The sequence below is a fragment of the Schistosoma haematobium genome, chromosome 1 (assembly GCF_000699445.3).
Source record: "Schistosoma haematobium chromosome 1, whole genome shotgun sequence".
In the NCBI taxonomy this organism is placed as follows: domain Eukaryota; kingdom Metazoa; phylum Platyhelminthes; class Trematoda; order Strigeidida; family Schistosomatidae; genus Schistosoma; species Schistosoma haematobium.
The window spans coordinates 74,546,937-74,612,337 of record NC_067196.1 but is presented as its reverse complement, the minus strand read 5'-3'; the positions used below and the strand labels follow the sequence as shown (position 1 = coordinate 74,612,337).

General features: G+C 34.8%; 1 protein-coding gene across 1 annotated transcript; it reads left to right on the top strand.

The window, feature by feature from the left end:
* Positions 1 to 11,385: 11,385 nt before the first annotated feature.
* Positions 11,386 to 42,156, top strand: GPATCH1 (G patch domain-containing protein 1). Its single transcript, XM_051209670.1, has 18 exons — positions 11,386 to 11,476; positions 15,449 to 15,562; positions 15,600 to 15,761; positions 17,481 to 17,578; positions 19,762 to 19,916; positions 21,713 to 21,876; positions 22,659 to 22,901; positions 23,637 to 23,891; positions 24,690 to 24,932; positions 27,580 to 27,834; positions 31,252 to 31,622; positions 33,151 to 33,284; positions 36,626 to 37,124; positions 38,902 to 39,139; positions 39,196 to 39,261; positions 39,325 to 39,450; positions 40,545 to 40,636; positions 41,329 to 42,156. Exons 2-18 carry the CDS (start codon positions 15,490 to 15,492, stop codon positions 41,488 to 41,490), a joined length of 3,336 nt encoding a protein of 1,111 aa, XP_051075129.1. The 5' UTR covers positions 11,386 to 11,476; positions 15,449 to 15,489; the 3' UTR covers positions 41,491 to 42,156.
* The last annotated feature ends 23,245 nt before the right edge of the window (positions 42,157 to 65,401 follow it).

Genomic DNA, 65,401 nt, shown 5'->3' with positions numbered 1-65,401 from the left:
GCTGGTTTCACACCAAAAGGTAAACGCTTATATTGGTAAAGGCCTCTGTGGGTGTTAATCGTCAGTAATGGTTGGGAGGCTGAATCAACTTCTATCTGGAGATGTGCGTCAGCCAGGTCAATTTTAGCAAAATACTTTCCTCCATTTAGTTTGATGAATAAATCTTCCTGTATGGGAAGTGGATACGTGTGATCTTCTAGAGCATTATTCAGACCAGTGGAAAAGTCAGCACATATGCGAACAGTTCCATTTGCTTTTCTTACGACCACTATGGGGGCAGCCCACGATGAATAATTTACTGGCTCAATGACACCTAGTGCTTCTAACCTGTCCAATTCTTGGTCAACGACTGACATAGCAGCATGAGGCACTGGTCGTTTCGGTCTGAAAATGGCCTTTGCATTTTTCTTTAGTGATAAGGATACTTTGGTGAATTTACAACAGCCCAGTTTGTTTTGAAATACACATGCATGTTTTTGTCGAAGATGGTTTATGTAAGATACGGACGACAATTGAGAGGAAACAGAAGGCTTTGATGTAGGCATAACATTAGAACGAAGTACATGAGATTCCGAAGATTCACCAGCGCATACTTTGTCTGAAGTCTTCGATTTGGAAATTTTATGAGAAGGTAATAAATCGGCGGTATTTGATTTGGCATGATGAGAACACATAACATTTGAATTGTTTGATTCAGAAAGATTATAAGAACATGTTTCATCAGAAGCATTTAATTCGTGAATATCCAGAGAGGATGATTCGTCGGAGGCATTCGATTTAGAAATATCATTAGGGATTTGGATAGACTCATAGGAAACATTATGAGAACATACCTCATCTAATAATTTATTCAAGGTATCAACATGTGCAATCCAATCTAATCCCAATAGATCTAAATCGTGTCGATTTGTGAGATAACAAACATCTGTAAATTTACTTCCCATGAGTTGAACGTTGCATAGAACCTCTTCTCTCGACTTCACTATGTCTCCTGAAGCATTTCGAGCGACATGTTCCGTCGGTCGGATGCGTGGGCATCCTAACTTGTGCCATGTGTTCTTTGAGATCAACGTGACATCAGAGGCAGTGTCCAATTGAAGTCGTATAGGTTTTTCATTTACTAATAAATTTACAAATTTCCGCCTACTTTTAAATCCAACTTTAAAGGTTGCAAACGTGGTTTTAATTCGACTGTTTGATCGTTGCTTCGAATTTTCACTACGATGTTTAGTCTTGCGTTTATTTAACGAACAATGACCTTCTTTGTGGCCAATGCGATGACATTTGCGGCATTTATGATTCTTAAACGGACAGAATTTTGCAAAATGCCATGCTCCGCAGAACCAGCATGGTGATGGGGGGTTGGCAGGTTATTTCATGCTTGTACAGTTTTGTTTCGATGATTTTATGGATCGGAGCGCGTTAATTGAATCAGAATCGGAAGGGTTAACCCTCTGTTGCACCATCGCAGTGTCATGCTTGAGATTAAGTAACCATTGACATTCAGTTGTGACCATTTGTAATGTCATATTCGGTTCTTGTTCAATGCGTGCCAACATCCTGGTACGGACATCTGCATCTTCTGCATTCTTTAGACCACATGTGAAAATCAAGCATTTGAATTGGTCCGCTGTGATTTCGTTTATTTTGAAGCGTTCGCACTCTCGATTTACCTTCCCAGCATACGTGAGGTAATCGTCCTCTGGAGATTTCGTTATTTGGAAACATTTATAGCGAGTATTAAATAATGAGGACTGTTCATCGAAAATATCAGATAGAATCTGGACTGTGTCTTTGAATGATACATCTCGTGGATTTTGTGGTAAGATAAAATTCACATATTTATTGTATTCCTGTGTTCCAAGTCTTCTTAACAGTAAGCGGACTTTAGCTGTGTCGTCAAGATGTGATCATTCGACGCGGAAAATGTCTTCACAACGGTGAAACCACGAATTAAAAATAACACCAGCTTCGGGATCATAATGGAATTCAGAAATAGAATTTATGATGCTTTCATACTTATCTGATTGACAAGTTGAGGACGACTGTAATGAGAGCATTCACGCCAATGCATCCAAAAGCTTCGTTTGATTTGCATCATTTTGTGCTTGCTGCATTTGAAGAATAGTTTTAAGGTCATCCAATGATACAGGCATTTTGTACTGGATCAATCAATATAGGAAAGAAAAAAAATTCTCCGTCGCCAGTTGTTATGACCTTGAATCGCTTTTTACCCCGTTGATACTTGTTATGGCTTGATCTTGATCTGTCTAGTCTAAATTATGACCTTGACGCGTTAGGCTGAGCGGCTTAACCTTGAGTCTAGTACGCGTGAGTTCGAGATGGGGTAGAGAGAACTATTCTAAAACCTGATTGGTTGGCAAGCACGCAAGTGAAAGAAGACAAGATAGTTGGAACACTGAACTCTGGATTCTCTGAATTCAGATTAGTACAAAAATGTACATGAATAAATAAGTGAATATCTTGACCACGATGTACGATAATTTGGAAAAATACAGTTATGCCCGAAACAGGGAATTAGGGTAGAAAGTAAAGTGCAAAATCTTATGTTTAAATTACAATATTTTCGGAACAATAAAGGTATGCTAGTGAATGATACATAGAACGAAAGCTCGTGTTATGTAGAATAAGATAGGGACAAAAATAAATATAAGTGTTTTACAGGGTTTGAATGAAATGCAATAACGTCCCAAGAAAATAGCTTTCGTAATTGTCTGGGCTTCTTAATTCCCCGTTCACAACATCAACTAGTGCAAAGGTATCATTAATTCATTCAAACACCACATCCGCCACAGCTTAAATTGGAGTCTAGGTGTTTGTAATCAATTGTACGTCTTCTTCTCAAATTCATCCTGAGTCTGTCTGACATTGTATTGGATAAGGATTCTGTATTATCTAGAAGATGCTCATTTGCATTAGAATTAACAATCGAAATTGGAACTGACTCACCTGGTTCCTGAAATTGTATTTGATCTACATGTCGACTATGTGTACTTAAGTCATCGATGTCTAGAATTCGCATTATCGATTTTCCGACATTCTTCAGGACAATACCCATAGATGGTCGAAGATCATTTCCTCGATAGTATGTAACTTCTGCAGACTCCAAACATCTCATATTCGACAGAAGAATTCTTCCTTTCAATAGCTTCGCTGGAGTCTCCTTCGTCACCGAATGTCTGGCATTTCTATATTGCAATAGAAAGGTATCTACTCCCCTCTCCAGCTCATTAAATGTTGGGGGCTATAGAATCAATAGCAGTCTTTAATGTCCTGACAAAATTCTCTGCCTGACCATTAGAACACGGATGTCTGGGAGCAGTAAATAGATGTTTGCACCCTATACCGTTCAACCAGGTAGTGACTGCATCTGCAGCAAAATGTGAGCCATTATCAGTCACCAACACCATGGGAACCCCTTCTCTACTAAACACCTTTCTTAATGTTGTATTGTGAAATCAGAATTTGGTGAAGTTGTGAAAAAAACTTCAGGCGCTTTGAAAAAGAATCAATGACTACTAGTGTGTAGTATTTACCAAGAAGTGGTCCACAATAATCAGCATGAATCCTCTGCCAGGCCTCAGACGATACTGGCCATGGCACCCACTTCGAAGGATGATTTTTCAACTGATGACATTTCTCACAATTGTTTGCCGTACGACATATATCTGCATTTATCTCTGGCCACCAGTATGTGAGCCTTGCCAAGGACTTCATTTTCTCAACACCTAAGTGACCACTATGAAGATCTTCAAGAACAGATTTACGCAATGAAGGAGGAATGACGACACGATCATCTAAACACAGAATACCATCAGGAGTAGTAGATAGCTCATCCCGCTTTGAAAAATAGATAGGAAATCTACGTTTCAAATTAGCATTCCAACCTTTCCTTATAGCACTGAGTATACATCCAAAGTATCTACGAGTTTCTTTAATGAGATCTGGGAGTCTCACTGGTAAAGGTTGCACTAGCAAACAGTCGGAAGTATCAACAGGTCTATCTTGTAATGATTGTCGAGAAATGTAGTCAACGTGTTGAATTTGTTTGGCACTTCTGTGCTGAACTGTATAGTCATATGCACTCAAAGCAATACTCCATCGTTGAACCATAGCAGCTGAGGAACGTGCTAAGAATTTTTCAGGATGACAAATAAACTTTAAAGCTTCATGATCAGTAACAATAGTGAATTTCTTTCCGAATAAATACTTATTAAGTCTTTCAACAGCCCGAAACACAGCTAATGCTTCTCACTGAGTCTGTGAATAACCTTGTTCAGTAACAGTAAGTTTGCGTGAAACACAAATAACTGGTCTACCTTCCTGTTCCAAATCTGCACCAATTCCCACAGGTGATGCATCAGTGATAAGCACAGAATGTACATTAGGGGAGTACGTTCGAAGAACAGCATCACTTTGAAGAAACTTCAGTAGACTTCGTAAGCATGACTCTTGTTCCTCACTCCATTTAAATGAATTGGATGTTAAAATATTAAATAAACAATTTGCACGACAAGAAAAATTAGCAGTAAAACGGGAATAGTATTGAAGAGCACCCACTAGTAAACGTAATTCTGTAAGATTTTTCGGAGACGCTGCATTAGTCAGTGGAGCTAGTCGTTTCATATCTGGTCTAAAACCATTACCATCAACTAGGTATCCAAGGCATTCAAAACTAGATATACAAAATGAACACTTATTTGGATTCACTGTAATATTCTTCTCAATTAAACGACACTATAGAGCAATAAGTCTCTGGTCATGAACTACCTTATTAGAACCATGAACAATGAGATCATCTTGATAAACTTCAACACCTTCAAGATCACTAACTACTCTATTCATAACTTCCTGAAATATGGCTGGAGAACAACTTGGACCAAATGGAAGGAAATTGTATTTGAACAGACCAAAAGGAGTGTTAATTGTCGTCAAAATAGATGAAGATTCATCTAAAGGAATTTGAAGATAAGCATCTTTTAGGTCAACTTTTGAGAACACTTTAGAACCATGAAGTCGATTTAGAATATCTTCAGCTTCTACCTTCGTGCACGTTTGCTTCAACAAACGGGAATTCAAAGTGAATCTATAGTCACCACAAATCCTAGGGGTCTTGCCGTCCGACTTCAGTGGCGTAACGATAGGAGTACCCCATGCTGAAGGCTGAATTGGTTCAATTATGCCTTTCGCACACAAGTCGTTTAATGTCTTACGTACTGCTTCTCGAATACCATAAGGAATTATTCGTCTTTTAAGAAAGACTGGATCACCCTGTACTTGAAGTTTTATAGGCTTAATTTTCATACCTCCACTGCACTTAGCACACGTAGCTATCAAATCTTTAAGTAAAGTACCCGAATTTTCTTTAGAAACTAGGAAGGACAACTCCATCTTAAGCCTTTTCAAATTCTTTAAACCCAAAATTGACAGTCCTGTTTCGCTAACTAAAAATTCACAAGGTATGTATGAAGAATTATCATCTCTGATTAGCAATTCACAACATCCTCGTATGGGCAGTCTGTGTCCAGTAATCCCCAATATTGATACTTCAGTGTGTCGTACAACAACGTTAGGATCTAAAGATTTCAAGTTCTTGAATGAAATAATGGACTCTATACTGCCTTTGTCCAGAATAAAGTCATGAAATGAACCAAGCGATGTATATAGTCGTTTTTGAATATGAGCATTACCTTTCGAAATAGTAGACAAAGATAAATGATCACTAGAAACATCCAAATTATCGAAATTTAAATTACAAGATTTAGTACAGCTTGAAGCAAAATGGACAGTAGCTTTGTATACTGACTGAATGTGTCCTACCTTACCACACTTAAAACATTTAGCATTACGAAATACACATGAATTGCGAGCATGAAACTTTCCACACGTTAAACACTTACCAAACTTCATCTCACCTTTGTGATTTGCTTTGTAATTCCTCGTTGAAACACCTTTCATATTTACACGAGAATAGGAATCACTGTTAAATGAACGCAAGTTTGATTGACCCTGAGATTTTAGTTCATCACGACGACTAAGCAAAGTATCAGAAATCTTCATCGACTGGATATCAAGTTCATTGACTGCTTCGTAGTTAATACACGCAGTTCTAGCATCTTGAAAGGAACAGTTTGGCATTTTTAACAGCTCTCTTTCCAAACTCGGTATGTTAATTCCTGCAATTAATCGATCTCTCAGTTGCACATGAAGTTGATCACCGAAATTACACTTGGCAGCTTGTTTCTGTAATTCAAGGATGAATTCCCGACCCTTTTGGTCATTTTGACGAACCATCTTATGAAACTTCGCCCTTTCACGGCATTCAAAACTTGTGCATTTTACATGACTTAATAATAGTTCTTTAAGAGTTGCATAAGGGAGTGAGATAGGTTTTTCTGGATATGCCAAAGTTTTTAATAAGCTGTACGCTTCTCTCCCAATGAATGTCGGAAAATGTGCCACAATTTTATCATGGTAGTAATTAGTGAATATCCATCTTAAAGCCCGGAAGGTTTTGAACCCCTTAGCTGCAACCTCTGAGCAATGGCCTGTGGTCTTAAAACCATGACTTACTATCAAAGGATCGTTTTTCCCCGAAATTTTGCAATCTTAAAAATCTTTAGGATTAAGGTTATTACCGTTCCAGTGGCGATTATTTGTTTCTAACTCCGCCGATCATCTCTTACTACGATCAACGAGGATGAGATTCTCATGGACATACATTCCGAGTCCAATCACTTTGTGTGAATTTTCCAGTATTAGATTTCCTCCTTCAGTGGGAGCAAAGGTAACTTTTAAGAGGCGGGTTTTCGGAATACTTTTAGAATCCACTTTTTGTCCTATTCTATAAAGTTGATGGACTCTAACTCCTGCTACTGCTTCTAGAAGTAGCCTGCTTAATAAGAGCCTAATGTGTCTTCAGCCGTGTTCAAATCTAGCCATTCGTTCCTGATTAATGAGAAATGGATGACCTGTTGGCAAAGTCCGTTTTAACAAGCTGTGAAATTTTGTCACCAGTTATCTTCTTATCCCTTCGGTCCAACCCGGCAACAAATGTGAAGGTCTCACTCTCTTCCTTTAATATTCTGGGTGTAACTGTAAGCCGATCACCGACCTTATTATGTATTTTGCTTGTATTGTCAACAGTGAACGGGCGTTGCTTCTCTATAATTTGTTTTGCGCCGACATGTAAATCCGGTGCTGAAACCATTGACTCTTCTATCTTTGAACCTTATTTTCCACGGAAAGTCAAGCTTCTCCTTGAAAATGTTTACTAATGAGGCTAATATCATCATTATGACGCTAGAATAAATGTTTGTGCAGTCATAGTTTGGAGTGATGCTATGAAAGTCTGAATTAAGTGAAAAGGATGATGAAATATCAATATTTATGAGTCATATGTGCATAGTGAAGATAAAGTGAGTCTGAAAAGTTAATTTAAGTGTAAAAGGGGATTCCCTGTGCCTAATGAAGAGAGTTTTAGAAGAAGTCTGTATCCTACCGTGTCGAAAGCCCCACTAAAATCGAAGTACAGAATTATCATTTGCTGACCAACACCTCATGTCTGGGTAATTTGGTCACAAGACTCCAGGTGTGATGTGAAGCATGAGCGTTTAGTCATAAACCTGTGTTGGGATGGGATAATCAGACCAGCCAAAAGTAAAAATGTTAATAGCTGTTTGTGGATGAATGTTTCCACGGTTCTTGATAGCATGGATCTCAAATTAATATAAATCCCAACACTGTTCGTAACTTGGGTTTGAGGTATGGTAACAGTTTGAAATTTTTCAAACACATTGCATCTCAAGTATCCAAAGTTGGAAAGCTCGTTGGATTCATAATGATAAACTTCGAAAGTATCGAACCAGGATTATTATTACACAAAAAATGTGTAAGATCCATTTTGAATGTTTTGTGTGTTTGTGAAAATCCCTCCATGTATAAACTTGCACTTTGTTCCTATTGATCCCCTTAGTTGTACATTGTTGTCTTGTGATTACATTTGAATTGTTAATACTTGTATTTTTTTATTATAGTTTTTGTTTTTCTTATGCATTCACTAAGTTTGTGTTTCTTCCCGAACTGCATCTGTGTTGTTTTACTTGACACTTGTTCTTGGCGGTAGCCATATTGATTTGCTCCTTCTTTTGTGTGTTCTATCTAGTCAGGATAGGATAATGTTCATTTGCTGTGACTGGTAATTTTCCCTTATCTCTCATCAACTACTTTATTTATTGTAATTTAGATTTTATTGATTGAACAATTATTGGTTGAATAGCCGGGTGGTAATATTTGTTTAGGTAACGATTTACATTTAAATTTATGATGAATTATAGAACCGCTTTTTACCCGATTACTTGTTTTGATTTCGACGGGAAAGGGCGCGTGTCTAACGTACCTGGAAGGCTATTCAGCAGTCCAAACCGTAGTTTGGATCTTACAAAATGTATTTTATCCATTCTTGAATATGGTATTTTAATTTTTCAGTAATTGCAGGTATATTGACCTGACTAGAATTGAAGGTGTTCAAAGAAAGTTCACTAAGGCTGATTTGGAGTATTCTGTCAGCAAAGACTATCAACAAAATGTCGATAACTCAGATTAGAACCCCCATGGATCAGAGGTATCAAATTAAACCTTGTCTTTATCTACTCATGCCGGTAGTAGTGCTAGATTGTCTCGTTTTCCTACGTTTGGCTGGACGCCCAGAAACAGGGCCCTTCGTTTTCTTCTGTGGCATGATAAGAAAGTGTTAAATAGCAAATGGATTGAACAAAATATTGGAAATAGAAATGGGTGAAAAAATCGATGTCGAAGGCTGAAGATAGTCAGGAAATCAAAGCCTATGTTTAAAACAAGAGTGAATGTAACGTCAGGATTATTAGAGTTATCAAAAACGAGAGGGGGGAATGGCAGGAAGATCGTACTAGAGATGTAGTATGTATGTCAGTACATGTGTGGCGGCAATATAGAACATAAAGGTGCACATTGTGTAAAATTTAACATATATATTACACGGAAAGATAGCCTCATTTAGAACTCAACAATTAGCATCAAAAAATCAAAGTGGGTACGGCATGTGGTACATATATGAACTGAAGGCCTGTATTGGTTAAAACTGGGGGTGCAGATATAAGTAGTTTGAAAGTTTATTACCATGTAAGATTGCTATGGTGCTTCATGACCAAATATGTGAAACAGCTTTTTGGATAAAAATACTGACAGAAAACTATCACAGACTCACCGCATCGGATAGGCAATTTCAGAAATTAAATGAGCTATAGTATCCAAATACAGTTTAAAGTATAGCATATACAATGGTGAGTACAATGTGTTGTCACGAGGTGGATTTTATTTCTAACAACCAGAGTAAAACTTTTTTATGTGCATGGAACGTCTAGACTATGTGAATGAGTGGAATGATCAGTCAAATGTCAACGGAACTAAGTAGATACATCTTGGTGGCTCTCGGAATCAGCAAAACCCGGTGGATAGCAAAAGCTAGATGCAGTATAGTTGCTGATGTACTCCGTTCACGAAGGAAAAATGATCCACACACTCAAGGAGTTGCTATGATGCTGTCCAAAGAAGCACGAAATTCAATTATAGGATGCGAATCTCATGGATCCAGGATGATTGAAGAATCAATCTAAACAAATAAGAAGGGAATTACAATGAATGTTATCTAATGTTATGTACCCACCACCAACAACAACGGTAAAGATCAGTTCCATGAGAGGTTGCAGTCGATCATAGCAAAGCGCGACGAAGAAACTGACGGGGAAATATAATAAACCATAGAGACCGGTCAAGGATAAAGATAGCAAGACAATCACTGAAATTCGAGAACAGAGGGACAGATGGGCGGAACACTTCGAGGAACTCATGGGTAGACCAGCTCCATTGAGTCCACCGGATATCGAAGCAGCACACACAGACTTTCCTATAGCTGTCACTCCACCAACGATCAAAGCAATCGGGATGGCCATAAAAAAAGTCAAGAGTGGGAAAGCAGCACAACCTGACGATATACCAGCTAAAGCACTAAATTCAGACATAGAAGTGACTGTAAACATGTTTCAAACTCTGTTTAGGAAGATTTGAGAGTAAAAACAAGTGCCGATGGACCGGAAACAAGGACACCTCATGAAGATACTAAAGAAAGGAGATCTGAGCGAATGTGAGAACTACAGAGGAATCACAGTACTATTTGTACCAGGAAAGGTTTTCAACAGTGTTGTGGAATCGTATGAAAGATTCAGTAGACGCTCAACTTTGAGATCAACAGATCAGATTCCGTCGGTCGTGCACAGACCAAAGCGCGACACTACAGATCACCGCTAAACAATCAGTTTTACGGAACTCGTCACTATACACCTACTTCTTTGATTATGAGAAAGTATTTGACAGTGTGTATAGGAGAACACTATGGGAACTTCTTCTTGGGTCTAGGAACTTAACTCTAAAAAGATTGTGCTAATATACATGGCAATAGTTGCCAGTATTCTATCATCAATACATCACTTCCATGCATGCAGGAACACATAGACCCACAGGCAACAGTAAGTCATGACTTAAAAACAACCGAAGATGGTTGAAATAATACTTCCTACAGGTCAAGATCTTGCTCCAGTGACAGGACCTGCTCCAGTTGATCATCTCTGTATGCCACAATTGATGGAGTTTTAACCAGAGTTCTGTTTAGTCTGGTTTATGTTACGGCTGCTGTTGTTGATGTGTCAAGTATACCCACTTATATTATGGTTGTATTGACAATGTTATTTCATAAGCGATATATTATATTATGCTTGGTATTTTACGGTGGCGCGGTGGTGAATGGATATAACTTTTGATTTTAGTGTTCCGATAAACGTAAAATTCAATTGCATGGTTCAAAGGTTATGTGTTAATTTTCCGTTCATCGCTACCCTAGTACCACTATGCTTAACTCTGTTTTAAGCACAATACCTTATTACTCATGCCTGGGGTATTCTTCCTACCTATTTTTTGAGTTTGAAAGTCTTGTTACTGATTTTGCTTTGTTCTTTAAATGTATGCTGTCCTTGCTTTGTCAGTCCTTGCATTTGCATCTACATCAGATTCTCCTTTTTCATCGAGGATGTTGCCAAGGTATATGAAGTTTCTCAGTCATTCCAGAGATTTTCCATAAACTCGGTTGGTTGGTGTTCTCTGTGTTTCATTTCATGATCTCGGTTTTGTCACTTGCTTAAGATAATCCAAATCAGCTTAGAATGTAAGACAGAATTTCCCATCTTGCGTGTAATGAGAGAAATGTCTTGTTCATTAATTAGGTTTTCAGCAATTCGCTTGATTTTTTACATCATGTTTCTTGATGTTTGCTTATTGTCGATTGAGTCTTCAGTTTGTCTAACTGCGGGCTTTCGGCTCGTTCAAGGTTAGCTGAGCTGCTCAAGGTCGCTGAGACAAGAGTATGGTAAGCTTGAGCCTGACCAGTTGTGGCGCGCTCGAAACCTAACGTCGTCAATTTCTAGTCCCAATTATCAGTTTTGTTTCATCACTGTCCGTTGTTGATAAATTTTAACACTCGATGTCCACTGAACAGAATATTCTATATCCTTATATAGTCGTTTGCTCTATTTCTCTTGTTCTATCTTCCAGCTTAACCTACGCTGCTTTTCGTTTTTCCTCTGCATCAAAGACACTATTGACTTGGACACCAGTAGCCTTTTTTAACTCTTCAATGCTTACGTGACAGAATCACTTGTACATCTCAATTTAGTGGCAAGTTTGAGCTACTCCTGAAGGCTCAGTCTTTTCGTCTGACCAGAACTTAGTACATATAGATACATATCACTTACAGTGCTAAATCTGGGATTTAGGTTCGATATTATGGTTTGGATTGAAATTAATAATTAGAGCTCGGAAAATTTTGTTGTGTGTGTATCAGTGTCGAGGTTCAGATGTAAAGTTTTAAATTTATAGTTAGACCTAAACGTTAAATATGACTTGATTTAAGGTTTATGGCACATATATAAATATTCCAAATCCTGTCCTAAGGCAGAAGCTTTTTTCTAAGTGTCATGTATTTAAACATAAACATTGGTACAAGGAGGCGCGAAATACGTCTGCGCCGCACAAATCTATCAATTTTTCTGCCTATTATTTTAGAAATTTTACAATTCAGTAAATTCTTTTCCACATAGGCAATAACTATAGAACTTAGGCTATCGCAATATTTAGTTTTAGATAGATTTAATTTCAACCAAGTCATTTTCAAGTGATTGAACAATTTTAGTTCGATTTGTTTTAATTTCCTTCAAAATATTTCTTCAAGTGGATCAGACTAAACTGTAACATTATTCACTTTCGCTTTGAGTATACGAAAACTAATCTAAATATTATGTGAAGTTAAAAAATAGAGTAGACTTTTAGAAAACAGTCAACCTGAAACAGAGCTATATGACGTTTAACGAAATAGTTTGATCATATGAAGATACCTATAATGAACTATAAACAATATCACAATTTTTACCACACTCCTCATACTCAGTCAGTCAGTAACAACGTAGAACTTCGTATGTGCGTACATCAGTTCGAGTCGCCATACAAAATTACCACACAGATACAATTGTCGACTCAAATCCAATAGTGGTAGAGGTAGTAACAGCATAAACACTAATCAGAAAGATTAGAGTTTGAAGATGCTTTTCGCGGAGTATATTCTGGTGAAATAAATTTGGAAAGAGAAAAAAGAAGGGGACATGAAGAATTCAGAAGATTAGAATTTGGGAGAACACAAAGAGTGGATGCACCTGCACCATTGCAAACAACTTTCAACCATGTCATTCAACGTCTATAACTATCGGTTGTTATCATCTCGCGGTCCCCAATCAGGTAGTCTACACCTATCAACATGGCTCAGTCCACTTGTCAGTGACTTCATGGACTTGTGCCATGTTTTGGTCTGGCCGCCCCTAGCTTTCTTCCAACCTAATCCTACACCATAAAACATCACACATCGGGGCAGTCAGTGGTTGGGCATACGTAACACGTGTCCCAGTCATTCCAACTGATGAATTTTCACCGCTTAATCAATTGATTTGCCATCCATACCTAGTACCCGATTCATAACAACTGCATTACTTACTCGATGGTCCCAGGATATACGAGCAATATTTCGAAGACACCTATGACCAAATACTAGTAACCTACGAATATCCTCTACTCGTACCGACCATGTTTCATTGTCATAAAGACGGAACGAACTGCTGCACAGTAACCTCGTCCTTTGGTTGATAGACGGATATCTCGCCTACTCCATAAATGACGCAAGTTGACAAAAGCTAGTCGAGCCTTCTGTATCCGTGCTGAGATTTAGTTGCACATCTGACCACAAGAGCTTATGAGACTTCCAAGATAATTAAAGAGGTCGACACACTCAACTATTTCACTCCCTATCAGTAGTTCGAGTGTCGATGCAACCCAATTCTGAAGCAACATTTTGCATTTCGATGGGGAGAATCGCATGCCGAACATGCCTGCGTTGTTGCTTAGAGTGGTCAGAAGACTCTGCATTTTGTCAGCGTCTTCACCAAATAAAACTATGTCATCAGCATATTCTAAGTCAACAAGTGAATCTCCCGGTAGAAGTTCAACCCCTGGAAATTTAGATGAGGAAATTATTATCTCTAAAAGCACGTCAACGAAAAAGTTAAACAAGAATGGAGAGAGTGGACAGCCCTGACGAACACCACCTGAGGTAATCAATTCTGATGACAGTTCGCCATAAGCTCTCACTCTACCAGTTGTGTTCGAGTAAAGAGCCTTCACAAAGTTAATGTACTTCTTTGGTATTCCTTTCAGTGACAAACACTGCTACAGAACCTCACGATCAACAGAATCAAATGCCGCCTTAAGGTAGAGATATACTACTATTGTGGGGCGTCTGAATGTGTGTCTATGTTCTGTGACCGGACGTAGTGTGAATATGTGGTCTATACAACCACGTCCAGGTCGTAAACCAGCCTGATTTTCTCTAGTCTGCTTTTCACGTGCTTTAGTTAGGCGTCGAAGTATTATTGAAGCTAATATTTTAGACACTATATTAGTCAAACTGATTCCTCTGTGCTTGTCACAAGAGGACTTTTCCTTTCTTATAGACTGGCACAATCAGTGATTGAAACCAGAGTCAGATGGGATTACGTTTAGTTCCCAAATTCTATCTAACACCTCAGTCAATCTCGCTGCTGATACTGGACCACCATCCTTAAAAATCTCAGGAGTAAACCTGTCAGGGGCTGCTGCTCTCCCTCGCTTTATATGTCCGATAGCTTTTTCAACTTCGTAAAGAGTCGGAGGACCTACATTAACTTGCCATTCAGGTCGACTGGAGATCGTGGGAAATCGAAGTGTGGCTGAAGGCCAGTTGAACTGATCCCTAAAGTGTTCTGCCCATCGATCCAATCTCCTGGATTGAGAATGAATAATATGTCCATCTTTCTCTGAGACTGTTTCGCTAACGGTCGGGTTCCTAATTCCGGTTTCCTTAAGAAGTCTGAACAATTGTCTGCTATTACCTATTGCCGCTGCCTTTTCCATCTCTCTTGCTTTCGCTACCCACCACTGTTCGCGATCATTGCGTAGGCTTCTTGTCAGCTTGCGCTTAAGCTGAATCCGCTCTTCGTTATGTTCAGATCCAGATGGAATGTGTTTTCGAGCATCTATCAGTGCGGTAGATGCTGCTGCACTGATTCTTGTGGCTTAAACTAACTGTTTGCTGAGTGTGGATGAATCCATACTCATTCAATTTTTGTTCGTATTATAGGTTTTATTTCATTTTTAATGAGGATATGAGCACAACCTTCATCCCAGTAAATATAAAGTGAATTATCTGAGTACTTACAAAGTTTTCAACGTAGTATGGTCGCCAAAGAAAGCCGGTGACACTCGGCATTCCCAGTCGGTCACCCATGTAAGTACTGACCGGGCTCAAAGTTGCTTAACTGCGGTAAGCATATATATCTGGTGCCCCCTTGTACCAATATTTATGTGTTCAAATAAATAAATAAACTTGCAAAGTTTCTAGCAATTCCTGCTTTGAGTCAACGCTCATTAATAAATACCACTTATACCCAATCATGTACTCTATCTGGAACTATGTTACTCTTAGTAATTGGCCACTCAAGCCATAGCAGGAGAGCAGTGTAAACCTATTGCCGAGTCCTTATAAACTGCTTGATTTAATCACGATTCACTCATCAATCTAATGACATTTATTTCTGCCATTCTGTAGCTGCACACTATATTTCGTTTAAAGAAGTCTGGAAACCAGTAAGTAAAGTAGTATCGAGGTTTATTTTTGTACACAATAAGGACTAAATGAGTAAAAGCACACGTTTTTGGTGTATTTTTTATTGATTCTGTTACTGTTACTCACAATCTATAGGTATGAGAATTTGAACTTCAGTGGATTGCGTTTATCATACAATGTCCTCACCAGTTGATCCAGAAGAATATTCGTTTGTCGCGTATGGCGATCCTTTTAGTGATGATGAAGATGGTTTGTTTGTGATTTAATAAAGGTCATTTGTTATTAGAGCAAAGCAGATTTCGTGGCCTTGCTTTGGGTAAACGTAAAGCTATTCCATCCGCCTATGAAAACCGCGTACTGAATGAAAGGGGTCGACCTATGAGGTTTCACGGGGCATTCACTGGAGGATTTTCTGCTGGATATTTCAATTCAGTTGGGTCTAAAGAGGGTAAATCCAGAAGTTACTTGCTTTCGTATACTGTTAAGTGATTTTTTTCTATACGATTTTCGGAAATCATAGTTTGCGTTGTATGGCAACACTTACTTACTTACGCCTCTTACCCTTCGTGGAGGAGCATAGGCCACCCACCAGCATTCGCCATTCAACTCTCTCCTGGGCAATCCTTTCCAATTGTTTCCAGTTGCCCTTCAAACTTCTCATGTCTGCTTCCAATTCTCAATGCAGTGTGTTCTTCGACCTTCCTCTTTTCTGTTTCCCTTCAGGATCCCAAGTTAGCGCTCGCTTCGTGATGCCGTTTGATGTTTTCCTCAATATGTATGCTATCCACTTCTAGAGTCCTTTCCTAATTTCCTCCTAAGCTGGAAGCTGGTTTGTTCTCTTCTATAGTGGGCTGTTGCTGATGGTGTCCGGCCAACAGGCATTGAGTACCTTAGTTAGACAATTGTTTGTAAACACTTGTACCTTTTTGATGATGGTTGTTGTAGTTCTCGAAGTTCCAGCTGAGTACAGTAGAACTGTCTTGATGTTCGTATTGAAGATTCTGACTTTGATATTGGTTGAAAGTTGTTTTGAGTTCCATGTGTTCTTCAATTGTAGGAATGCTTCCGTTGCTTTGCCAATCCTTACCTTTACGTCTGCATCCGAACCTCCTTGTTCATCGATGTTGCTTCTTAGGTACATTAAGGATTCCACCTGTTCCAGAGTTTCTTCATCAAATGTGATTGCGTTGGTGTTCTCTGTGTTGTATTTGAGGATCTTTCTCTTTCCCTTGTGTATGTTGAGGCTTTCTGCTGCTGCCACACTGCTTGTCTTGACCTGCATTTGTTGATGTGTATGAAATAGAGGGGCCAGGTAATCTGTTAAATCCAAATCGTCTAGTTGCATCCAACCTACCCATTTTATTCCGTGCTCCCAATCTGATATGGAGGTTTTCACAATATAATCGACCACCAGGAGGAAGAGAGGGCGGGAGTGGGCAGCCTTGTCTGACACCGGTTCTCATTTGGAATGCATCTGTCAACTGTCCTCCATGAACGACTTTATGGTGTAGTTTGTCGTATGAATTTCGTATGATGTTGACAATCTTTTCAGCTACTCACTTCATAGTGTCGAAGAAGTTTCTATAATTTTCTCCTATTGGCACTGTCAATTGCTTTCTCATAATCAAGGAAGTTGGTGTATGGGGTTGCCGACCCCATGCTCAACCCTCCTCCTTTGTGTGGGCTTGGGACCGGCATTAGTCGTAGAAAAACTACAGGTGGAGTTGTATGGCAACACTGTCTTGATTATTTTGTAATCTCGCCTACTATTTTTGGGCGATTGTTACATATGACGTTTGATTGATATGAACATTGTATTCCTGGCAGGTTTGATCACCAAGTGAATAACTTGACCCTGAACAGTGGTTATTATTATTTCATAGTGATCATTGATCTCTGAAGGATTTTCAGCGCTACTTGTATATTTAAAGAAAGAAAAATGAATTGATTGTTTAGTATGAATTCATGTTATGCGTCTAACCCACAGCTGTCGTTTAATGTATTTTTCAGAAAAATGAATACTTTCAAGGCTAACTGAAATAAAAAGATTGCAATATGCTCTTTAATTTTTATGTTGTATATATCTGTTTTCAGATTTATTATATTCACAATCATATAATCCTGTTAATTCACTGATTTGACTGGTTTTTGATGATTATTTTTTCAGGTTTTAAACCTAAAAGCTTCCACTCCTCTCGTAAAAATAGACAGAGGGATTTAGATGAAAAGTTTGCCCAACATCCAGAGGATTTTATGGATGATGAAGTAAGATTTATTTAGTACTGAGTCCAATAGGTTTTATTCAGTCAATTTAATATGGCCCTCTACTTGGACAAAATTCTAGCAGTAACATTCTGCTGCAGCTACTTAATCTGTTAAATATGGATTTCTCGAAAGTCGAGGTTGATTGAAAATGTCTGAGCCTTTAGAGTAGATTAGTGCATCTCTGTTGTGATGGGTTCCACATTTACGTAATAGTTTTTGGACTATCTGTATCTGATTAATAACGTTTACTGACTTGTCTAGCATAATATATATATATATATATAATCTGCCCCTGAGGAAATACGTTCGTCCTTCTGATTGGCATTGGTTGACCTTCTAATTCGGCTACTTCTGATTAGCTTTCCATACCACCTTTCCCTCCCGAAAAATAAGTTTTGCTCCTTGGATTTTACTGAAGGCGTTGAAACAAATGTCGTCTTGATGACGGTTTTCTTGGGGTCTGGCCATCACTTCGTCCGCGCTGATCCTGATGCTCCAAACTGGTGGTATCAATTAGATAGTTGCAAGTTCGAATTAGGAGGTTCTTTAGCTGAATTTGATCGTCTGTTACGGAAGTGGTTTACATATCACGTCCGACGTTTACCTGGAACATCAATTTCGTACATCACGTCATCGACTCTTTTTACGATGACACCCGCTACCTATGTAGGTACCCAATGTCGATAGTTACGTACACTAGCAACCCATTAGGAGACCAAAGATCAATTGTTTTCGCCTTTGGTTTGTAATCTTATCTTCTCCTTTGTGGATATATGCTATCAGATGAAGTTCGAATCATCCTTCCGAATATTGACTCATCAGGGGAGATACTGTTGGGTGAGGTTGGAAACGTGGTTATTCTGTATGTTCTCAGGAAATTCTGGATGACCTCTGTCGTGCCCCCCCCCTTGTGAGTTGATGAGAGCTTTCTTGAAGGTATCCAAAAAACGCTCAGCTTGGTCGTTTGTTTGGAGATGGTAGGGCTGTGACCGAGTGTGTGTGTGATTGCCTTCTTTAAGAAGTTCGAAAAGATTTCCGATGCGAACTGAGGTCCATTGTCTGTAACTAGTGTTTCCGAAAAATAAAACTGCTCGAAAAGCCTATTCATCATCGCCATTGTTCAAGTCGTTGGGGTCTGAGTCATTAGTTCGGAAACCTGTACTGAAATTTTATGAATTGACAAATTTTGTGCCATCATTTCGATCACTTTCAATTGTGATGCTTGAAATTTTGTTTGCTGTTGCTACAATATAGATATAAGCTGATCTAATGAAATCTGCATTCTAGAATTTTGTTTATTTTTGCATGGGTTTGAAAAAAATAACTTCGCCAGAGACTGCTGTGACGGGCGATGTCCGAAATCTAATACTGCTACACAGTGTGCTACGCGCTAACCCTTCCTCCGTAGCTGACTACTTGAGTGAAAAAGGTTTATTGGACTGCCGAATAAAATGTATAAATAATCATTCGTGTATATACCACTCTTATCCTTAGGAAATTGATCCGTTCCTTAGCTAATAAAATGCATTTGTCCTTTGGGTCACTTCTGATTGCCATCGATTGACCTTCTCATTAGACCGCTTTTGATTGACTCTCCATGTCACATTGACATCACTGGTTGCCAGCTCGGTGGTTTGCGGGTTAAGCGTTGACGAATCCCAAATAGGACGAAACGCGCGTCCTGGATTCCACTGCTAGCCACTATCCATCTTTGCTTAAAAAGCTTGTGACTTAAGGCTATATCGAGACAATCCGCACAGGATGCACATATGCCAACATAAAACTGATCAATTACAGTCCTAAGTAACAATGAGAAGATACAAGTAAAACAACAACAAGTGAATTTCAACTTACGTTTTGCCACTTCCTTCGTGGTATCACGAGTCAGTTATCAGATATCTCTTGTCATTAACAACAACCTCTTTTATTCATATTGTAGAGCAGGGTATCTTGTTAATATGTATTCTTGACCCTCCGCAAGCATGTAAAAATTGATAGAGCATCTAGGCACAATCAGTACCTGTTTCTAGGCACACATATCTAATCGATTAATACCACTCAGTAATCAAGCAATTTATGAAACACATTGCTTATGAGAAACGAATATTATATGGATGGATAATACTGTATTAAGTTATCATGTTATCTAATAATGTGAATATTTTTTTGTAATCACCTCTTAGGATTTCGGAGAATTCGGTATTGCTCCAAGGCGTATTCGACCGACTCATGAATTTGATGACACTCATGTACGTGATACATTGCAACTAGCATTAGGTGATCAGTCTATGATTCCACAAGCTGGTTCACTTTTGAAAGGATTAATTGTAGCTACCAGGTGAGATTACTCTTTTCCATGTTTCAATGTCTTAACCTTCTATATTGTTCAGTTGTACGAAAATTAGTTGGAAATTAATTTTCAGAATAATATTTACTATAATCCATGAAAAAGCGGTGATCCTAGGTAGAAATTGATAGTTATTCGAAATCATTATCATCATTTAATTCTTAACTGGAGGTAGAGAAACATGAGATCAAAAAGGTTAGACAGATTTATGTTTTTATTATGGATGTGTCAATCAAATCTGTGTATTTCAGATTCTAGAAGAACTTTCATTCTTCATCCCTAAGGCAACATTTGCCTCATTTGATTGACAAGTCTTGTGGAAGTATCTGTCATTATACGTGTCAAAACACATAATCCTACTCGAGCACTTTCTGTTGGATTTGGAGTAGTATGAATCGAAGGTATCCATTTTCCTCATTTTCACTCAACGTTTTCATGTGATACCAGAAATAAAACTATTTTCTTAACTTCTGAAATGTTAGTCTGCCTTAGACACTTATCAGCTAGTAGTACACAAAAGACATAGTTCTATCGAATGAACACGGAAAGAATTCTGAGTTTTCTGAATATTATAGATTTATTTATTACCCCAACTATGAAGTATTATCTTGGGTCTTGTCAACATGAGTGTTTAATGTAATAAGAAAGAGTAAAATGAATGTATGTATCAACTGCTTTACTTATATTGAGGATCTCATAAACTCTTATGATCTGAAAACTAACGAGATCTCAACGTGGATACTAAAAGCTGGTTTGGTTTCACAGAGGTTACTAAAAGATGAGGATACTTTGAAGCAGCCTGCAAGATCCGGGTGAGAAATGTGGTTCTCGGATGCTAAACGTATATATATTGAGTATACAGTCGTCAGTCTCTTGAAATAACCACTAACATATTGTGTAATATTAGTATTAGGTGTAGAAATGGGTTAACCAATTGATAAGGTTCTGATGGTTGGTAATGGTATCGCACATGCCCAGCTACAATCTTTCTGAAAAGCTGTGTTGCCTGGCATTGTAGTCAGTTGACATGAAGCTAAACGATAGTCCATGATGCCATAAACTAGTGCTCTCAACATTTGCAAGAACACCCGGTTTCCGTGGTTGAATTTTTCAGTGTGATTTACATTACCATTTAAAAACTTTGAACTATGGCTTATAATCAACCGTTATAACTTGAATACATATATTCCCGTTGTGGTGGACAGTACTCGCAGGATTGTTTGTAAGTAGTATGTGGCGTGAAGATTGTTCGTCGTCAGACGGAGAAAAGAGTTTCAGTAAATCGAAGCTCGGCGTAGGTCGGATACTTAATGACCAGGCGAGAAGACATTTTGGATTTCAGAACTCACCCCAAGATATAAATGGCTGATCAAGGGCTAGGTATATGTATTATATAAACTCTTTGTGATTCCTCTCAACAGGCGATCCTTCTACCCATTGTCTTGTTCTACTCCGTACTTATTGCTTTTTCATTCATGTCTTCCTCATTGAATTTGACATCCTTTGCTTTATGTTTATTTTTTCTCCCAAACACTAATAATGTGGTACAAAGGGTGTTACTTCATACGGGATTCCTCAAAGTTTTCGTCCTATCTGTTATCATAGAAAGCATATTTCCCACCCTAATTGAATTCCGACGAAAACACTGTTGATCTTATAGTTGATTTATTAATAAACTATTCTGCTTTTATATGTTATGTCTAATTATTAAAGCGATATTAACATTCTTAAAAAATCTCAACGTAGTCTAGTTAACAACATTGTTTTGTGCATTTATTTAACTACAGAGGTACACTAGCTGAGAGGTTATTACGACGTCTTGGGTGGAAAAATGCTCATTCAACTCCCCTGAATGATGATACTGTAGAAAATACGGATCAGAGAAAATTTCCAGACGATACGGAATCTATTACAGGCACTGATGAGTGTTTTGGTGGAGAGAAAGATTCAAGTACGATATAACATATTTGTAGGACTCTTATTTTGTGGTTTTAACCAGTATCAGTTAAGTTGTGATATATGGAGCTAGGAATAAATTATTCTCATCATGTTAAATGTATGGAGTTAGTTATTTCAATGTTCAGAACACACGTGAACTGCTATTATTTAGATTTGCTTGAACTTCTGACAAAATTTAAGTTCTTTACAATTCGAATGCCTCAGTTGTATCATTCTGGGTTAGGGCTGATCTCTTACTCTCCAGAGATTACTAAATTCCAAAAAAGTAAAGAATATCGTTTTACAAAATTTAGATGTCTTCTTTGTGAAATTTAATAGTTTATCGGTTCTGATTTACAGGGTAGGATATTGAATGTAACTGTAGGCATTTAATCGTAGGCGCTATGACTGTATTACTGGATGGTGCAAATTTGAATTCTAGGAAGATTCTCAGCTGTCTTGAAGTCATAGACTCATTGCTGATAGATATCAACAAGTGGAGAATCTAGTTTCGTCACTTCTTACTTTTTGCACCCAGATATCTTTATAGTATGACCATTCAGCGATTGAAAGATCATATCATTGTAGTTGTAAAGCCATTGTGTCGTCTGTGACAAATTCACACTAATGATGAATGGGGTGGTCAATGGTTATGTTGGTAGCCCTCTTGGATTTGTAGTCCGAAGGAAGTTTCAAATATAATTGAACAATGTTGTATCACTGAACACTAGTCTGTACATTCAACCGTAATTATATAAAATATGAAAATAATCACTGTTGTTTTTTGCGTATAAGGTCCTACAATGTTCGCTCAAATTAATTTTGTGGCTAAAACTAATACATTTGGTTTGGGGTATTCACCGTTGGATCCAGAAGTCGCTATGGGTCGGCGTAAGCTTAACTCAAATGATGCTGAGGATATTTGGTCAAACAGACACCCAGAAGAGTCTGTCAGTGCACTGTTACACAGACAACAGAAAATTCGTAACGAAAATGAATTTGATCTTAAAAGTGGATTGAAGCGTCATGGCATAACCGGTAGGTAAAATGTGGTGTAATGTACATATTTTTTGTGCATAATATAAATAGTCGATCTTATATAAGACATAATTACATTGAGCTGTTTTCTTTGTCGTGAAGTAGGTTATTAGCTGATGTCATTTGTTTAGTTACAGGAGTAATAATTAAGGAAAAAAGGTAAAAGCAATTAAAATCCTGAATCGATATTGACCGATGTGCCCGAAGCATATGTAGTTCATACTTATTTCTTATTCACTTATCGATCTTCGTTTGGTATTGTGAATGCAGAATAAAGAAAAAAAACCCATGATGATTAGATGGCGTTGTGATGATCTATGAAGATATTGCTTGTCATTTTTAGTGAATGCGGTAAATCTAGTCTTCCTCATTGAAATCATATTATCAGTAGTTAGTGTTTAAATACTGTTTAAAGTTGATGTCAGTTGCGCAAATAGGTCCAACCTTGGTTAGAGGGAATGGATCAACCATCAACATAAAGTTACACAGTTTAAGGTCAAGGAATACGTCTTACTTTATCCTAATTGTTCTTGTCATCTAGTGGTTTCTTCGTAGTGTCAATTAGTTTGACAGTTCAAACTGATCCACCATTTTTTCATATCATCAATTGTTTTAACTTGCAAATGATAACTTCATCGAAAATAATAAAAATAATCAATGAGTTAACTATTCTCAGGTAGTGTCCGGACACTTATTACATACACCTGATCATATGTTTTTTATACTCTTCTCTAGGTCATGCTTTCGGTGTAGGTGCTTTAGAGGAAGAAGATGCTGATGTGTACGAACAAGATCGTTTAGCAGAATATGATTGGGAAATAGGGGATGGTGAATCAAACGATGACGAAGATGAAGATGAAGAACAGGCTGAAATTGAGGCTGCTAGACTTGGACGTTTGTCATCTACTATGAAGAAGAAATCACAAGTTAATTCTAGTTCTACTGAACGTACTAAAATTATTGATGGGTGGACTGCTCCTTCACAACATCGTAAGTATTTAATACTGTACTTGTCAGTTGAGGGTTCAAGCAATCCATCTTATATCCGAACTCAATGGAATTATTTAGTGGTTATGTCAACCACAGAAATCACTTAAATTCAATGAGCAATCTGCTGTTTGCAACTAAATATTTGGACTACTTATGAGTAATATCAGACGGTGTCTATTAGTCTCATTAAATGGTAGTAGAATATTTTTTTCGTTTTAAGTCCACTATTTGATATTAATATCGCCTACAGTCCACATATGAAGTACGATAGTTAGTAATGTGAACTGTAGGTGTCATACACTGTGTATGCGACTGTATCTATCATTTATCTGTAGAAATTATCAACGACTATCATATACTCATAGCTTTATATGTTACTTCAATATCTATCCACTTACTAATGACTTGATATAGCACAAGTAAGTAGACTTTTTGGTGAGACTATAATTTATGGACGACCTTTGAGCGACGCTAGACTGACCTTGGCAGTGTCCACTTGATAACTAGGACCAAATGAGGGTTATAAATTAATGTGAGGAATTCGAATTAGGATTTACAGTTGATGTTTAAGGTTAGGAATTGGATTTAGGGTTTTCATCACGAATAGACATTAGCTATAACACCAAGACTCTATTTAACCAAATGGATGAGCGAGTTTCACACCAAAGTCCGAGACCTGTTGGCTTATACCTGATTGGTTCGTTCATAAATTAGTCTCGCCGACTTTTTTATACATGTACCAATTTTTGAAATAATACAATCAGTTAATCAAACTTGATGTCATATTTGAATCGTCAGGTTCATCTCAAAAATTGAACAAATCACCCTCAGATACTTTGCCTGGATTTTGCAGTGAATCAACAAAACAAAATGAATTCAAAACTCATCCAATTCAGGTGACTTTACCTCCAGGCTACATTCCGGTCTTTAATCCACGGTGTATATTAACTTGTGATAATAAACAAAGTATCAAATCAAATTCATTCAATCACCCTCATGTCAAACATGATGCTATTTCACGAGCCCGTTTACTCCAAGAAGGTAGGTTTCGGTGTGATGATCGTATATGCATCAAATTATGTTTTTGTAGAATTCGTAAAGTTTATTTTATTTATTGCTCATATTGTTAGGGAATACGATGCCAACTTTCATATTCCAACCAATACTTTGGTTTCTCTCCATAGGAAATTATGTAATACAATTTTGTCACTATTTGAAGGAAGGGAAATCTTTTCAGTGGGTTCGGAAACAGGGTGAAAGTTGTATTTCTCATGTAATCGTAAAACTTTGGCTGTTTGTCGAGAAGGCGCACGATTTCAGAAAGCATTATAAATAAATCTAGACAGAATAATTAGTTGCCTAATCAATATTAGGACTTTGGCGAACTATAAGCGAACAGGGATTCAAAATTGTACTAGATAAAGTACGAAAAAAATAAGTGTTACAAATGGATTTCAAGAATTTGACCGCCTCTAACTATTATTGACGACGTTAACTTGAGATAGATAAAAGTATTTCATTGTTCTACACGATTTTTATGATAACTGATCAGTGTAAAACAGGTTTCTTTCTTGTGGTTTGGGTCATATAGTTAAGTGCTAATTACTCAGAAAATTTCATATTTCTATTTGTCGTTTGAGATTTTTTTCTCCGTAAATGGATGCACTGAACTTCTTTACTTTATTTTGTTACTGATTGCCTATCCGTTATGGCGATTCAATCTACGAATTCTCTATTTTCGATACCAGATATTTTGTCATGTACTCTACGTGATTCAAATGTAATCAAATGTATTTGAGTGGTTTATTAAGGCATGTCTAGGATGTATTCAAAACAAATAGTTGATGGAAGTTTCTTTGGTATTTTATACTACTCATAAGTAACTCATATTTTACCGGTAAAATTATTAATATAAAAACAGGAATTCATGGATTATTTTGTCATGTTTTTAAAATTATATTAAATTTTAGTTATGATGCGTATTGCTGATAATTCATTGATTTATCTGGAAAATTTTATTGGCTATTTTTGGACTAAAATAATAAAAATTCGATTATTGAGATACTTTCGATCACGTTTCCTCTGTTAACATTATTATATCAGCTAACAGTCATCTTTATTAAGTGTTCTAATTTTATTGTTCACCATACTGTTGTAGTCAACTTGAAGAACAAAATTTGGATTGTGTTTTAAGAATAGGAGACATCTGCTGTTTTACGACCATATAACAAGTGAATAATACAAGTGTGGGCAAGCTGATTGTGAGTGAATTGGTTTATTTGACGAAGACCACCACCTACTTATTTTTTTCTGTCAATCAAGTACTATATAAATGCGTGTTGGTATTCCTATCTTTGAGCCACATTTATGAAGTGTTCGTAAATAACACTATTCAGCTATATATATTGAAGTATCTCATGTGGGGTTCTGTTTCATAATCTATTAGTTGAAAACTGTAGTAGTGGTTCAGCTTTGTTAATCAATCACCTTGATAACCGCTATTATATAAAAGTCATCGATGCTTGACATCAGAAGGCAATAAGAAGCGGCAACTACAGTTTATTAGCGGATAGCACAGATCACAAAACTACAAGCACATTTAGCGAATTTGAGGCAAAGAGGTGAATGTGTTCGTGAGCGATTCCAGAAGCGAATTTATAGTCAAATTTCATAAGGGCAAAGCAAAGTCTAATAATGGGATTTGAGTACATATATACATGGGGATTAACATTTTAGCTAGCGAGATATATTTGCGTAGACTGTCTTGTGATCAAGCGTACACGTTTATACATCCATGATAATGATTATAATAATACAAAGAAATATGCTAATTGTTACTGTCCGAATAACATTATCTGTTAAGTGAGTTTATAAAAGGGCTTAGCAAAACGTATTCATAATCGAAATTGATTGGAGAAGAGTTGCTGTAAAACTAAGTGCTCTGCATAGTTAGTTCTTCGACTATTCGGACCCTCCTATTAGTAACTGAAGTAGACGATAATACGTGAAAAGAATCACTATCCATTCCAGATACTTTTTCTAACTTGATTTAATAAACGAACATATAAATAGTATATCTGTAAGAATTTATCATGTTTTGCGTTTAGGATACTAAAGTTAATGGCAGTAGATATTTGGAACAAAACATTACATCAGAAAAAGAATTGGTGAATGTAGATGTTATAAAATCTATTCAAACAAAAAGAATGAATATTATTTACTTGGTAAAAAATAGATATATGTAATTCGTTGTAATCAAATAATTGTATAAAATGTAACGTAAACGAATTTAATGTGATTTATGTAAATAATATCAATTGTAATAATGATATCTGAGGACAAAGTGAAGAAAAATCTTCTAAAGTTTACAAAATACGGCAAAACTGAATGTCATTACAACAGTTGAATCATTTTAAATATTTTATACACATACTTTCCTATCATCATTCATAATCTATGGTAACTTGTTGTATTAAACCATTATAAATGTTTTATTCTTTTAATCTAAGTTGTCTCTTATATTCATATAACTTTTTCGTTCATTTATCCTGTATGTGTATGCATTCTCATTTCTGATCATCTCATTTTGTTCTTAAAAAAATTAGAGTAGAGAGTCAATTTTATTGAAAATACTAACGGTAAAGCCACTCAGATTGTTGTCAACTGGCTTTATTTAATTTAATTTTAGATTCAGTTTATGAAAAGTTAGATCCTATCCAACAACTTCGTCTGAAGGCTGCGGCAGCGGGCCTTCCTGTTCCAGCCCTAGTGTCAAAGACTTCTCCAGCTGAACAACAATTAAATCAATCTGAAAATTCAAATAAACTGGCTGCTTTTACTACTTCTAATCCAACTGCTGGTTTGTTGAAGATTTTTAAAACGGATAGTAATAAACAAGCACGGTTTGAGGCTTACCAAGTACTTGTTCGTCGAGGATTTGCCCGTATGTTTTTAAATATATATGTGTATATATTTTTTATTGAGGACTAAGTATGATACTTGTTAAACTTATTTTTCAGATTAGGAATCCTGATATTTGTGATAAACTGATAGCTTTTCTTCAATACGGTATCTTTCTTAGTTGGAAAATCATGGGCTTTATCAATATTGTGGTCTAGTAATCGGTGTTAGTTTGAAGGTCTGTTTGTATTCGTCACATATTAGAACTTGAGAAAGTCATTCGAATATTTTCCATTTTTACATGGATCAGGGGACCAGGAAACCTCAAAGCTTGGTGTTCACCAGACGATTAATGTATTTTTGTAATTGGGAGATTCTAGAGCTTTTCAATACTTCCTGATTTTTATATGCTTAGAATAATAATATCAATTTCAGTCATATTCTTATTATTTGAGCCAACTTCCTAGGTTTTGAGCTAAAGGTCATATCTGAAAGATATTGTAGTAAGGCCTATATACTCACTTCCATAGTAGGTTCATGTATATGCTTTTAGTTGATTTAACATCCTGGAGCCTTCGTTGGATGAGCCCTCCATGCATACCAGCCTGATTTAAGCACCGGTCGTCCTTTTCACTTATCTGTCATTACATGTATCTTGAGGTTATGAGTAAGAATTCTTTGAAATAAATGTTCGACACGCTGTAAATCACTTGAATGAAAACTTTCTCCAGATTGTTTATATCAGAGTATTCTATCTCTCTTAAAATCGTGACCAAGTATCCCTAATCTACTTCATTCCAGTTTTCTACATCCTATGTCCTGTTTTTTTTTAATTACCATATCATTACCAGTGTATCATTGTGATTATCAGTATGGGGGCCCCAAAATGGCCACGCATATATAGCCTCTGCCAGGGAAGTCCTACTCATTGCCTTCTCGTGGCGGGGGTGTTGTTTACGAAATTGAGAGGACGAAAAGAGAATGTTCGGCGTTTTAACCGGGTCGGTGGACATGGAGATTCCACCTAGGGGAGTTGGAAAACTCTGATTCCAAACCAATGGTGTACATGGGCTCCAATATCCTGAGGGAACGAATGGCGTATGAACCAATCGTTGGTCACCGGCCACCATGGGACTGCATCTACTTACGATGCTACACTGCCTTGTGGACCAGACCTTCAGGTCGAAGGCTCCGGGCGTGGCCCCCTAAGAAAACCACCTGCTTCGGTTTGGGCACCCGTGCAGTATCACAGCCCTTACACATATCGAATGAGATTTGTGTGGCGCATATGCATTTGATGCCTCTTCGTACCAATATCTATGTGTTAAAATAAATAAATAAATAAATAAACCAGTATGGGGTTGTGGAGAGTGTTAAGTTTTTGATTGAGATCATGAGTCGTTTGATGTTAGACCGCCATTAAAAACCTGGAAGCACGGGCCAGCTGCTTCGTCTTAGTATGGGATGCCAACTCAGTGGTCCAGAGGTTAAGCATTTGCGCGCGAAACTTAAGGTCCCGGGTTCAAATCCAGCTTTCAGGGACCTGGATGCGCATTGCTGAGGAGTCCCATTCAAGGACGAAACGGCCGTCCAGTTCTTTGAATTTTTAATGGTGATCTAACATCTATCGACTGATGATCTCAATCAAAGTATTATTATCACAAGGGGTATTGTGAATCTGCCCACTTTTATATAAGGTTCAACGTTCTCTGCCTGTTTCTCTCTTCAATTTCACAATAATCGCTCAGTAATATTATTAAGAGAAATAATTCAGAAAGAAGTATTACGACCAATTTTGCTTATAAAATCTATTGAACAATGATTTTGTCGAAAAACAAACAACGTAGAATTATTGTTGTTTTGATTGTACTATCAGAAAGATCTGTAAGTGACTTAAATACACAACTATCATAATCCCTATTATTATTACTCTTAATATTGTTTTTATTATAATTATGGTCATTAAGCAAAATAACACTTCTATTTTACTTTCAACATTATATATATAATTTACAATAATGAAATAATACTCACCGAGTTGATACGTTGCGTAGTAACTGTGTAATGATATATCGATTATAAATTAACATTGAGTAATTACAAGAAAGAGGATTAATAATAATCCAAGTAATTATTCGGAAATCAAGCAGTTGCTACGTTGCATAATATATAAGAAGAGAAGGAACTAACAAAATATTTTGATGAATGGTCAGTAGTATAGTAATGTAAGAATCAAGAGACGAATGTTGAAAGTAAAATAGGAGTGTTATTCTGCCTAATGACCATAATTATAATAAAAACAATATTAGGAGTAATAATAATAGGGATTATGGTAGTTGTGTATTTAAGTCACTTACAGATCTTTCTGATAGTACAATCAAAACAACAATAATTCTACGTTGTTTGTTTTTCGACAAAATCATTGTTCAATAGATTTTATAAGCAAAATTGGTCGTAATACTTCTTTCTGAATTATTTCTCTTAATAATATTACTAAGTGGTTGTTAAGATTATTGACAACTGTTCGAATCTATACCAGGATGTTGGTGGTATTGAATATTATTCATTCAATGTTATTGTATCGAATCGATAACAATTTTTTTCTTCCTGATAAATACATTAATTCATATTGATATATAATTGCACTGTCAACTGATGCTTTACTTTGTCGCTCCTTTCGACATTTATCCTTTCATATCATTGTGTTTATTTATATATTGATTTATTTAAACATACCAATTTTGGTACAAAGGAGCACTAAAATATATAAATGCCACACAAAATAGTTATCATTAAATTTTTATTTGAGCTGGGATACTCCACAAGTGCCTGAATCTAAGCAGATGTTTTTCTTAGTGGGCCACTCGGCGGGCTTTCGACCTAGAGGTCCAAACCATAATGGAATGAAGCGACTTGAGGTGATGCACTTCCATGGTACCTGGTGACCGAGGAAGGGTTCGTACCCTATTTGTTTCATCAAGACCCTTGAACTCACGTGCACCACTATTTTGCAAATAGTTTTCCTATTCTCCCAGGTAGGTTGTTCCGTACACACCAACCTCGTTTAAGCGCGGTTTAAGAAGTTTCTCCTCACTCTCTGCCCCGTACAATGCATTTGGGGACTATCACTGTAAAGTGTATCAATATATTACTGGATCGTGTTGAATTCCTGCACTTTTTAGTTCATATGACAGCTTAATTGATTTATAATTTTAAACCAAACGAAACATTTTACTATTTTGGTCCAATTTTTGTTTTCTATATTTATAAAATTTAAAAATTTGATGTTTTTTCTGAGGAATAAAAAGATTGATTTTAATTGTGTAATTTACGAGTAATATATCGATTGCTTTTTGATCTTTTTCTCTCGTCTTATCCTATACTATACAGTTTACCAAGTTTTATATTCATTGAAATGTTTTTATTATCACAAATTTTCCTCACTCTTTATCCACTATAGATGAAGATGCTTATCATCGTTGCTCTACCCTATTGGATTTAAACAATGAAGAGAAGGAACGTGAAGCTAACTCGTTTCAAACGCTTATTAAAATGAATCAAATGTCATGTACTAATAACTCTTCTCAAATGGATCCAGTGAATATGAATAATGATACAATGATTTGTCAAACTTCAACGTCAACCTCTAGTGCATCAACTATATCTTCTGATCCTTCTGATAGACTACTGCCATTATCAAATAAATTACCACTTCATAAACAACAGTTGATCTCATCGAAATTAGCTTTAAGATTTCGTTCTGCTGGTTGTATGGATATCAGTAAAGAATTAACTGAAGAAGAGGAGAAAGCTCAACGAGCACGAGTTGAAGTAAGTTCATTTTCCTATCACTCAAACAAATTTGTTTTATAGAGATCTTTACTTTTCATAGCTATATTCAGTTAAAATTAATCTATTTATCTTGATTATTTAATTACATTAAAACAATAGAGAGAAAGGAAGAGGAAACAATGTTTCTGCAAAGCGATTACTTTTTGGGCATTTTTTTCCTGATCATCAAATGTGTATAGTTTTTTTATATTAGCCAACTATGATATATTTGTTAGCAATACTACTACTACTACTACTACTACTACTACTACTAATACTACTAATAATAATAATAATAATAATAATAATAATAATAATAATAATCTATCGAATGTAGTAACAAAGGAATGGTTTTATTTTTAATTAAGAAAATTACTTGTTATCAAAATTGAGAAATGAGCTAAAAATGTCATAGAAATTAAATTGAGAAAAAGAATGATTCTGAAAATAGATTGCATAACAATGATGAGACGATTTCTAAAATGATATAAATTTAACAAGATTATAGAGAGACAACGATACAATTTTGTTTGGGGTATGATAACTCGATAATCTGTTCGACTTGAAATTATTGTCTTAGTTGAGGCAGTTGGATATGTTTCTTTTGTATTTATAATTGATAATTTCTTTTATGAAGGTTATGCATTCCAGAAATGCACGAAAACACGCTACCTTTGGTAAGTTGTTTTCATGTCATAGTTGATTGGTTTTTATTAGATAACCAACGTTGACAGGTTTACTGTTTTTGACTACATGGAATAATGCTGTTAAATGCTTTAATGTAGAGTATGCTTCAAATAACCAACATGCAGTTCTCTAGAAGAACTCTCATCAATTTGATCAGAAGTGAATGTACTTGTTTGTTTAGGTCATTGGAAAGCTTTCGATTTTGAAGGACCTCAAAATATTTTCGTATTTCTCTGCAACTGTATCACATTTGAAGTTGTCGTTCGTGTATAGAATCTTCTATTTTGGCATAAGAAATCACTAGTGTTATTAAATGTTCAGGTATTATATTTTTATTGATAAACCTTGCTATATACTTACTCAGATTGGTAATTTTCTTCAAGTTATCATTTATACACTGAAACAGTTATTAGTAAACATATAAATTACCAATTCGAGAAGTCTATCTAATTATTATTGTACAATTGAAAAGAGATCTGCTTATCGTACCACTCACTCCTGTCTTTATGTCTGAATTTAATTTTCTTTAAATTAAAAACTACTTGATTATTGGTGTCATTAATGAGGGATATTTTTTCAGACTTGGAAAAAACAATACCAAAACAGTGTGTAAAATGTGAACTAGTGTTAGATGTTGACTTGTTGCAAGTTTTCACAGACCATTGTTTGTCTAAAATTGTGTCTAAATGAAGTTGATATTATTTCTTTTGTTAAATAAATAGATCATGATGTCATTAGGCTTTTAATTTATACAATTATATCAATTTGTTTTTTTTCATTTTTCTTAACAAAATGTGACTATACGTTGTTTATGTAATCCCTATTCTTTTTATTCACTTAGAGCTTAGATACAGTTGAACCACGTGATCATGCTGTTGCAACAGAATCTTATGGAGCTTTAACTAGACGGCGTTTAAAATGGCATCCTGATAAAATTTTATGTAAACGTATAAATGTTCCTGATCCATATCCTGAGTAAGTGTTTGTTATTATTAATATCTTTATTTCTACTTTGATAAGTATAATCTGGACATTGAGTAAATAAATTATGTTTCAATAAAAAAGTAGAATGATACTAATTTTCCTTTTTAGTGTTAATCTTTTCCAATCATAAACTCGATGCGTTTCGAGGAATTAGTAAAAATCATTCGTAAAGTTGATTAGTCTACATTTGTTTTATATTCTACTCCAAAGAACATTCATATAGGCCAGTCTTTTAACATCAAGTGTAACAAAGTTATTCACTCACTGAAAAGAATTACTTCAAAAACTGTCACTGAAGAGTTGCAGAGATTGTTGAATTTCACTGAAATTTGATGAACCTATTTAGGTTAGAAGTTAAGCGCTTGCATGTGGACCGGAAGCCCTGGATTCGATCTCCGCACGTGCGGTTGTGGATGCACATTGCTGAGGAGTTCCATACTTGGATAAAACGAACATCCAGTGCTTTCAGGTTTACAATGTTGGTCTAACTTGAATTGGCTCATATTTTTAATGAAATTCTAAAAGCATCCTAGTTATTCCTTTTTTTAATTGAAATCATGAATCCATTAATGTTAGATCACCATCGAAAACCTGAGAGCACTGGACGGCTATTTCATCTTAGTGGAGTTCAACAGTCACGGGTGTGATGCAGTTACCCACCGACAACAGTGGAAGATGGTCACGCAATATCGTGGATTATTTGAAGTTAGACATTAGCACCATCAGATGCCGGTTCAGTGGTCCAAATGTTAAACGTTTGCGCACGAGACTGAAGGTCCTGGGTTCGAGTCCCCTGTACGGGCTCGTGGATGCGCACTGTTGAGGAGTTCCGTACTAGGACGAAACGGCCATCCAATGCTTCCAGGTTTTTAATGTTCGTTATACATCTTATAGATTTTTTCAGCTCCTTACAACCTTATTTGTATCGGTATATATATATATATATATATATATATATATATACAAGGTCATTTGAGGTTAGATCTAAAACATAACTGAATAGTGTACATAACATATAGTGAATACATATAATCCTGATTCAATTGTTCTTGCTTTGTTTAAATACCTTAAATGGAGGCCAACTGTATAGAATAAATTAAGTTAACAATTTAAAATTGTTCCACTACTATTTACTATTGTTACAAGCTGATGTTTTTTATTATTTTTATTTATTTATGATGTATAATATTTACTATTACCACTTAAGATAAATAAACTTTGTGTGAAAAAGACAACTGTTTCTTTTTTTGTTTTGTTTAAAAAAGAATACCTGTAATTCATTTTATTTTCTCTTCTTATATGACCTTTAATGAAATGATACATTGATTGACACAGACCTTATTTTAAACTGTAAATTAAATAAGCATTGTTTTATTCTTATTGTAAAGTTTTCCAGTTATCCATAGAGGGTCAACCATTATTTAACATTATATAATAGTAATTAACGTATTATTATTTTTATTCTTATTATTATTATGTAAAGATGTTGTAGATGATTATAAATGTGTGATATTTTTCTAGCCTTTCAATTGAAACAATTTTTTTATTGAGTTGATTTTATTTATTAAGAAGAAATTTGTTATAGTTAGTGGAACCATTAAAATTCTCTTGTTGATGATATGGTTCTGTTTGATGAGAACGTTTATAAAATACCAGGTCTTTTGATCGTCCTAAACAATAATACAAGTATGTTTGGAGTTTGTTTCTTTCCTACTAAATACAAAATGTTACTTTGAACTGGTCTGTGTCAACGCCTAAACTAATGATCGAAATTGAATGTATTTAGATGGAGTTTTGTTCTCTGAGCTGGATGGTTTGGTCGTGGAGCTTTCATCGTTATTCTGAACGACATCATCAGCATAAAATTCTACCAAATCATCCAGCTCAGAGAAAAAAAACTCCACCTAAGCTACAAATCTTCTTCAGACTCTTGAAGTGAATATAGTTGAGTGTTTCGATCACTCCATTTCTCTCAGAAATCTCAACCGTAGTGGGCATGAATTCGTAAAGCACAATTGGCTTTTGCCAACTTCACTTATTGCCAAGGCGAGATAGCCATTGACTAATCAAAGGACAAGTATACTGCTCATCAACACTCTTCTACTATGTAGCTGGAAAACGTGGTCCTTAAGAATGGAGGATATTCGTAGGTTGTTAGTATTTGATCATAGGTATCTTTAAGGCATCGCTCCTATATTTTGAGACTACCTAATTAGTTATGAGGTTAGTTGCAGAGTACTAGGTAAAGAGGGCAAATCGATTGATGATGTAGTGAATCTTCATTGACTGGGATGGTTAGGATATGTATTAAGTAATCCTATCCACTGACTACCTCGACGGGCTGGTGTAAGAGTAAGTTTGGAGAAAGCTACGATCAGTCAAACCAAGGCATGGTATCAGTCCTTAGAGTCACTGACTAGGCAGGTTGAGGTTCATGTGATTATTATAACCAATGGTTAGAAAGTTTGGGTGACGTGACTTGAAATATTTCGCAACGACATAGGTGCATTCACTCTATGTCTCCTTAAATTCTAATTTCCTAACTTATCTCATAAATTATTTTTTTATTGCGCTAATTCATACTTATTAATATGAAATGGAAGTCACCTACTCTGTAAAACGTTCGTTTAATAGTGATGCTTTTAACATCAATTGTTAATAATAATAATAATATGTCACTCTGTATGCTTTAGTCAATTGACATTAATCTGTCAAAACTACATATGAAGGTATTCTATGAAACTGTCTATATAAAAAATGTCACAATTATTTTATGAAATCGACCTTGAACTGGACATGATGGGCAAGAATTAAGCTTAATAGTTCAATATCCCATTGAAAAGCGAATGACCTATAGTTGTCATATTCTTTATTCATTTATTTGTTAAGCAACTTACAAGCATGTTTATTCTTGTGCTCGTCATATAAGCATGTTATTTTGTCAGAAGAAAAAAATCTATTCTGTTGGGCAACTGTCTTGTTTTCTGATATCAATTTCACTGTAAGCTTGCGTCAATAATTCAGTCTCATGGGTAGTCATCACTTGACCGCACTGTGTCATTAGATATTTTCTATTTATCAGCATCATATTTATTCATTTTAATCACCTAACTCATTCGCTCATAAAATCACATTTCATAATAGAAGTCTATTTCATTGATGATATTCTACTGTGTATCCTATTTCAGTTCGTTTTTTTTAAATGTTCACTTAGTCTTATTTTCAACTTTTTCCTTTTTGGAAAATTGCCTTAAGGTTTTTAAAATGATTTGCATGAATAAAAGCTAAATGTTTGTTAAATCTACACAATAATTTCTTTCATTCCTTCATAGTTCCACTTTTGTCGGCTGTCCAGATGACAGACGTCCTCGTAATCCTTTTCGTCAAAAGTTTGGTAAACATGGAAAAAGTAGATTCTCTGATAGTTCCACGGCAAATGAGTTTTCTATTTTCGATCTATTGGATGTTAACACTACTGGTTCAATTCAAAAGTTGAATTCTTCGAATATCACTTCCTGTGAACCACAATTAAGTGACGAGTCTAATTCTTCTGACAGTGACAGCAACGATCCTTCTGGTACTATGTCAGAACTTCCTGCCAGTAATACACCCTATAGGCCTAACCTGACTGGTACAACTTTTCAGTCTCGTGGAAAAGCTTTATTCGCAACTTTGTTTCAATCTATTGAGCAGAGTAAAACAACCGAAACTACAGACAATGTTGTGGAAATTGATAATAATAGTAATAATAATAATAATAGTTTGTTAGAAAACGTCCAACTATCAGATAAAATTTCTCATGATACTACCAGTGAGATTGTGAATGGATCGGTAAGTTTCGTTTTGCCCAAAAATTATCATGTATAGTGTATTTATCTACAGATTTTATTAATATCCGGTACCTTTGATTCTTGCACTAAACCTTACATGACATATTCTTATCGGTTATCTGATTGAAGACTATAGTGATCTGTCTCAAAATTGGTTAAAATGGCACTAACAAGTGTATCATTTCCTTGTTTAAATCTTGACTTTTAATGTTATTTTCTACTTCTTCACTTATATAATTTAATTCTTTCTTCCTAAAAGGGTTCTTTGTTTTATGTGTTTCGTACACTGCTTTTTTCTCATTTACATAAGCTAGACATCTTTAATGGATGATACTTTAAAATCTAGTATTTATTGAGTTAAAATGTCAAGGAAGTAATCAACTCAAATACCTTTTTTATCTAACTTTTAAGATTATATATTGGTCGTGTATTGATGTTTTCCTTTCGCTGGAATGGTATCTACTGTAGGGTAGAGTATATTCGTAGGTTACTACTATTTCTTCATCGATGTCTTCGAAAAATTACTCGCATATGGTGACTGTGAACTTTATCAACCGAGATGGCTGTAACATATATTAAGTATTCCCATATACCGTCTACCTCGACGCGCGATGATGACTACTTTAAGTGTAGATTGGAGGAAAGCTAGTAGCAGTCGAACCAAGACATAGGATAAGTTTATTAAATCACTGACTTTGTCTTAGGCATCTTACTGGGTTCCAGGTACTGAAATCGGTCCCATTGACGCAGCTGGATTCACTCCTTATCTTTCCATAAGTTTTGAGTTTAAGTATATTTTCATACATATCTTCTTTTTGAAACATATTTACCAATGTTTAGTTTTTCTCACTGACATTATGCCATTATTTCGAATAGTTAGCTATTCATCTTGTTAAATTTCGTTCACTGTGCCGATATGCTATGAGGACTTTGGCTAATACCCGTTCTTACCAGGTCATACGTTAATGACGACAGACTGAAATGAATTGTTAAACATGTGTTAAAATAGTCCTATCATTTGAGTCAAGAACAAAATAATAACATATATCACATATATAACTTTATCAGTTTAACTGTATGACTATGTACAAATTTAGTATGAAAACTCCTCCAAAAACCGTGGTACGAGCGAGAGTTGGGAAAGTCAGCTCTCCCTCTCAAAATGCTCTCACTTGACCACGCGTTTACAGCCACTGCAAGGGAAGTCCCACTCACTGCGTTCTCGCGGTTAGAGTGCTGTTCACGAAATTGAGATGACGAAAAGCGAAAGTTCGTTGCTTTAACCGAGTTGTTAGATATGAAGGATCCAACCAGGACTGGCAGAAAACCCTGATTCCAAACCAGTGGTGCACGTGGGCTCCAGGATCCTGAAGGAACAAATGGCATATGAACCTATTGCTGGTCACTGGCTACCATGAGACTCAATCTCCTTACATTGCTCCACTGCCTTGTAGATTAAACCTCTAGGTCAAGGGGGCGGGAAGTGACTCCCTAAGAAAACCACCTGCTTCATTTTGGGCACCCAAGAAGTGTCATAGCCCTTACAAAAATCATATGATTTGTGCGATGCATACGTATTTGGTGCCGCCTTGTACCAATGTTTGTGTTTAAATAAATAGGTAATAAGTATAAAAACACTATAAGTCAATAATAGTGCCTTCTTTTCGTGATCAGTATTGATGTAACGTGTTTTAATATCCTGACATAAGAAATAAGGACTCCTTAATACACTTTATAAAATAATCATGTACGTTTTATTTGTACTTTTTGTTTACTAGAACGCACGGGTTATGGGTCCTGCTCTTCCGAAAATAGGCATAGATGTTCTTACTGATCATACAGATAAACCTCCAATGGATTTGTTCAAATCAATATTTGCATCTGATGAAGAATTGAGTTCATCTTCGTTATCAGATAACGACGTTGATGATAATAATATTAACAATAAAGACCGTGAAAAAGATGATTTAACCGTATCGAGAGTTATCAAATCGAATTCCGTTGAACTGTCTAATGGTAATTTCGAGACATCCTGCTTTTGATTATCTTTAATATTTTATTTATCTTTTTAGATCAGCCTGATCTATTCAAAGCACATACATTATTTTCACACCTATTTGAACCGAATGGAGATATGCGTAAGTTTGTATTTACGGTAATCTATTAAGTGGTTCATATATCTTATTACCTTAATTTTTTAGGTGGTCCATTATCCGGCTTAACACGAATGACTACACGACCTGAAGTATCGTCCAAAGTTCATACCTCCTCACAGAATAATCTCAATCCGGATTTATTGTATGGACCGGATTTACCGCCGAATTTTAGTATGTTTTCGATTGTGTTTATAATTTTTTTATTTATCTGGATATCACTGGCGTATTTGAATGACCATTTTCAGTTGGTTTCTGTTTCATCAGAACTAAAAAATTGTGAAATAACTGTATTCAGACTTTATTCAACGGGAAACCGAAGAGTAATCAGTACTTGTTAAATAATTTATTGGAACTAATGATTAGGTCCTCGAGAATAGTGGTAGAATTTCTAGTGCAATATCCTTTTGTAGCTATCACCTTACATAGCCAATACTTACAAATCTCACAATGAAATCTTTAAATTTTAACTTCGTTTTTCATTCATAATAACGTTGTGGTGTATACTATTTATGTCTGTCGGCATAAATAGTATGTTACACCATTCAGAAGTGGAAAACCTGTCAGTAGAAGTCTATGAAGGTCGACTTGAAGAAAACAGAAATAGAAAGGAATTGTGAATTGGAGGAATCATATAGAATGTGAAGGACAAATTATAGAATTTCGCAGATGAAGTATTTAGTGTATGGTTTTCATATTTTATCAAGATGATTCTGTAATTTTGTGTCAATCAATAAATCGGTTGTCCCCACCTGTGTTCTGGTTCATTACAACGTCAAATGAGTAATTGGATTATCTGATAGTTCATGCCAGACATTCTACTAGAGGATCGGTACATGAGATCGTACTTGATCATCAAATTAAACTGCGTCACATTTAATTCAGTCTCTTAACGATTAGCTTGTTTAAGGTAAATAAAAACCTTTGGTATGTTTTTGCATTTCTTCCAAGTTTAAGCACTATAATCCATTCTATTTTCTACGGCTGTTGTATTTTCGAAATACCATATACAAATATCATTTTATATTATAAGATAACAACAGTGTGGAATTTTTCATTGCCAGAGTATTAGACAACGTAATAAAACTATCCATCAGTAAATACAATATACATCTAAATAGGTACATTGGTCACCAGTTATTGAAAATATTTATTCGTCTTAAACTGTTGAATCATTTCCAAGTCTTATTTATGAGATTTTCGAATAGTTTCTGTTTAAAACCATCGTATCTTCTTTTCTCTAATATTTCATTTCATTGTTTATTTAGCTCCTACATCTGATAAAACTAATCCAATTTCTTTGACAAAAAATCAAGAAAAAGCATCATGTTCTACCTTGTCAGATGATATTTTATTTGTGGTACGTGAAATTACTCCACTAACATTCAACGTATTTTATATTTTACCTGTGTTAATAAAATTGCGTGTTAGTAAAACGTTTTAAAATTTATAAGCTTATTATCATTGTGTTGATGGAGTTGTCAGTAAAATTTAAGTACGAGTTATACTTTGAAGTATCGATAATAACCTAATTTTATGATTTCAGGAAACTGTATTATAAGATCAAGTGAAATAATGTTTTAATTTAGTTCAGTCTGTGAAGAAAAGTTGTTATTAATCGTGGAAGGTGACTAGTGTTTGATCAACACACACTCATGTATGAATACAATATACATATAGATCCTTTACTGTATTATTTACCACACAGTAGAGTGATCTATCAGTGATAAGCATTGTGGAACTTAAGACACATATCCATCGAACTAAGTCTCCACACCACATTATTACGAAAGGATGAATTGGGACAGTGGACAAAGCAAAATAGACTAATGATTTAAATGTAGCTGGTTTATCATGTACTCGCCTATGAGCCACAGTACTCAGGAGTTGTTGATACTATCGGTGTGTCCATACCGAAGTTGCCGGATTTGGTTTGAGAGCTCTATGGCTTATTACTTAAGGTCTAATAGTTTGGGTACTTAGTCATCACTTTACATTAAAAAAAACCCAGATAATTGTTTATTATTTTACTTTCCTTTAATTTCATTCTAGGAATCTCATCTTGTCAATCGTGATTCCGCTAAACATAAAAAAACAAAGAACAGCAAAAGAAAACATAAAACAAAACATAAAAAACAACACAAGAGCAAGAAAGTTTCTCGTAAAGCACCAATTTCTTCTTCGGATTCAAACTCTTCTGATACTTCTGATTAGATTTCGACGATTGTCAAATTTGTACATAAACCATTTTTTAAAAGTTATTTTCTAACCTACTACTTACTGCTATTACTACTACTAATACTACTCTTACCATGTTGTTTTTGTAGTCTTCATATTCTTCTTCTGACTAGAAAGTTTTGGTTATATTTCTTTACAAATAAGTTGGCGTATATCCATCTTAAAATAAATATTTTGATTTTTTCAACTCTTTCCTCTAATATACCGGAAAATATTTGCATTTTGCGTTGCACAGATTGTATTTATGAATTCTATTTTGTGAATGAAATGATATATGACTTTGTACTAATTGAAAAAAATATATCATCTAAAGGATGTATTTCGGTTTATATAATTTTATTGTTTTGTTTTTTCTCTTTCTCTCATTCTCTACCGCATTCTATAGACGAATAACGAGTTAAACTTCATTGGCCTTGTTTCAGTCTATAAATTACAAATTAAGTGATATAAAAGTCAACTAAAAAGATCATAAATACTGGATAGTTTCTGTAAAAGAATTAGTTAGAAACTAAACGAATCTTTATCTAAAATACAAAAGATACAATGTATAAATATTGTATGTTGTATGTAAGCAGAATATAATAAAGTCAAATGTCATAGAAATGTATATTTTGTAAAGTTATCGTTCTTTTCCATCTTGATGCTTTTTTTATAATTAAGACTTGTTGGTTGTTTTTAGTTATAAATAATATAAATTTTCAAGTAGAAAGTTCTTGCATACTTTTTGAAATGGTAAGATTAGTTATCGTTTTATATTTTCAAATTGATCGAGGCCCAATTTTAAAGTGAAGTAAGTACTTCACTGAATGAATTTTCAATCAAGAACTTTAAAACAAATGGTCATATTTATACACAATATTTCACTTTTTTTAAAAAGGGTTTAATAAATGGCTTATAGTAGTATGAGAAGTATAGTTAGAATCTGGGGACTGGACGTAATCCCATCTGATTGGTCTCAATCACTGATTGTGCCAGTCTATAAGAAAGGACAAAAGTCCTCTTGTGACAATCACAGAGGAACCAGTTTGACTAATATAGTGTCTAAAATATTAGCTTCAATAATACTTCGACGCCTAACTAAAGCACGTGAAGAGCAGACTAGAGAAAATCAGGCTGGTTTACGACCTGGACGTGGTTGTATAGACCACATATTCACACTACGTCCGGTCACAGAACATAGACACACATTCAGACGCCCCAAAATAGTAGTATATCACTACCTTAAGGCGGCATTTGATTCTGTTGATCGTGGGGTTCTATGGCAGTGTTTGTCACTGAAAGGACTACCAAAGAAGTACATTAACCTTGTAAAGGATATCTACTCGAACACAACTGGTAGAGTGAGAGCTTATGGCGAACTGTCATCAGAATTGATTACCTCAGGTGGTGTTCGTCAGGGCTGTCCACTCTCTCCATTCTTGTTTAACTTTTTCGTTGACGTGCTTTTAGAGATAATAATTTCCTCATCTAAATTTCCAGGGGTTGAACTTCTACCGGGAGATTCACTTGTTAACTTAGAATATGCTGATGACATAATTTTATTTGGTGAAGACGCTGACAAAATGCAGAGTCTTCTGACCACTCTAAGCAACAACGCAGGCATGTTCGGCATGCGATTCTCCCCATCGAAATGCAAAATGTTGCTTCAGAATTGGGTTGCATCGACACTCGAACTACTGATAGGGAGTGAAATAGTTGAGTGTGTCGACCTCTTTAATTATCTTGGAAGTCTCATAAGCTCTTGTGGTCAGATGTGCAACTAAATCTCAGCACGGATACAGAAGGCTCGACTAGCTTTTGTCAACTTGTGTCATTTATGGAGTAGGCGAGATATCCGTCTATCAACCAAAGGACGAGGTTACTGTGCAGCAGTTCGTTCCGTCTTTATGACAATGAAACATGGTCGGTACGAGTAGAGGATATTCGTAGGTTACTAGTATTTGGTCATAGGTGTCTTCGAAATATTGCTCGTATATCCTGGGACCATCGAGTAAGTAATGCAGTTGTTATGAATCGGGTACTAGGTATGGATGGCAAATCAATTGATTAAGCGGTGAAAATTCATCAGTTGGAATGACTGGGACACGTGTTACGTATGCCCAACCACTGACTGCCCCGATGTGTGATGTTTTATGGTGTAGGATTAGGTTGGAAGAAAGCTAGGGGCGGCCAGACCAAAACATGGCACAAGTCCATGAAGTCACTGACAAGTGGACTGAGCCATGTTGATAGGTGTAGACTACCTGATTGGGGACCGCGAGATGATAACAACCGATAGTTATAGACGTTGAATGACATGGTTGAAAGTTGTTTGCAATGGTGCAGGTGCATCCACTCTTTGTGTTCTCCCAAATTCTAATCTTCTGAATTCTTCATGTCCCCTTCTTTTTCTCTTTCCAAATTTATTTCACCAGAATATACTCCGCGAAAAGCATCTTCAAACTCTAATCTTTCTGATTAGTGTTTATGCTGTTACTACCTCTACCACTATTGGATTTGAGTCGACAATTGTATCTGTGTGGTAATTTTGTATGGCGACTCGAACTGATGTACGCACATACGAAGTTCTACGTTGTTACTGACTGACTGAGTATGAGGAGTATGGTAAAAATTGTGATATTGTTTATAGTTCATTATAGGTATCTTCATATGATCAAACTATTTCGTTAAACGTCATATAGCTCTGTTTCAGGTTGACTGTTTTCTAAAAGTCTACTCTATTTTTTAACTTCACATAATATTTAGATTAGTTTTCGTATACTCAAAGCGAAAGTGAATAATGTTACAGTTTAGTCTGATCCACTTGAAGAAATATTTTGAAGGAAATTAAAACAAATCGAACTAAAATTGTTCAATCACTTGAAAATGACTTGGTTGAAATTAAATCTATCTAAAACTAAATATTGCGATAGCCTAAGTTCTATAGTTATTGCCTATGTGGGAAAGAATTTGCTGAACTGTAAAATTTCTAAAATAATAGGCTGAAAAATTGACAGTTTTTGTCTGTCGCCTTCACAAATATGAAGTGTATTTTTCGGCGATGAGATTAAGATCGTCTACGTCAAATGAAGGCGTTTCTTTCAAATTAAGTTTATTTATGTAAACCTGTTTTGTGTAAGAAAAGTTGAATTATATTATTATGAACTCATATTTAGTATACAAATAAGGTTAATTAAATTACAAAGGATCTTTATGAACTGTATTCAATGGTCGTTTTATCTGATAACACTTTATTAGATAGAGTTTGTCGAGGTGGTTGGATTTTGTAGTCGTTATCACTGATTGGTCTTAGTTAGAGAACCAGGAAGTACTGAATGGATTTTTCATTCTAATATGAGATTAAACATGACGTAAGTCATAGGGATCTAGAAATTGATTCTTGATGTGGCTATGGATCGTTACAGCTAAGGAATCTCTTAGTGGAATAAAAACTGTCCAATGCTCCCTGGTTTTCATTCGTTGTCTATTATATATCAGCTCACATAGTAAACTATAGAAAAATATTTCTTATTTATTAAGACGAAACGGCCATCTAGTGCTTCCATGTTTTCCATGGTGGTCTAGCTTCAATTGACTCATGATCTCAACTATTAAAATTCTTATTTATTGGACATAAGATATTAGTAATGATTGAGTTATGTTCCTTTTGCAGCAATTTCAATTGACCTATAAGTTATAACGGAGTCTTTCAATCAAGCTTATAGTTAAATATGCTTACGATATTATTCATTACACTTTTATTTGTGATGTGTTAGTTGGTTCGTGTGAACTGATATTACATTGTAACTAGTTTGTTTTCTTTAGAAAGGAATAAAATTTCATGCAAAATATGCATCACACTTTAATAATCAGATAAATTGTGTTTTCTACTATTTCTCATTTTCATTATTTTACTTTTTTTGGACATAAAACACGCAATGATTATTACGCGTAAATCTTAATTTGTGTGTATAGAAAATAGGAGAAATGTTTGTGAGAATTTCAATTATTTTATTAGAGAAAGGCTGTACTTGTAACGCTATAAATTAATAAATTTTTATTTGATAGTGTATTTATTCTGTGGCATAGACGTTCTACAGTTATTTGAAAAAATTGAACGGTAGTGAAACTCAAGATTTCCCATATATATATATATGTATATAGCATTCGATCTTCAATTAAGCAAGACTAAGGTTAACTTGTAGAATTCGAAGTTTTTAATGAGAACGATAATAATCTCGTAATATTGAATTTTGTATTGTTTATAATCTTTAAACTATGGAAAAGCAATTAATCAGGATCTTATGTGTTAGTTGCAAATAATATTTTCAATAGCTGAGATCATGAGTTAATTGAAGCTAGACCACCATGGAAAACCTGGAAGAACTGGATGGCCGTTTCGTCATATTGTGTGACTCCTCAGCAGTGCACATCCACGACCCCGCCCCCGTGAGATTTGAATCCAGGACCTATCAGTCTCGCGCCAGGCGCTTAACCAACTAGACCACTGAGCCGGCATCCAACGGTGTTAATGTCTAACTTCAACTAATCCACGAAATTGAGGGACACATCCACTATTGTCATCAGTGAGTTACTACCTTACAACTTAACTGGTTGAACCCCACTGGTCACTGCTTCTTACTAGAACTCCAGGATATGTCTCTTGAAGCCAGTCACTAGTGAGCATATGTTGATTAGTATCAGAAGGGGTTTTGTGGAGTTCCACCACCGTCATCAGTGGGTTACTACCTCACAAATGACGCCGTTGAACTCCACTGGTCACTACTTTTCACTAGAACTCCAGTTAGACATTAAAACAGTTGGGTGCCGGCTCAGTGGTTTAGTTGGTTAAGCGCCTGGAGCGAGACTGATAGGTTCTGGGTTTGAATCCCTCGTGGCGGGGTCGTGAATGCGCACTGCTGAAAAGTCCCACAATAGGACGAACCGGCCGTCCAGCGCTCCCAGGGTTTCCATGGTGGTCTAGCTTCAAGTGACTCATGATCTCAACTGTTGAAACTACTACAATCTCCACAAAACCCCTTCTGATACAAATAATATTTTCCAAATAATTTACTAGTTATTTCATAATAGTTTCGTTCATAATATAGAAGTTGGAATTACAAATTATTCATGCAGTACACTAATATATCAGTCTTAATGTTAATATTACTTGCACAACCTGAACTCAGTACCATTCGTTTTAAAAACCTAACATATTGTCTACTAAGCTACTATAATTACTATATAACGTTAATAAATATATTATCTAATCAGTTAAAGATTTATTCTGTCAATGAATAATTAGCAGGTTAATCTGGTTAACAATTGACTTAATTAATATTAATTATTTAATGATTCATTCAGTTGATTTCAAAATGTTCTTTCTTAATTTAACACACTGAATGTTTTCCTTTTTTGAGTATTTCTTTGTTTTTGCTTTATCATTTTCTATTTGATTGAAAAAAAAACTGTTTACTGGGATGTAATTGTTTAGTTGTTTGTTTTTAATTGTTTTTTATTAGCTTTGCTTTAAACTGAAGTTTTTTAAAATGGCCCCATTAACAAAAAATGTTTTTCACAGTAACTTTATTTTTATCACTTTTTTTTTAATAATACGGTTATTTTGAGTAGATATATCCCAACAGATGGTAAATTAATTTGATTATGTAACTGTTAATTTTACCGCTGTTGTTGTTGCTGTTATTTTTATCATTGTCATGAGTATTTATTTTTTATTTGCCTTTCTACTTTGAAAAAAAACGAGATTATCTAAGATAGTATTTGACAATCTTGAATGTTTTATATTGTCAACATATTTACAAGAACAGATTGTAGTTATACTGACATGTTCATAGCTTTAGTTATCTAATGATGTACTTATTTTATACCTATAACTTAATTAAAAGTAATTAGTCCCCTTTGATAAATTTCGATAATGTAATAAGAAGGGGAAGATTGTTAGAACTATGTGATATATTAGTGCAATACATTTTGAACAATCTGATCACATATTATATACTCGTTAAGAACATGATGTTTCAAATTGTTTTTCATATTGTCAGAATGGGTTTTGTGGAAATTTTTTTTAGAAATTTCACTGGTTGAAATAATGAGTCAATCGAAGCTAGACCACCATGGAAAACCTGGAAGTACTGAACGGCCGTTTCGTCCTAGTATGGGTGTACGGTGGTGCAACTTCGTGGATTGGTTGAAGTTAGACATTAACACCGTTGGATGCCGGCTCAGTGGTCTAGTTGGTTAGGTGCCTGGCGCGAGACTGATAGGTCCTGAGTCCGAATCTCGCCGGGGGCGGGATAGTGGGTGCGCACTGGTGAGGAGTCCCATACTAGAACGATGCGGCCGTCCAGTTCTTCCAGGTTTTCCATGGTGGTCTAGCTTCAGTTAACTCATGATTTCAACCAGTGTTTTTCATATTATTTATTTTATTATCTTGGTTTCCTCTTACCCTCCATTCCTAGTCTCGTTGACCTTTTATTTTTCATATGGAAATTTTCCTAACAAGTATATAATGTGTAGTCAGTTTGTTCGAAATGCACTGCACTAATATATTATATAGTTCTGATAATCTTCGTTTTCTTATAAAAACTAATTTACTCAATTCTTAAATATCAGTTGTCTAATATTGTTTCATTGTTGTTACGTATAAAGTTGTAAAAGCATAAAGCTCATTTTGCTTAATTTTCTAGTCATTACATTTAAAATTGAAACATTAAATTTTAATGTATTTCAAGTAGATAAGTGTGCAGGAAACCTGTTTTTTTCACAGTTTCAGCTACAATTAATTCTACATTTTGTATTTATTCAAATTAACTTCAAAAACCATTATCAATAAAGAACTATCAAAGAACCACTGATTAATCTGTTGTAGATCTGTTAAATAATTAGGGATCTCACGTATGTATATAGAACAGTATGGGAAACAACGTGTCAACTGCGTTACTTAATTTCTAAGGCCTAGTTTGTAAATTTTAAACAATCTTCTTATTAATTTTGTAAAACCACATAGATTTTGCAAATCTAACTTTTTTCTGAATAGATTTGACCTATATATATATTCAGTTTTAAACTGATGTTATATGTGTATGCATATGCGTCAAAATGAAATATTATTAGATTTCATTTTTTAGTTCTAAGTATGATTTATTGTAGGACGTAAACTGGCAACAATGCACTTGAATTGTTAAATCCGGTGAATATGTATGAACATGACAGGATATATGTATTATTATTATAGATACGATTTATTATAATATAAACTTTGCTCTTTTAAGAAATTTTTATTGTCACTGTAGTAGCTTTTAGTATTTTCATTGTATTTCCTATAAACTAGTCGATATTACAAATAACAAAACTGAATCCAATAGATCACTAAGGTGATAATATCTGTTCTTTTCTACAGAAGCTTATAATTTCCTATATTATATAATAGGAATTTTAATTGATCTAACTATTGATAAATGTGACTTTATTGCATAGATTTTTATATGTTAGTTACAAATAGTGTAATTTGGCTGTAAGTAATCTATAATTGTAAGCTTAATAATTCTATCGAAAAATCATGAGATAAAAGACGCTTTAAGTAAAGATGGATAGTGGATAGCAGTGTAATCCAGGACTAGCGTCCCTTCCTATTTGAGACTCGTCAGATGGATGTACATGCATCTCAGAATCGAAGTTCATTTTGGGACTCGAACCCAATACCATTCCATCACGTTATCCATTCAGCTGATAGCCACTTGCTTGTGCAATGGGGTGAAGTTTGAATTCATTTGGTATTGTTTATTTGAATCTTCCGATCGATGTTTAAGACTGCGATTGATCAGTCTCTTATTGACATATGTGCATACCGTGTGTATTGTCTTGATATTGCTTTAATCCACAAGCATTATACGCAAAGATGGACCCAGCTGATGAGTCTCGAATAGGACGAAACGCGGGTCCTGTATTACACTGCTAACCACTATCCATCTTTGCCTATAAGTCTTGTGAATTAAGGTAATATCGTGGCAACATACAGTATGCACATATGCCAGTAAGAGACTGCTCAACTGTAGTCCTAAACATCAATGAGAAGATTCAAGTCAACAATACAAAGTGAATTTTAATAAGACGTTTTATTAAAAAGGTTGGTAATTCAAAAAATAAATTATCTGATTTCTGACCAAGTTGGATAATTAAGTTATCAGTTGAATAAAGCGTAGATACCCATTTTTTTCATTTGTTCACGATTGTTCAGCTATCTACAAAGCCTGGAGAATCCAAGATTAATCTATCTATTTCAAGGTATCCATGGATTGATTACTTTTCTATCATCTATCAAATTACACCTAATCAGTTGGCTGTAGCTTTCATCATTATGATAAGTACGTCAAATTATCAACCTGCAAATTACTACAAAATTAACTGAAATTAATGTCTGTAAAGAATGAGCACTTAAAAATTTTGTAAAGTCCGTATATCCAGCTAGCTGTGTGACTGGTATCGACTCACTCGTTTACAAAATATGATGGAAAAGCCAAAGTGAAACATCTGTGTTTTTTACATTGAGGAACTATATGCAAGTATGAGTGTTGAGCCAATCAGGAATTTTTATTGAATGCCTCTTACCATCGACAAAAATGTTTTTCCTTTGTTCGTCTTGCTATTAATCATGCTCAGTTTTAAACGTTCATATTACACATATACTCCCAAAAGCACTTAATCTGGAAGAACAAACAGGACGGTTCTTGTTGGGATATCAGAGCTTACACTATAGCAAATGAGAATGGAAACTCTACGCCTTTTGACACCGCATTTTTCCGTCATCTGCTTTCTAATGGACATGATACTGATATTTCGAAAACTTAAAAATAATCAATACTCTAATACCTTTGAAATTAATACGTTTTTCTGAGACCGTCACTATGATCCCGAACCTACTTATCCATAGGGGAAAGTTGTAAATCACACACTACCTTGATGACTTCATTTACCTAATTACATAATTTTTTGTTTAATATTGTCAGTTATAAATTCCTTCCTTTCGTTATTGCGCCATTGGGTGAGCTTTACTCATATTATTTATTTTTTACAGAAATTTTTACATCAGCTTCCTTTTTTTTAGAGACTTGTGTCGATGTGTTCCTTCTGGGATGTTCACACTGGTTAACGTAATTACTTTAGTGTATAATAAAGTAACTACAGGAACATTTTTATAATTCTTCTATACTGAGTTGCTGTTTTTTACTTATGATCATGAATATAACACAAATTATATGTACACTATATTACTTTCCAAGTAATTAGTTGTTTTTACAAATTGTAAACATCTGAAAAGAATCCATAAAATAAGTAGATCCATAATACCAGAAGGGGTTTTGTGGAGATTTTAGTAATTTCAATAGTTGTAATCATGAGTCAGTTGAAGCTGGACCACCATGGAAAACCTGGAAGAACTGGACGGTCGTTTCGTCCTATCATGGGACTCCTCATTAGTGCTCATCCACGATCCCGCCCAATGCGAGATTCGGATCCAGGACCTACCAGTCTAGCGCGAGCGCTTAACCACTAGACCACTGAGCCGGTATCCAATGGTGTTAATGTCTTACTTCAACCAGTTCACGAAATTGCGCCACCGTCACCATTGTCTTCAGTGAGCTGATATCTCACAACAGATCTGGTCGAATTTCACTGGTCACGGCTTCTCACAAGAACTCCTGGAAAAGCCTCTTGAATTCATTCACTGGTGAGCAGATGATTATTATCAGAAGGGGTTTTGTGGAGATCTTTAGTAATTTCAACAGTCTCGTACAAGGACGAAATTGCCATCCAGTGCTTTCAGGTTTTCCATGGTGGTCCAACTTAAAATGACCCATGATTTCAACTATTGAAATCCATAATTCTCTGCTACGTTTTGTTATTATTGCTTTACTCAAATTTATAATGCTTTGTGATGAAGTTTAAAGCAATTAGTGCCTTTGATAAATTTCTATAGTTTAATAATAATAATAAGATTATCAGAACTATATGATATATTAGTGCAGTGCATTTCAAACAATCTGACTACACATAATATACTTGTTAAGAAAATTTACATATAAAAATAAAAGGTCAATAATACTAGAAATGTATACTAAGAGGAGACAAGGACAATATCGATAATAATATGAAAAACAATTTGAAACCTCGTCGCTCTGGATAATAAGCTCAAAATTAGGGTGTGTGTGAACATGTACCTAAATGGTTGCAGAAACAAATAGAATCAAATGATCCAATAAGAGTAGAGGATAAGCATCCATCTTCCTCCATTGCCAAACACATAATTGAAACAGGTCATAAGATTTATCTTAGCATTTCTTTTGTGGTGTTGTAGAAAAGTGTAAAAAGGCGTATACTAAGGTTTATTGAAGCCTTAGCCATACGAAAATTCAAACCGCCTCTGTGTATTCAAAAACAGTTTGTTCTCACCTTAAACATACCCTAGTAATATTAGCTTATTATCTAGAATGATGAGGTTTCAAATTGTTTTCACATTATTTTCCTTATTATCCTTGTCTCCTCTTACCCACCATCCCTAGTCTCGTTGAACTTTTATTTTTATATATAAATGTTCTTAACAAGTATATAATATGTGATGAGATTGTTCGAAATGCACTGCACTAATATATCGCATAGTTCTAATAATTTTAAGTACTACTTTAAAGGTAAATTAATTTTAAGATAAGAGAATACTCCCTTAAAATACATTAGTTTATTTTATTTGAGAATGTTTAATATGAAATAATTATTATTGAGATGGGTTTTTAATGAAATAACATTAGTTTAAAGGGATTTCTTCTTAAAAAAACACGTTGGAATTATTGTTAAACATGGAATATTTAAATGTGTACTTAAAATGTTATGAATATGTTGAATTAAAAAGTCAGTCAGTCAGCTACAACGTAGGACCAGGTACATATATGCATCGGTCCAAGTTGTCACAATCCATTAGCACAACAAGATGATTACTGGATTCATAGAAGTAGTTAATTCAGTGGTGGTAATATATAAAAGAAAGATTGCATAAAAGGATATGGTACAGAAAGAAAGAATTAGTTGGTAGAAAGAAAGATTTGAAGCGATTTTAATTTCATAGTTTAGGGGGAGACTGAGAGTACATACACCGACGCCATTGTGATCGATTTTGAGCCATGTCACCCAGAGTCCCCAACCATTGGTTACAATAGTCATGTGGACCCCAACCAAGTAGTCTGTATCTACCATGATGGCTCAGACCAGAAATTGATGACTTCAAGCATGGATGCCACGTTTTGTTTTCGCCGCCCCTAACATTCTTTCAACCATCCCCAACACTAGTCAGCACTGCGCGTCGTAGTAATCGGCAGATTGAAAAAAAAGCTTTGTTGTGATTAACGAAAAAACATCAATTTCATGTAATGTTTTTATGGATATAGTTTAAATTTACTTGGAAATTTATGCACCTCATTGAACTTTATCTTTAAATTTCTTGGAGTAGAAAATTTGCCACTTCTTTGTTGTCCAGAACAGTTTCAAACTTAAGTAATATTAGGTAGCTTGTTATAATGTATTCTGATTGGATTAAAGAACAAGGTTCTGTACTTTTAGAAAACATTATCAAGACATTTATAAATGGAGGAAGATTTGAACTTTATGTCACAGTCAATTAGAATGTTAAGTGTTGAACCGTACTGAATCAGACTCTATCTGATATATGATCTAGTCAACAGATTGTGCTCATAGATGTTTGATTTCACACATATTTACAACATTAATTGTTTACTAGTTCGTAAAAGAGACGAAAGAAAATATATGAGAAAAGTCAGTATATCAGTGTTTACTTACGAGTAAGAATTGTCTTTTGAGGATTTAGCTGTGATGAATATAATGAAATTTACACATTGAACGTAAATACTTTTGACGAAAAATTATGTAGGTTTAATTTATTAAAACTTCCTGAATAACTTGAGTGTATGGCTTAAGCTTACAAAAACATAAGCTTTTCTCAAAAGTCAAATTATAGAATCCGTTGACAGTCAGATATCTTCAATAAGATTTATTTTGAGTCAACACTTTAATCTGTATAAATGATAACTGACACTTAAAACGTTTAGTAACTAAATAATATATCACATATATTATATCATGCTAGCCACTATCCCTCTTTGCTTAGAATGCTTGTGAATTAAGGCAATATGCACATATGCCAATAAGAGACTGATCAGTTGCAGTCCTAAACATCAATGAGAAGATTCAAATAAACAATACCAAATGGATTCAAACTTCACCCCATTGCACAAGCAAGTGGCTATCAGGACTCAGTAGTTAAGTGAATAACGTGATGGCGTTTGAAGCAAACGATACTGGGTTCGAGTCCCAAAATGAACTTCAATTCTGAGATGCGGGTACATCCATCTGACGAGTCTCAAATAGGAAGGGACGCTCGTCCTGGATTACACTGCTAGCCACTATCTGATTTTGTTTATAATATCATGTTTTTATGTTTTAGTAAGTTACACAACGAAACATAATCTAAGGAAATAGTCAAGATGATTTTCAGCAGAATCTTTGAAAACAGTTTATCAAACGCATATGTAAATGCCAAGAATTCGTACATGTTACTTCAACTTGTAAGTATTTCTCACAGACTCTTCATCGGATCTATGTGTAACCGCTTATCCTAAACATATACACTTCATACGTGGAAAGAGAGAGAGAGTAAACGTTTGTACAGTATTTCAATTAATTTTAAAATGGTCGATTCACATCATGGTAGAATTGATTGAAATTTTATCTATGGAAGTTAAAAGTAGTTAATTTTGTCTGATCGTATATGGATCAGAAAACTGAACAGAGATTGAAATAAATAAATTATTATAAGTATATAAACGTCAACAAATAGTGTTCATTATATAAATTGTTTTGTATAAATACACTTATTACTTAGTAAATACAATTTGAACTAAGTATTGAAACTCGATCTAATTTCATAGATTATCAATTGTCAAATATAATAAATATCAACAAGTATTCTAATTAAAATAAATGAAAGTATTCTGATCATGAATGCAGAAAATCAATTGATTGGTAGACATATTGATTATGCAAAAGACTAAAGCCTTATAATCTACTCGACATGCCTGAAAGTTTGGGAGTTCAACCTAGATTCAAGACATTGAAAAACTAACATTTCTCTAATAAACATAATCTTATTAAATAAAGTAAAATACATACATATCTAACTTTACAATGGATTTCATTATGTTTGATATAATGTAGTTAACCACTGAGAGTGGAAGATGTTTGTCTCATAATCTCGCAACTTTACTGAAGGCACACTAGATTCCAACTCTAAGGTCAAAAGATACTTGATGATCTGGTGTTCAAGTGCTATAAATTTCATGGGTCCATAGTTTTTAGAACTTCTAAACTTGGGTGAAGCTGCTATTTCGTTCTCTTTTGATTTTAACTGTTTTCAATCTGAATTCAGCTCGTGAGAATAAATATTTCCAAACGAAATATGATTAAAATTTGCAATGTAAATAACCTATTTATACCATACACAGGTTATTCCTTTGTAATAAATTTATGGTATAACCAGAGTAAAAAAAACTATTAAAAACTAAGCTATAAGTTAAAGGATTATCAAAATAGGATCTTTGTGTTGTGGAATAGTGATCTCCATCCTGTGATCAATTAATTGTCTTTCACCATGTCCAAGTTATTATTTTAACCTTATAATACATGTTCAGATATGTTGGGTTATTTTAATCATACAAAAAATGTGCATTAAAGCACTAAGTAAAAATCTTAAGCTATTCTTTTTCAGTTCTTTCTTATTGAAAACTATGTACAGTTTTATTATACAACTATTTCTTTGATGAATTTCAGATTGCTTTCTTCGAAGCGTGAATTTTCGACAAGAACTTAGTTTGAGTTTTTGTTAATAATTACAAGGAATTAGTCGAACTTGGAAAATGGTATAAATAATAAGTTGTGATTGTCTAATATGAATTATTTATATCTCTTTGTTATATATACACATACTAAGTGGATACAAGTTCTTAGGAAACGGCATGGTAAATAATTTCATCTTATTATTTAATATATTTATAGAAACTTATCACGGGATCACTAACCACTGCTACTTAGATTTTTCAGCGTACTCAATTAAAACTATACATAATAACACCATAAACACTATTGAAGTAATTTGGTTAATCGGATATCTTTACCTATAATCAGTGACCCCAAATGCCCTGGTATGGCTGAGAGTGGGCTCTCCCTCTCGAAATGTTCTCACACGGCCACGCGTACAGAGCCTCTGCCAGGGAAGTCCTACTCACTGCCTTCTCGTGGCGGGGGTATTGTTTACGAAAATGAGAGGACGAAAAGCGGATGTCCGGCGCTTTAACCAGATCCCAAATCAGTGGTGCACATGGGCTCCAGTATCCTGAGGGGACAAATGGCGCATGAACCAATTTTTGGTCACCGGCTACCATGGGACTGCACCTCCTCACGATGCTCCACTGCCTTGTGGGTTAGGCTTTTAGGTCAAGGGCTCGGGGAGTGACCCCTTAAGAAAACCACCTGCTTCGATCTGGGCACCCGGGCAGTATCACAGCCCTCACACGAACTGTGGCGCATATGTATTTGGTGCCCTCTTGTACCAATATTTATGTGTTCAAATAAATATAAAATAACCTATAATCAGAAATACGTTTGTAAACTGAATCAAATTACAAACAGAATATTTAGTATTTTACATTATTCACAAGATTCAATCAGTTGTTCTTTTTGTACTGATATTAACAATGTCGGAACAAATTTTTTATACATTTTTTGATTCATATACTTGTCTAAATAATTATCAAGTTGCTTGTCCAACTGAGTGATGTTAGATTGGAGTCCAGATTATTGTATATATTGATTTTTTAATTGACAATAGATTTATCTAAATATAAATCATTTTTTGAATAATGATACATGATAGAAATGTAGAGAGTCAGTAACATGTCATTCTTCGAATCCTTTGTGTCTGGTTATTTCGTTTATTGTTACAAAGCATTTATGTAATCAGAAAGGGGGTTTTGTGGATATTTTAGTAATTTAATAGTTGAATTCATGAATCAGTTGAAGCTAAATCACAATGGAGAACCTGGGAGCACCAGACGGCCGTTTCGTCCCAGTATTATACTCCTCAGTAGTGCACATTCAGAAGTCCGCTCGTGTGATTCGAACCCAGAGTAAGTTCACAAAAATTTCAACTGAACTGAACATTTATAGTAAATTCCAAATGTGTTCAATATATTCATTACATACAGTATTCATATCAAGATTATCTCTGATAAATTATTTGTTTATTACGATGGACAGGTTAACTATCTCAGTACAGTTTAATAGTGCGCGTTGCACACTGCTGAGGAGTCCCATACAAACACGAAACGGCCGTCCAATGCTTCCAGGTTTTCCATGGTGGTCCAGCTTTAATCGACTCGTGAATTCAACTATTAAATTACTAAAATATCCAACCCCCCCCTTTCTGATAATAATAATAATAATCATGTGCTCACTAGTGACTGGCTTCACGAGGTATTTCCTAGAGTTCCAGTGAGAAGCAGTGAACAGTTGAGTTCAACTAGGTCTGTTGTGAGGCAGTAACTCACTGAAGACAATGGTGGATGTGTCGCTCAATTTCATGTACTAGTTGAAGTTAGACATTAACACCGTTGGATATTGGCTCAGTGGTCTAGAGGTTAAGCATTTGCACGAGACAGAAGGTCCTGGATTCGAATCCCATTAGGGCGATCGTGAATGCGCACCGCTAAGGAGTCCCGTACTAGGACGAAACGGTCGTTCCGTGCTTCGAGGTTTTCCATGGTGGTCAATTTTTAATTGACTCATGAATTTAACTACTAAATTTATGTAATCATTAATTATCTTCTGTTTTTATTATTTTATGAATTTTGTCACTGAAAGAAAATAACCGAATGTCCGTTATTTTTAAAAAAAGAGCTAATTCTAATCGTTTTAAACTTTTTAAATATGCAAATTAACTATGAAATATCATGAGAGATTTGATATTTTTGAAATGGAAGTTTTTATTCTATTCTGTTAGTTGTTAGTTTCATTTTGTATGTCAAATACTATTTTAAGTAAAGTTTACCGTATATCTCGGTATTTTTATCTACATATAGTAGTTTACTATCAAACTGTACTGAGATAATTAATCTGTCTACCGTAATAAACAAATAATTTATCAAAGATAATCTTGATATGAATACTGTATGTGATGAATATGTTGAACACGTTTGGAATTAACTATAAATGTTCAGTTCAGTTGAAAGTTTTATGAACTTACTCTATTTTCGTTGGATTACATAAATTATCATATTCTAATGTTTATATATTACATTAGGAAAATCTCAGAAAATCATTTCAGTAATTATTTTGTTTATTATGCAATCTATAGTAGATCAAATGCAATTGAGTTTGTTCATATTTAATTTGGTTAAGCCGTTTTGTTAACCTATTTAACGGACAGAGTCAATCGTACAATTACAACTTATCCATACCATTGTACCTTTATTATTGTTGCACTTGTATGAATATGTATGCTTGAGCATTGCTCAGTGCCTACGCATATATTCATTCAGCTAGCTTTACTATTAGTCGCTTAATTGATTCGACGATTAATTCATTTCATTATGTGAATATATGTACATTTTAATCCTGTTCGCTTACTTGGTCACTCACTTGCCTGTTTGCTTTTCGGTACTACTCCTTTCATACTTGCTTAACGTACCTGTAAATTTGGATATCTGTGTGTGATGCAATAATAAACTTAATCAACACTTCGTATTCACCGTTGGGGTGTTATCTAGTAATGATTATCAGAAAGAACTGTATAAGAAGTTTAAGGATTATACCGACCACCACAAATCAAATGATTAAATCTGTCACTAAGTAATTATCAATTATTAATTTAGTTTACAAAAATGAATATCAGTGAAAATCAGTATATAAAATCACCCTATTGAGCTGAATCAACATATGTAAATAAATATTTCATCAAGGGTTCATGATATTCCATTTATTCATAATTTAAATTTATTTTGTTATGCAATAACAATGCAGCTTTATTAGTCTGGTTTTCGACGTCTAATTATTTTGTTACAATCAATTTTCACCAATTTATTGTTAGATTACCCTTTCTAGAAAATACAATGATGGACTTGGCTTGTATTCAACTTGAAATTCTATGAAACTCTCACAAAGACCAGAATTTTATTTCTATTAATTAATTAATTATTAAGTAAAGCCATTTGTCCTAGTAGTTCTAATTTAATATTAATTGCAAACGTATTCGAATCTCCTCAATATTTTAACATAATTAATAGTTGAAACTTCAATCACAAAAATACTTCCTGTAAAATACAATTTTTTTGTGTGAACTAAAATCAAGCAGAGAAGTAGGTTCACTTTACAGTGTTACGTGAATAAAAACTTTCTACATTCTAGTAATTGTATTTTGACTTGAAGTTACATTTTCTTTAGTGATTTTATTATACTGTCTTTATGAATGACAGAATGCACAGTTTCATTTAACATGTGTTCAATAACTTCATGAATAAAGGAAGTATTCATATATTTTTTGTTACAAATGATTGACAAACAAATAATAGAGAACATCTTAGAAAATATACCTTAAGTGGACTGAAATCTAAAATATTCGTCAACCATATATTCATGTTCTTGTAGGATATTTAAAAAAAAAGATAATTCTCAGTCACTTCTAGGAAAATATAGTGTAATGGATAATAAGTAAACCTGAACGGTAACGATTGATCTAGTTTAAATGTCTCAAAATCTTATTGTATTGGCAAGTACAGTCATTGTTTTGTACCGGCACCAAGAATATATATGTTGTTGAAGTGCAATTAAATTACATTAAAACGTCTTGACGGTCAGTGACTTTTACTGTATTTTAAAAGCAAACATGAATAAGCTGCTTAAAGATGAATTAACTATTTATCTGTATGCTTAATAATTTATGAGAATTTATTCAATGTAACTTCAGCAATCTCATCCCGTAGAAAGCAACCTTGCTAAAAAAAGTGGCTAACTAGAAAAAAAAACAATCTAAACCATTTAAACTTTGTCTTTGGAGTTGCAGAATCTTCATTTAGAAGAATTATGATGCCCCATGTTGAAAGCCGAGAGTTTTCAGAAATCGCGAAGCCGATGCTCCTTCTGACAACCAGAGCAGCAATTAATATAAGTACATGGAATGTCCGGACAATGTGGGAGACAGGAAGGGCCAATCAAATAGCTGTTGGAATAAGAAGTGGAAACCACTAGACTCAGGCTGAGTAGAATAGACTAACTTCGGGAGAGGTACTGCTGTACTCTGGTCACGCAGAAGAAAATGTTTCTCAAGCACAGAGTGTAGAGTTGTGATGGGCGGTGTCTGAAATCTGATACCGATGCACGACGTGCTATACGCTAATCCTCCTCCCAAATGACTCTACTTGAGTGAGAACACATGAGTGGACGTGAAAGCATATTGAGCTGGTGAATAAAATGCACAAATATTCAGATTATATACCTCTGCTACTTAAAAAGTCAATCAAATTCTTAGCCGATGGAACGCATACATCCTTCAAGTCACTTCTGACTGTCATCTATTGATCTTCTCATTCGGTTACTCCTGATTGGATTACCATATAACTTTTTATTCCCCAAAAACAAGTCTTGCCTTTTAATCTGACTGAAAGCGTTGAGGAAAGTGTCGTATTTTGAGATCTGGTCAGCAATTCTACGCTGATCTTGTCGTCCCAGACTGACTGCATCAATTAAATGATCTAGTGGTAAATTGGAACTAGGGCTTTTTAACCGAATTCGATCGTCTGTCACGGATATGGCCTGCATGTCGCGTCAAACATTTACATCGAACATCAATTTTGCACATTGCGTCATTTAATTTTCTTATGATGACACCCACACCATGCAGAACCAGATAGATCATATTTGCGTCCGTAAACAATTCACAAGGTCAGTATGAGATGTGAGAACCAGGAGAGGAACTGACATAGCTCCACATCACCACCTGTGGACAAAATGACACTGAAGGTGAAGAAATACCGGACATCTGGGGAAACGGTATTACATAGGTTCAATACAGTCTTCTTTTGACATACTGACAAACTCGACGAATTCAAGATAGCTCTCAATAAGAGGTTCCAAGCCTTACAGGATCTACTGAGAGAATATGTGATAGGAGAGCATTCTGGAAACTTCTTCAACACTATAAAGTGAGTAGCTGAAAAGATTGTCAACATCATAAGAAATTCATACGACAAACTACACCATAAAGTCGTTCATGGAGGACAGTTGACAGATGCATTCCAAGTGAGAACCGGTGTCAGACAAGGCTGTCCACTCTCGCCCTTTCTCTTCCTCCTGGTGGTCGATTATATTGTAGAGACCTCCACGTCTGATGGAGAGCACGGAATAAAATGGGTAGGTTGGATGCAACTAGACGATTTGGATTTAACAGATTACCTGGCCCCTCTATTTCATACACATCAACAAATGCAGGTCAAGACAAGCAGTGTGGCAGCAGCAGAAAGCCTCAACATACACAAGGGAAAGAGAAAGATCCTCAAATACAACACAGAGAACACCAACGCAATCATATTTGATGAAGAAACTCTGGAACAGGTGGAATCCTTAATGTACCTAAGAAGCAACATCGATGAACAAGGAGGTTCAGATGCAGACGTAAAGGTAAGGATTGGCAAAGCAACGGAAGCATTCCTACAATTGAAGAACACATGGAACTCAAAACAACTTTCAACCAATATCAAAGTCAGAATCTTCAATACGAACATCAAGACAGTTCTACTGTACTCAGCTGAAACTTCGAGAACTACAACAACCATCATCAAAAAGGTACAAGTGTTTACAAACAATTGTCTAACTAAGGTACTCAATGCCTGTTGGCCGGATACCATCAGCAACAGCCCACTATAGAAGAGAACAAACCAGCTTCCAGCTTAGGAGGAAATTAGGAAAGGACTCTAGAAGTGGATAGCATACATATTGAGGAAAACATCAAACGGCATCACGAAGCGAGCGCTAACTTGGGATCCTGAAGGGAAACAGAAAAGAGGAAGGTCGAAGAACACATTGCATTGAAGGGCAACTGGAAACAATTGGAAAGGATTTCCCGGGCCAGGGTTGGTCTAATTATTTTGGTCAGCAGCCCATATTTCTCCTCGAGGTGTAACATGAGTATGTAAGTATTGTCATGTTTAACCTCAATGTTATTTGCTTTGTGTTTTCATCACTCAGCCATCGATTTTGAAAAGTGTGAGAAAATATATTCAGTGTGCACGTATCTTCTGTTTTTAAAGTCCGTGATTCGCGGTGACATTATATAAAAAAGTAAACTTCTGAGCCCTGTTCATGCTTCTTATTAGACAGAGTGAGCGAAATAAGTTGATTAAATTGAGTAACTTTTCGGAATCTATAAAAAAATATTTTCATGCATGAAGTGGGTTTGGAATTTCCCGAATTCTTCATTTACTAGCCTTAATTAGTCGTATCTGATATTTTAAACACAACATTCCCCTAGACATTTCTTCTGTTTTTATTACAAGAGTATTTCTATTGTTTCTGACCAAATGATCCAATCAACAATCGAGGTCAGGATCCATCATGTTTAGATTGTAAGCTTTAAAGTAGTCAATGCAACTGCTATGACTAGATCACTATTCTTAAATACCTTTGATAAAAATCCATTAATAACAAGTTAGCATTGAAATAGATTGCTAAATTACGTCAAGAATAACTCTTTATACTATTACTTTCATTGATGTTAGCATGGTTTGTTGACTAACATAACTAATTACCAATTTATTTGATATGATTTGAAGTGATGCTTGAAATCTATCAAGTCAACTGTATCACTAAACTAATTTTCGACATAAAACATTATCGTTATAAAAAAACAACTTTAATACTAATAAAATCACAATACCATTGAAAGTGAATTAGCTTAACAATCAGTCAAATAAACGAATATCTTTATAGTTATAGCCTTAGGGTTAAATAAAACAATGTTGTTCGTTTCAATTTTTCATTAACCGATTTTAACGCATATTATAGTAATCATAATGAATAGATTTTTTTCTAATATTTATGCCTATACTTTAAATGGTTATTCAGTTATATATTCTCTTTGTTTTCATAAAAGATTAAAGTAACTAAGAGAAATATTCAAGCTAAGAAGCAAGCTAAGACATGTAAATCTAACCTGAAGGCAATATTCAGTACAGTTTGTTTCTTTAGAATATAAAAGTACATTGTAACTGATAAATACTTGATGGTGAGAAAAAAATTAGGTATTAAAATAGAATTAATTATTTTTAGTATTCACTTGGCATGAGTAATAGTTTTAGAAAAGTAAATAATTACAGTCGTGTGATTTAGAATGGTTTATTGTTTGCTTTGTTGTTAAATTCTTTTGTGATAAAGTGTTTAGAGTGAGAATATTAAAAAATGTATATATAAAAATACTTAATGAATTGGTAATTGTAACATAAGAAGAAAATGAATATGTTATTTTCCTACACAATATATCATTGTAGTGATTTTAATAGTTGAATTCATGAGTCGATCTAAACTAGAGCACCATTGAAAACCTGAAAGCACTAGACGATCGTTTCATCCAAGTATGAAACTCATCAGCAATGCGCATCGATGATCTCGTATATAGGACTCGAACCCATGACTTTCGGTCATGCACGCGAATGCTTAACCTTTAGACCACTGAGCCGGTACCTAACAGTGTTAATGTTTAACTTTAGCTGATCGATGTTCCTGTGCAACCATTCATCTATTGTCTGTAGTGGATGACTATTTCACACCCAACACGGATTAGAGTCCACTGGTTACGAATTCTTATTAGAACTTCAGAAAATCCATCATTATAATCATCATAACAGTGATGATAATGCTTTAAATACTTGTGAATTTATTAGTAAGAGTATTATATTTTATCAATGATTAATATTTGTATATGACAAAATGTCAACACTACAATTGTGACTCTCATCTCCAATATTTTATCTAGATAATAGTGATTATAACGTTTATACTTCCTGTTCACAGCCTAACTGTTTGTTTAATTCGGAAAGTTACTCATTTCACTGAAAATACATCATTTTTACTAGAAGTTAATTTTAAATATGAAGAACCTTCGTGACTCGAAAAAATAGAACAAAAGAGATCACATTTTATCAGTTAAATTTCTTGAAGCAAATATACGTTTGTACTATAAGTTTAACAATCTAATAACTGCTATGTCAAATTATGAAGTTGAAGTTACTCAACAAACTAACTTCCAAAAAAGTTTTACTATGATCGTTTTTCTAAATTAGTAGTTTTGTGATTATGAGAAATGTGAAAACTTTAGTTGTAGTATTGTATCTATTAAAATGTATTGGTTTTTCATGAGTGAAGTATCAATAAGAAAAGGCAATGTATTGATTTTGAGTTATGATTGTCGCTTTAATTGAATATTAATACCGGACAAACATAAATACTAACGCTTATATGTTAAAAAGAACTTACAGGCTTACCACACTTTCTAAGATAGATTCTATACTCTAGATATTTAACATACATATACAATATATACGTATATATCCTTCTACTTTAGCGTCACTAAAGAAAAAATGTGACATAGTATAATATTCAAATACCCGATCAATTGTAGATATAGCTACATGATGGATGTCGTGTAAAAATATTTGCAAAGTTATTCTGGACTAATGAATTGATTTCCAAGAAACAATTTTCAATGTTTATAGTTTCCAATACCTCAAATGACGTAATCTCACTCAACTCTAATCAATAAACAATAATGAACTGCAATTCAGATAAATGTACCAGTACACATGTAGAAAAATGTGTTTTTTTTCCAAAGAGAATATGGACATATCTTGTTTATTTAACAGTTGCATCTTATTGATAATGAATTATATATAGTCACATAAATATTTATTGATCTATAATAACACCAACTGGAGAGAGTTGATTCGTTTTAGAGATAAACAGGTCAATTTTTACATTAGATTTAGGAACCGAATAGAAGAGAAAATCGACAATCTTTTTCAGAAAAATCTTTCCTAGTTGATTGTTGTGTTCTAGAAATTACGCGATTTAATTTTCATTTACTAAATAACGTCATATGTACAAGAAATATCTAAATCACACTTCAAATGTCTACTGAAAAATTTAAGGTTTCTTTCGTCGGACCAGTAAAAACTGTCTTACACTTTAATGTATATGGAAAATTGAATGTCACCTAATATTTCACTTCTATCGTAACTAACCGAAAATAGTCTTTGATTATTCCATACAAGCTGTCGAGTTGTATTTTCGCTAAAAAAAAATCGATGATCAACTGCTCTCAACGGACATTTGATGAATATAAAAATCAAACATAGAAAATGTCCTACAAAGTTCAACTCTATCACTTCAATGTATCTTGTATTATGTGTTATTCGAGGAATTTCAGTATTGGCTTTTTTTTTAAATTTATGTTAGCTCAAAATGTATATATTCCCAATACTTCTGTACCTTGAGAAAGCCTTATTTTTATGTAGTTATCACAATGGTAGAGATATCATTCTTGTTGTCATTAATAATAGCTAATTGTCAAATTCAAAATTAACCATCGATCAATTATTCAGTACTCGACAGATTCTACTAAACTGTGTTATTCTGAACAACTTTTTGAAATAAATAACCCTTTCAGCATAATGAAAAATAAAATTAAAATAACTTATATGTGTTTATTTTACTATTCAATAACTTGTAG

Excerpts from the sequence above, each read along its gene's own strand:
- GPATCH1 (XM_051209670.1), top strand. The coding sequence starts at position 15,490 with ATGTCCTCACCAGTTGATCCAGAAGAATATTCGTTTGTCGCGTATGGC. Across the intron at positions 22,902-23,636 it reads GAAGCGTCATGGCATAACCG|GTCATGCTTTCGGTGTAGGT; the intron begins GTAGGTAAAATG and ends ACTCTTCTCTAG. Across the intron at positions 27,835-31,251 it reads TGTTCGTCGAGGATTTGCCC|ATGAAGATGCTTATCATCGT; the intron begins GTATGTTTTTAA and ends TATCCACTATAG.